Genomic DNA, 72,089 nt, shown 5'->3' on the forward strand with positions numbered 1-72,089 from the left:
AAAACATTCCACTATGCACTAAATAGCTTGAAGGCAAACAGGAACACATCTTTGTTCTAATAAATAAAGTATATTTTACACTTCAGAGACTACATTTATGAATTAGAGCAATAGTGAAACTTTCTCCATTTTTATCAAATGTAGAAAGAAGATCTGTTGGCAAAACAATAACTTATTTCTCATTACTTACTGACTTTATTGTCCCCATGGGGAAATTTTGTTGCAGTGTCATGTATACGTTTAAAGTGTACATGACACTGCAACAAAATTTCCCCATTGACAAACGGCACTAGTCTAGGCCAACTACAACATGACAAATGTTTTGCTCAATCATGACTCAAGAATTTTGGCCACAAACTTATTTTTAGATATTGTGATAAATATGCAAAGTTGGTTTTAATTTTCGAAACATATTAAAAAGTATTTATATTCTGGCTATAACATCATACATCAGTCACTTCCACTGAGGTATAAAATACTTTCCACGGTTTCTGTCCCCTACTACTTCTATTGGGCACACATCCCCTTGCACGGATTGGTTGATTCGCCTGTCTATCATTGACTCGTAAACCTGTTGAAGAGTGGGAAAGCGCAAGGGGTGGCATGTTTTTCCTTCCTAACTTTATTACCAAGAATGCTCGGAGAAATTATAGTGAAAGTTAAAAGAAAGCCTTAGGAAGTCTGAAAGGTAAGACAAACACATTTCAATGATACATTATTGCATGCACTACATATTCCTCGAACGATAGCCTATCAAATGGGCTCAACATTTGCGTAAAAGCAAAGGGAACAGGTAAAGTTGCCGCTCTATCAACTGTATGGACCATGCCTTGATTGATTTCTATCTCTTTTCCTTTTTACGTAGACCTACATAACATATTGTGTGCGCTTCTTATTTAGTGCATTGAAAATAGTGCTCAGATAGTTGTGAATGTTACCGACCCGTACGAAGCCCATCATATGCCTACGATACATTTGTTCCGTAACCAACTGTATTCTGAAAAGTCTGTAGCGAACCATCTGCCATAGTTTAAAACATAAACTGTACGGTTATATTTGTGTATAACCAATCAAGTAACGTGATATAAGAATAAATTGTTCATAACGTTGTGCATTTATTTAGTTTACTGTTCAGAGACAGCACATAAAAAGCCACAATTAATATCCCATGTGTGCATAAAGACAGTATCGTCAGGTCCACAAAGAGCCCCATTTGAACAAAACTGGGCTAGTCCAAGAACATCTGTTTGAATTTAATTCAAATTAATTAAACATTTTTAGAGTGATTTTAGTCTTGAGAAGAGAGAGAAATTGACACACCCCATGCAAGATAACTGTTAAAGTAGTACTTCATCGATGTATAGGCTACTGAACGCATAGAATGGCGTTATAAAGGTGTTACATGAGACTGGATGTCTGTTGATTAGTGACATTAGATTTAGACAAGTACATTTAAGATAATCCACCCACGAAGTCAAAAAAACTTTTTTTTTACCCCAATCAAAAAATATTTGGAGTTGTAGCTAAACAAAGTCGTCATCATCAAACAAACAGTAAGACATGACATGGTATGAAAATACTCCATTGTCAGTGAAATGCCCCCCCCCCCCCCCCCTCTCTCTGCACATCCCCCAAAAGGGCTAAAATCTGTGGTGCTGTCAATTGTATTCACTCTGTGGAGGACAAGAAAGTCATGTCTTGCTTCATAATAACACACATAATCATATTGTGATATGGGGATTACTAAATGAATCACAGCTTCGTGGAATTGGCTTGTTGTGATCACAATTGATTCTCCTATTGTGGGGTGAGTTGTGCCCCAGACATGGCTTGTCCAGACTGTAATTCATCCACTTGACTGCTAACCATCCCCATGTTGTCTGTCATGTGATTCTATGCTATAAACTGTCTTATTGCCAGCTCGAATTCATTAAATCATTGTTTTGTAACTTCCATATGCTTTCATCGTGAATTCACATGTTGTGAACCATCTGGCTTTCTTTGAAATGTAGATGTTAATTGTAAGATGACAAAATGTTGTGCATCTACAAGAAGATACTGGTTCATGATGTACATTCCTAAATCTGTTTGTTTATATTTTAATGGAACATAAACCATTGATGCAGGCTAGATAATTTCTAAAACAATATACAGATAAACATAATTAAACATTTCACTAGTTATGTGGGAAAGAAATTATCTAAGCTAAGGTTGGATGTAAAACAGAATGAATCATATTTGAGCAGCAAATATCTATCCAAACAAGAGGCCTCTATTGTACATAGGATAATTGCATTGACTTGTTGTGCCCTTAGACAGTAGCCTCCATAGTTAAAAAAATAAGTGGCCTTTTTTCTGTTGTCTCTTAGAAAAGGCAAACAGTTTTATGTTAAGTTTTAGAGTGTGATTATTTATGTTTAAGCATGAATTCACTGCCTCTGCATTTTTACACCATCAATGCAATGCTTTTCAAACTGTTATTGAAAACAATATTTCCTCCTGAGATCTATTTGAACAACCCCAAAGTTGTAGTAAAACGTGATATTGAACCTTTCTTGTTGTAAGTAAGTATGCATATGAAACGGCTTCATAACAATGTGAACATCCTCCTATCCAAGAAAATATTCATGGTAAAAAGTTGGCAGTTGGCACATTTGTATTAATTCAGTTAGATTTAAGGTTTAACCAAAACGCAATGTGGGGAAAAAACAAAAAAGTGGGTTTAAAGGCTTTAATAGGAGATGAAATTGCCCTTCTCAGATTGACAGTAGCTAAAGCACTTGCTCATGCCTGTTGTCAACCCCTTCGAGGAGCAGTGACTGATGTCTTGTTCTGCTATATATGTCTTGAGATTCATTGTAGCAAATCACAACAATTACGTGTGTTGGACGGTAACATGTTAAGCTTTCAACAACATTGATGAGCTCACAGGGGGGATATGGTCGTGTTCCTGCAACTGTACACTTGAGTATGACTTACAGTGTCTGTCTTCAAAAATAGAACCACCATAAATGTAGTGACGGGTGTTGTGGGGGTAGTGAAACCGTCTGATGCTGAGGACGTTCTCAGTGTCTAACAAAACAAGAAAATATATATTATATTCTGTAATATATAGGTCTATATTCCAAAACCTTGATGCCATCATAGTAAATTTACTATGTTTCGTTTTTCTCTGCCTGTTCCCTTTACCTTTCATTCACCTTGAATATCCAATCTGCAGAGAGTTTTGTTCATTGTTTGATTGAGTTAGATTATTGACTTATTCATTCAAGGCCACTTGAGGTTTGACCGTTCCCTGAACACTAGTTGTACAATCATCTCCTTTGATCAAGGCCTTCAGTGGATTTGATGTCTGCATCCCCATGGTTAAGTTGGCTCCATCTGCCATAGAGAGGTCTTTCTATTGCATCTCCATCAATGAATCAATCAAATGTATTTATAAAGTCCTTTTTACATCAGCTGATGTCACAAAGTGCTGTACAGAAACCCAGCCTAAAACCCCAAACAGCAAGCAATGCAGATGTAGAAGCACGGTGAAAGGCCAGAACCCTAGGAAGAAACCTAGAGAGGAACCAGGCTCTGAGGGGTGGCCAGTCCTCTTCTGGCTGTGCAGGGTGGAGATTATAACAGAACATGGCCAAGATGTTCAAATGTTCATAGATGACCTGCAGGGTCAGGTAATAATAATCACAGTGGTTGTAGAGGGTGCAACAAGTCAGCACCTCAGGAGTAAATGTCAGTTGGATTTTCAAAGCTGATCATTCAGCGTTAGAGACCGCATTTGTGGTAGAGAGAGGGTCCAAAACAGCAGGTCCGGGACAAGGTAGCGCGTCCAGTGACAGGTCAGGGTTCCATAGCCGCAGGTAGAACAGTTGAAACTGGAGCAGCAGCATGACCAGGTGGACTGGGGACAGCAAGGAGTCATCAGGCCATGTAGTCCTGAGGCATGGTCCTAGGGCTCAGGTCCTCTGAGAGAAAGAGAGAGAGGAAAAAAAGAGAGAATTAGAGGGAGCATACTTAAATTCACACAGGACACTGGATGAGACAGGAGAAATACTCCAGTTTTAACAGACTGACCCTAGCCCCCGACACAAACTATTGCAGCATAAATACTGGAGGCTGAGACAGGAGCGGTCGGGAGACACTGTGGCCCTGTCCGACGATGCCCCCGGACAGGGACAAACAGGCAGGATATAACCCCACCCACTTTGCCAAAGCACAGCTCCCACACCACTAGAGTGATATCATTCACTACAGCAGCCATATTGTTTATTGTTGATGATGCAAATGGCTCCAATATTCTGCGAAGAAGGCCTCTACTTGGCTGATTCTGACATTGGAGGAGTTATCATTAAAATAAAATAAAATGTTATTGGTCACAAACACATACAGTTGAAGGCGGAAATTTGCATACACGTTAGCCAAATACATTTAAACTCAGTATTTCACAATTCCTGACATTTAATTCTATTAAAAATTCCCTGTCTTAGGTCAATTGGGATCACCACTTTATTCTAAGGATGTGAAATGTCAGAATAATAGTAGAGAGAATGATTTACGTAAACTTCTGACCGACTGGAATTGTGATGAAGTGAATTATAAGTGAAATAATCTGTCTGTAAACAATTGTTGGAAAAATTACTTGTGTCATGCACAAAGTAGATTTCCTAACCGACCTGCTATAGTTTTTGAACAAGAAATTTGTGGAGTGGTTGAAAAATGAGTTTTAATGACTCCAACCTAAGTGTATGTAAACTTCCGACTTCAACTGTATTTAGCAGATGTTATTGCGGGTGTAGCGAAATGCTTCTTTTCCTAGCTTCAACAGTGTAGTAATATCTAACTATTCACAACAATACACACACATCTAAAAGGAAAATAATGGAATTAAGAAGGTGCAGGGTTGTGTATCCGATGGTAGGCGGCTAGTGATGGCTATTTAACAGTCTGATGGCCTTGAGATAGAAGCTGTTTATCAGTCCCAGCTTTGATGCACCTGTACTGACCTCGCCTTCTGGATGATAGTGGGGTGAACAGGCCGTGGCTCGGGTGGTTGATGTCCTTGATGATCTTTTTTTTCTTCCTGTGACATCAGGTGCTGTATGTGTCCTGGAAGGCAGGCAGTGTGCCCCCGGTGATGCATTGGGCAGACCGCACAACCCTCTGGAAAGCCCTGCTGTTGCGGGTGGTGGCGTTGTCTTCACCACACTGTTTGTGTGGGTGGACCATTTCAGATTGTTAGTGGTGTGTATGCCTTCTCCACTGCAGTCCCGTCAATGTGGATAGGGGCGTGCTCCCTCTGCTTTTTCCTGAAGTCCACGATCATCTCCTTTGTTTTGTTGATGTTGAGGGTGAGGTTATTTTCCTGGCACACTCTGCCAGTCCCCTCACCTCCTCCCTGTGGGCTGTCTCATCATTGTTAGTAATCAGGCCTACTATGGTTGTGTCATCTGCAAAGTTGATGATTGAGTTGGAGGTGTGTGTGGCCACGCAGTCATGGGTGAACAGGGAGTACAGGAGGGGGCTGAGCACACTTCCCTGTGGGGCCCCTGTGTTGAGGATCAGGGAAGTGGATGTGTTGTTTCCTACCTTCACAACCTGGGGGTGGCCCATCAGGAAGTCCAGGACCCAGTTGCACAGGGCAGGGTTCAGATCCAGGGCCCCGATCTTGATGATGAGCTTGCAGGGTACTATAGTTAATGAACAGTATTCTTACATAGGTATTCCTCTTGTCCAGATGGGATAGGGCAGTGTGCAGTGCAATGGCGATTGCACAGTCTGTGAATCTATTGGGGCGGTAAGCAAATTGAAGTGGGTCTAGGGTGTCAGGTAAGGCAGAGGTGATATGATCCTTAACTGGCTTCTCAAAGCACTTCATGATGACAGAAGTGAGTGCTACGGGGCTGCGTCGATGGCACTGTGTTATGCTCAAAGCTGGCGAAGAAGGTGTTTAGCTTGTCCGGGAGCAGGACGTCGTCGTCCGCGACGTGGCTGGTTTTCCCTTTGTTATCCGTGATTGTCTGTAGACCCTGCCACATACAGTTGAAGTCGGAAGTTTACATACACCTTAGCCAAATACATTTAAACTCAGTATTTCACAATTCCTGACATTTAATCCTATTAAAAATTCCCTGTTTTAGGTCAGTTCAGATCACCACTTTATTTTAAGGATGTGAAATGTCAGAATAATAGTATACAGAATTATTTATCACATTATCACATATTTATCACATCACATTCCCAGTGGGTCAGAAGTGTACATACAGTGGGGCAAAAAGGTATTTAGTCAGCCACCAATTGTGCAAGTTCTCCCACTTAAAAAAATGAGAGAGGCCTGTAATTTTCATCATAGGTACACTTCAACTATGACAGACAAAATGAGAAAAAAAATCCAGAAAATCACATTGTAGGATTTTTAATGAATTTATTTGCAAATTATGGTGGAAAATAAGTATTTGGTCACCTACAAACAAGCAAGATTTCTGGCTCTCACAGACCTGTAACTTATTCTTTAAGAGGCTCCTCTGTCCTCCACTCGTTATCTGTATTAATAGCACCTGTTTGAACTTGTTATCAGTATAAAAGACACCTGTCCACAACCTCAAACAGTCACACTCCAAACTCCACTATGGCCAAGACCAAAGAGCTGTCAAAGGACACCAGAAACAAAATTGTAGACCTGCACCAGGCTGGGAAGACTGAATCTGCAGGTTTGAAGAAATCAACTGTGGGAGCAATTATTAGGAAATGGAAGACATACAAGGACACTGATAATCTCCCTTGATCTGGGGCTCCACGCAGGATCTCACCCCGTGGGGTCAAAATGATCACAAGAACTGTGAGCAAAAATCCCAGAACCACACGGGGGGACCTAGTGAATGACCTGCAGAGAGCTGGGACCAAAGTAACAAAGCCTACCATCAGTTACACACTACGCCGCCAGGGACTCAAATCCTGCAGTGCCAGACGTGTCCCCCTGCTTAAGCCAGTACATGTCCAGGCCCGTCTGAAGTTTGCTAGAGAGCATTTGGATGATCCAGAAGAAGATTGGGAGAATGTCATATGGTCAGATGAAACCAAAATATAACTTTTTGGCAAAAATTCAGCTCGTTGTGTTTGTAGGACAAAGAATGCTGAGTTGCATCCAAAGAACACCATTCCTACTGTGAAACATCATGCTTTGGGGCTGTTTTTCTGCAAAGGGACCAGGACGACTGATCTGTATAAAGGAAAGAATGAATGGGGCCATGTATCGTGAGATTTTGAGTGAAAACCTCCTTCCATAAGCAAGGGCATTGAAGATGAAACGTGGCTGGGTCTTTCAGCATGACAATGATCCCAAACACACCACCCGGGCAACGAAGGAGTGGCTTCGTAAGAAGCATTTCAAGGTCCTGGAGTGGCCTAGCCAGTCTCCAGATCTCAACCCCATAGAAAATCTTTGGAGGGAGTTGAAAGTCCGTGATGCCCAGCAACAGCCCCAAAACATCACTGCTCTAGAGGAGATCTGCATGGAGGAATGGGCCAAAATACCAGCAACCGTGTGTGAAAACCTTGTGAAGACTTACAGAAAACGTTTGACCTCTGTCATTGCCAACAAAGGGTATATAACAAAGTATTAAGATAAACTTTTGTTATTGACCAAATACTTGTTTTCCACCATAATTTGCAAATAAATTCATTAAAAATCCTACAGTGTGATTTTCTGGATTTTTTTTCTCATTTTGTCTGTCATAGTTGAGGTGTACCTATGATGAAAATTACAGGCCTCTCTCATCTTTATAAGTGGGAGAACTTGCACAATTGGTGGCTGACTAAATACTTTTTTGCCCCACTGTACACTCAATTAGTATTTGGTAGCATTGCCTTTAAATTGTTTAACTTGGGTCAAAGTTTCGGTTAGCCTTCCACAAGCTTCCCACAATAAGGTGAATTTGGGCACATTCCTCCTGACAGAGTTGGTGTAACTGAGTCAGGTTTGTAGGCCTCTTTGCTGACACATGCTTTTTCAGTTCTGCCCACAAATTTTCTATAGGATTGACGTCAGGGCTTTGTGATGGCCATTCCAATACCTTGTCTTTGTTGTCCTTAAGCCATTTTGCACGACTTTGGAAGTATGCTTGGGGTCATTGTCCATTTGGAAGACCCATTTGCGACTAAGCTTTAACTTCCTGCCTGATGTCTTGAGATGTTGCTTTAATATATCCACATAATTAACCTAAGTGTATGTAAACTTCCGACAACTGGACATCTCGTGTCTGAGCCGTTGAATTGCAACTCCACTTTGTCTCTGTACGGACTGTACTGTTTGATTGCCTTACAGAAGGAATAACTACACTGTTTGTATTCAACCATATTCCCAGTCACCTTGCCATGGTTAAATGCGGTGATCGGCGCTTTCAGTTTAGCGCAAATGCTGCCATCTGTCCACGGTTTCTGATTTAGATATGTTTTAATAGTCACAGTGGGAACAAGATCAACATCCCCTTTACACTTCCTGATGAACTCAGTCACCGTGTCCGTGTATACATCAAATTTATTCTCCGAGGCTACCCGGTACATATCCCAGTCTGCGTGATCAAAACAATCTTGATAAATGGATTACGATTATTCAAACCAGCGTTGAATAGACCTTAGCACGGGTACTTCCTGTTTGAGTTTCTGCCTATAGGAAGGGAGGTGCAAAATGGAGTCGTGATCTGATTTGCCGAAGGGAGGGCGGGTAAGGGCCTTGTAGGCATCCTGGAAGAGAGAATAGCAGTGGCCGAGTGTTTTCCCAGTGCGAGTACTACAGTCAATGTGTTGATAGAACTTCGGTAGCATTTTCTTCAAATTTGCTTTGTTAAAATCCCCAGCTACAATAAATGCGGCCTTATTTGGCCAACTTGGAGATTGACACACCATCCTAAAAAAAGGACTGGTTGTCCTAGAGAGAAGATTTTATTGATATGAGTAGGAGCATACTAGAGGTCGACCGATTATGATTTTTCAACACCGATACCGATTATTGGAGGACCAAAAAGCTGATACCGATTAATCGGCTGATTTAAAAAATATATATTTGTAATAATGACAATTACAACAATACTGAATGAACACTTATTTTAACTTAATAAAATACATCAATAAAAATCTATTTAGCCTCAAATAAATAATGAAACATGTTCAATTTGGTTTAAATAATGCAAAAACAAAGTGTTGGAGAAGAAAGTAAACGTGCAATATGTGCCATGTAAAAAAGCTACCTTTTAAGTTCCTTGCTCAAAACATGAGAACATATGAAAGCTGGTGGTTCCTTTTAACATGAGACTTCAGTATTCCAAGGTAAGAGGTTTTAGGTTGTAGTTATAGTATTTCTAGGACTATTTCTCTCTATACCATTTGTATTTCATATACCCTTGACTATTGGATGTTCTTATAGGCACTTTGGTATTGCCAGTGTAACAGTATAGCTTCCGTCCCTCTCCTGGCCTCGAACCAGGAACACATCGACAACAGCCACCCTCGAAGCAGCGTTACCCTTGCAGAGCAAGGGGAACAACTACTCCAAGTTTCAGAGCGAGTGACGTTTGAAACGCTATTAGCGCGCACCCCGCTAACTAGCTAGCCATTTCACATCGGTTACACCAACACACCACACACTATAGTATTGCCAGCCTAATCTCGGGAGTTGACAGGCTTGAAGTCATAAACAGCGCAATGCTTGAAGCATTGTGAAGAGCTGCTGTCAAACACACAATAGTGCTGTTTGAATGAATGCTTACGAGCCTGCTGCTGCCTACCACCGCTCAGTCAGACTGCTCTATCAAATCATAGACTTAATTATAACATAACACAGAAATACGAGCCTTTGGTCATTAATATGGTAGAATCTGGAAACTATCATTTCGAAAACAAAATGTTTATTATTTCAGTGAAATACGGAACTGTTCGGTATTTTATCTAACGGGTGGCATCCCTAAGTCTAAATATTGCTGTTACATTGCACAACCTTCAATGTTATGTCATAATTACGTAAAATTCGGGCAAATTAGTTCGCAATGAGCCAGGCTGCCCAAACTGTTGCATATACCCTGACTCTGCCTGCAATGAACGCAAGAGAGGTGACACAATTTTACCTGGTTAATATTGCCTGCTAACCTGGATTTATTTTAGCTAAATATGCAGGTTTAAAAATATATACTTCTGTGTATTGATTTTAAGAAAGGCATGGGTGTTTATGGTTAGGTACAGTCGTGCAACAATTGTGCTTTTATCACAAATGCGCTTTTGTTAAATCATCCCCCTGCGTTACATCAATTATATGCAACACAGGACATGCTAGATAAACTAGTAATATCATCAACCATGTGTTTTTCTATTTTATTTTACCTTTATTTAACTAGGCAAGTCAGTTTTCAATGACGGCCTAGGAACAGTGGGTTAACTGCCTGTTAAGGGGCAGAACGACAGATTTGTACCTTGTCAGCTCGGGGGTTTGAACTTGCAACCTTCCGGTAACTAGTCCAACGCACTAACCACTAGGCTAGTTAACTAGTGATTATGATTGATTGATTGATTGTTTTTTATGATAAGTTTAATGCTAGCTAGCAACTTACCTTGGCTTCTTACTGCATTTGCTTAATAGGCAGGCTCCTCATGGAGTGCAATGAGAGGCAGGTGGTTAGAGTGTTGGACTAGTTAACTGTAAGGTTGCAAGATTGAATCCCGGAGCTGACAAGGTAAAAATCTGTCGTTCTGCCCCTGAACAGGCAGTTAACCCACTGTTCCTAGGCCATCATTGAACATAAGAATGTGTTCTTAACTGACTTGCCTAGTTAAATAAAGGTGTAAAAAAACATTGGCCAAATCGGTGTCCAAAAATACCGACCCTAATTAATTGGCCATTCCTATTAATCGGTCAACCTCTCGAGCATTCTGCTTAATGGGCTTTCATTGCACTGAAACATTATTAAATTGAATCTATCTTGGATATTAGATTGAGTCCCTACTACACGATATACAGTGTGTGAGAATAAATTAGCTAAAAATACCCATGTAAACTCTAACAAGGTCTGGGGGAGAGAGCCTATTTACTAATTGAATCTAGTGCCTTGAGATGCTGTTTATTCCCCCTTAAAGTGCAATCAGCTGCTTCTAACAATTTCCCCAAGGCCACTTTTTGAAACACTTAAAGGGATCATTTGGGATTGTGCCTGGATATATTTTAAGGCTCCTGAGTGGCGCAGGGGTCTAAGGCACTGCACCTCAGTTCTAGAGGTGTCACTACAGACCCTGGTTCGATCCTGGGCTGTATCACAACCTGTGATCGGGAGTCCCAATTGGCCCAGTGTCGTCTGGGTTAGGGGAGGGTTTGGCCGGGGTAGGCTGTCATTGTAAAATAACAATTTGTTTTTAATCGACTTGCCTAGTTAAATATACAGTAAATATACAGTATGATTCTCAGCTTTACTTTGAGGTGAGCAGAGCTTATGCATTGCCGTTTTTGTTAAGTCTTGGATCTGGAGAAGGTTTTCCCAGAAATCAGCTGTCCCTATCCTCCTCTATAAACTTGAAGTAAAGATGTTGGTGAATAAGTGTAATTTGCACCAGTAAAGGAAATAACTGACTAATAAACAGGTTTTGGAGTGTGGTTTTAGACAACTGCGGCTAGCTGACATCTGGTCTTTTTACTGGAGGTATGAAAATAAAACATCTGGAGGCTTCATTTGCTACTGTTGTGAAGAAGGCAAATGGTTCAGTCTCAAATGGTTTAGCCTCTATGCTGCATGCAGTTCCTAGGCTTGCCAAATGGGTCAATAAGATCATGTTTCCAGAGACCTAGACATTAGACATGTTTTTATTGCATCATTTATTGGACCATTCCAAGTCCAGTCAAGTAATTTTCTCAGTTTTCTTAGTTGACAATATAACAGTTTGAAAATAAACCATTTGAAAAAGTAAAGTAGTTAATTCAATCTCAGTACAGTAACTTGGGTTGAAGTTGAACAGTAAGATGTTGCAGAACCATGGCACTCATTTGAATTTGATCCACTTTCTCCCCAGTGACATTACAGACAGTACATGTCAGAATGTCTTACCATTTCTGTTTTCCACTAAGGCCTATATGAAGACCCTTGCTGAGGAGCTAGACTGTCAGACCATTTTAGAAAGAGCTTGGGCAGTACATTGAGACCATTGTAAAATCTGCATGCAAATAGCTCCACTTTGAGTGTGGTGCTTGGAGCCAACATGGTGTCTGGGTGGGAAGACAAGGTCCTGTTAGACTGGGTTTTGTACTTGGCCTTCCAAACACCATTCAAAGCCACGGACTTCCCCAATGCCTGATTGAATTCACTTTGTGACATTTTGAACCCTTTGGGGAGGGAGAGTGAGGGGGAACGGGAATGGGAGATTGAATAAGGAACAAGGAGACCTCAGAAAACTTTTGCAAACAGCCTCACCACCGAAGTGGCATAATGCCTCATTGTGGGGCTTGAATGTTGTGGGGGAGGGGGGATGCATGTGATGTTTGATACCCAAGTTGATAGTTAAAAGATTGGGTTTTAGTCTAGAAGCATATTTAAGGCTGTAAGGGCAAAACTTTGGACTGCAATGTGTTTGTGTATCTCGAAATCCCTCATTGACATCAACGCATGATTTACGAGACAGAATTACGGATACGGATGTGGCCCTAAATACCTGGGGAAACATCTGGTGGCAGGGGGTTATTTCTGTGAACTTCCAAGGCACTTCATGCTGTGTACACATTTGCATGTCTAATTTCTGCATTATGTGTCGCGATGGGATGCTTGGATGCCAGGAAAAGACCAGGAGCTGTAGTGGATTTGCGTTAATGTGTGTTTGCGTTAGAGGTCGACCGATTAATCGGAATGGCCGATTAATTAGGGCCGATTTCAAGTTGTCATAACAATCGGAAATCGGTACTTTTGTGCGCCAATTTTTTATACCTTTAATTACCTAGGCAAGTCGGTTAAGAACACATTTATCACACACTTATTTTCAATGACGGCCGAAGAACGGTGGGTTAACTGCCTTGTTCAGGGGCAGAACGACAGATTTTCACCTTGTCAGCTCGGGGGATCCAATTTTGCAACCTTACAGTTAACTAGTCCAACGCAATAACGACCTGCCTCTCTCTCGTTGCACTCCACAAGGAGTGCCTGTTATGTGAATGCAGTAAGCCAAGGTAAGCTGCTAGCTAGCATTAAACTTATCTTATAAAAAACAATCAATCATAACCACTAGTTAACTACACATGGTTGATGATATTACTAGATATTATCTAGCGTGTCCTGCGTTGCATATAATCTGACTGAGCATACAAGTATCTAAGTATCTGACTGAGCGGTGGTAAGCAGAAGCAGGCGCGTAAACATTCATTCAAACAGCACTATTGTGCGTTTTGCCAGTAGCTCTTCGTTGTGCGTCAAGCATTGCACTGTTTATGACTTCAAGCCTATCAACTCCCGAGATGAGGCTGGTGTAACCGAAGTGAAATGGCTAGCTAGTCAGCCGGCGCTAATAGCGTTTCAAACGTCACTCGCTCTGAGCCTTCTAGTAGTTGTTCCCCTTGCTCTGCATGGGTAACGCTGCTTCGATGGTGGCTGTTGTTGTTGTGTTGCTGGTTTGAGCCCAGGGAGGAGCAAGGAGAGGGACGGAAGCTATACTGTTACACTGGCAATACTAAAGTGCCTATAAGAACATCCAATAGTCAAAGGTTAATGAAATACAAATGGTATAGAGTGAAATAGTCCTATAATTCCTATAATAACTACATCCTAAAACTTCTTACCTGGGAATATTGAAGACATATGTTCGCATGTTCTGAGCAAGGAACTGAAACGTTAGCTTTCTTACATAGCACATATTGCACTTTTACTTTCTTCTCCAACACTTTGTTTTTGCATTATTTAAACCAAATTGAACATGTTTCATTATTTACTTTAGGCTAAATTGATTTTATTGATGTATTATATGAAGTAAAAATAAGTGTTCATTCAGTATTGTTGTAATTGTCATTATTACAAATCGGCCGATTGATCGGTGTCGGCTTTTTTGGTCCTCCAATAATCGGTATCGGTATTGAAAAATCATAATCGGTCGACCTCTAGTTTGCGTTCCTGTGTGCACGCCTGTGTGTTCTTCAGAAACTTAGGCTGCTTTTCGACAGTAAAAGCAGTGTTACTCTAGTGTACATCCCCTTTGTTTATACTAGGGAAATTGTGTTTCCAAAGCTAGGGCTGACAGTGAGAACTTGTGAAGAGCAGAATTAACAACCTCTTCATAACCAAAATAGTTGCTTTGTGAGAAGGTGTTAAAGTTCACAGTTAGACATTGTTATGTAAATTACAGCTGAAAAGTAACAGTAGCCTGGCTTTGGCTCAGTGAGACACGGGTACAGGCCCATGTAGATGGAAACAGAAAAGTTAGCCTTTTTGGTAAAACAGGGGTTAATCCTGTATGGCAATACACAAGTAGTGTGTTTGTTCAGCTCCTCGTTTTTGCTTGTCTTCTCCCTGGATTTTTCTTCTGGTGTCACAGGAATTGGCTTTTTGGCCTTAGCGATGGGTTTCCTGTCAGGATTGGAGCGGCCCTGAGTTCCTACTGCGAGACAATAGGAGGTTTCCCCTGTGGGCTGGGTGCTGTTCTCAGACCTGCTTCCCTTCAGGAAACTGCAGATTTATCCCAGCAGCTGAGCTGTACTGAGCTGAGCCACACTGACTCAAACAAGGATTAGAGTGAGGCACTACCCTATGAGTGTGTGTCTCTTCTGAATGGGGCTTTTGTTATGTTCAGTAGTCTGATGGTAAAGATGAGCCTGTAGTTGTGGTGGGGTGGGCTGGAAGGATGAAGGAATAGCCTTGCCCAATAAGACCCGAATCTGGGTTAATAAGTGTGGGCTGATCTGGAGTGACTATCGTCTATCTGTGGAGCTAGAAGCATTGCTTTCTCTATTGTCAGCCGGGTTTGCTGTTGACCCTCTCTTTTGAGGGAAAAGGGAGGTGGTGGCCGGGATGAGGTCACTTTTCCAAAACATGGCTCCTGCCATGTAGCCAGCAGCCCTAGGCCAGAACACTTCCTGTTGAAAAGCAGCGCTGAAAAAGTATTCTTCAGTGTTAGAATTATGGTGAATGCCGGGGAAACAGCCACCTCAGTGATGACGGTAATGGTAGAGAGTCGTTATGTTAAACAGGATAACAAATCTTTATAGAAACCCTCAACAGCTATTGGAAATATGTGCAATTGCTTAGTTTATAGTAGCTTGGCTTCAATTTGTAGAGTAGTCCAGTGTGTCCGAATCCAATGACGGTTTTACAAAGTTAAACCTTCTATTCGTTTTACATTGACTTACAGCCATAGGCATTTGTTTTTGTCAGTTATGGGATCATATGACATGATCTACAAGATTGCAACAACAACATAGAACATTGTGTAACAGGCAGTTGCGCTTGCATGTGTCTGTGTGTGCGGCACATCATGCGGGTGTATGTGTGTGTGACATGGCTGTGGCTGTGGCTCACTGCTGTTGATGAAACAAAGGGGGATACCTAGTCATTTGTACAACTGAATGCCTTCAACTGAAATGTGTCTTCCACATTTAACCCTACCCCTCTGAATCAGAGAGGTGCGGGGGCTGCATTAATCGACATCCACATCCTCGGTGCCCGGGGAACAGTGGGTTAACTGCCTTGCTCAGGGGCAGAACGACAGATTTTTACCTTTACAGCTCGGGGATTTGATCCAGCAACCTTTCAGTTACTGGCCCAACACTTTAACCACTAGGCAGAGGGATGTGGCTTCTCCCCCTGATTGTGTGTGTGTTGTAATTTGGTGCCTGTCATCAGGACCTGGAAAAACATCTTGAACGGGCCTGTTTGTGCTGAGTGGGAGCTGATGACACTAAGTAAGGAGGAGTGAGGGAAGGAGTGGGTGGCATAGAGGCTCGGCTACATGTCTATTTTACACTCCTCTAATCTGAGGACAGGGAGTGGGTGGGATGGAGGCTACGTGTCTATGTTACACTCTTCTGATCTGAGGAACAGGCATCTGGGGCAAATCTGAGACACTTGGAATTTGGCGGTTGCTAATACCTGACTAAGGGTTTCTTTGTGTTTATCTAAGTGTTGTCGATCCTGCCTCGTTACCCCTGGCTTTTTCACAAGGTTGGTTATGAGTTTGGGGCTGTGTAGATAACCTAATCCTTCCAACATGATGATGTGTGCAACAGTGGCAATTGTTACTGAGTGGACTATCCTGGCTAAATAAAATAAATTAGTTGTTTGGAAGTTGAGATGATTTAGAGATTGGTTAATCTGCGCAGCACCTTGACTAATTTGACTGGATGTTGTGAAGAAGGCCTTGGAGTTATACCAGACTGGGAATTGAAATCCTGGCCCTAGTAAAGTTATAGGCTATAACTAAGGCCCAGAGTTTTCCCTAGCCAGGAAAATGTTTTTGCTAGATGGCCTTAGAACCCTGTGTTTGAAGGAGAGGGTTTTCCCTCTGGCTGGAAGAACGAAGCAGTGACAGCAGGCATGTCTGAAGCTAACCAGAGTCCCCCAGACCAATCTCCACTTGAAGTCTCAGGCTAATGGCCAGTGTCAGTGGATGGCATTCTCTTGTGATAAGCTTGGCTTGGTGAGATGAAGGGAAGGGGCTGTAGAGACTAGCCTCTGCAATCAGTTTTTGTGTTTTATTTTAATCCAATGCCTTGCTTTGTGGAATATTAATGTAGGCTATGCTGGGCTTTGCTGTCACAGTGTCAACATTTTGTGCATAGCTTCTCCTTGAATTACAATGAGAGATTACAGAAAATCCATGTATTTGGAGATGTTTTTTAATTTATCCTTCTATGTTATCACAACTACCATGTAGGTCTACATGTCCCAGCCTGGTCCATGCTAGCAAGTTGTGAGAGGGAAGTGTGGTGGAATGTGCCAGAGGCTATAGGGAAACAGAATCTGTGTGTTTGTGTGTTAGGGTGCTCTGACCCTGTGTCGATCTCTCTTTCTTAGTCTAGTTGTCTAAGGAAATGTGACCCACAACTCTGAACTCTGTATATTTGTTGGTGTGGATGTTAGCTTTTCTACGAGAGTTGTCATTCTGGGTCGGTGAGAGAAATAACATACTACTTTAGCTATGAAGGCTTTAAAAACCCCACTCCAGACCAATGTAGGAAATTGCTTTTCAACAAGGGGTGAATTCAGAAATATTGCTAAATGGATTCTCTCTACTTTTAATTTTCCCAGCAGGCTGTCTTGTAAGCCATGTGAGAACATATGTGACCGATTGGCTCAATTCGGTCTTCTGTAGCAAAATTTGAAATTGTGTTTTTTACATTGGATAAAAGTAAAGACTCAGAGCTAGAAAGTATATATCGAACACAACAGTTGAGGAACAATGGGAAAGTAATTCTGCTTTGATAAACTTGATAAACTTGTAACCCCACTTTTGAGAAAATGTTCCTTGAATGTTTTGGTACACCTACTGGAAAGCTCTTCTTTGTCTACACTCACCACTCACTTTATGGATTCACTTGAGGCCATGTGCTAAACAACCAAAGATTTCAATACTGGTTTATACTACGTATTCTGCCCTTGAGTTGCGTTCCCATGCAAAACTAGACAGATAGCTAACAACTAAGTCTTCAATAAAACTCCCAAGGCGTGACTTTTCTTGAATGAATATATTGAAAACGTTTGTGTTGTGAAACTGCAAAATACAGAAAAGAATATACTTTAGTATTCAATTCACACTGACATACTGTAGCTGTACATTAAACATTTGAAGTTGCATAAATACAAAGCACGCGCTAAGGTACCATGCATCTGGCATGATGCCAAACCATATAGCTAATTGTTAACCATATGGTAATTGGCTCCTTTCATTACTCTAATAATGTATAACCATCTATGTAGAATAACAAAGCATATTACACTAGAAACAGTAACAAAACTACAGTATTGTATATTTTACAATTAGTTTGCATGACGCATGAGCAAAGTAATACAGCTAATGACATACATTAAAGGCATTGCAATTTGTGAGTAAATGCAACCAACATTTATATGTAAGCAACTCTATCAATAACAAGATTATCATCATTAGCTAAATGCTTGAATCGAACTTACAAACAAATATTTTTCCAAGGCTGAAGCGTGACAAGAAATAACTACATTGAAAGACCTGCACCGTAGCGTTGTTTGTAGCTGCTTCTATGCGTGCAAAACAAATTCTGTACTTCCTGTTTGCGTCGTCTTTCTAAGTACCAGAAAGCGCCACTAGGGGGCAAATAACACCATTGAACACAATGAAAATCCAATTTAACCATTGTAATAAAATAATCTGTTACCTTCTAACAGGATGGCAGCACATAATGAAATTGTGCCACTATGAAATAAAACATATCAAGAAACAAATAATGTCCTTTCTATTTTTATCTTTTGTCTCTAGGATGCTTCAGAAAGAAGAACAACAATCTCTGAGATTGGTCTCAGAAACACCTTAGCAGCTCCTTGCTTGACAATTTTTAGTTCTACTTTCCTAACCTTTTTGTCAGTACTGGAAAAGGTTTTTACCACAAGCCCGACTGGCCAGTCATTTCTGTGTGCCTGACTGTCTTTCAATAAGACAACATCTCCCACTTTTACATTTGGCTTTTCTGCTGTCCATTTTCTACGTCTCTGCAGCGTTGTCAGGTACTCTTGTCTCCACCTTTTCCAAAAGGTGCCAGCGAGACACTGAACTTGCTTCCACTTTTTCCATTTCTCTTCTTTTTCTGTGGGAAGAGGGGCATCCCACTCACTCTGATCAGAAGAGAGTTCTCTGATTAAGGCTTTACCTTGCATTGTTATTGGAGCCACGAACCCAAGGGGGTCATAAAGACTATTCACTGTGGACAGGATGCCTCTCCGCGTAAAAGGCTTCTCATTGTGGGACACCTGGAATGAGAATCTGTCTGTTTCCAGGTTCCAGGAAAGTCCCAGACTCCGTTGAAAGGGGAGAGGGTCCACTCCTAGGTCCAGATCTTTTAAGTCTTTCGCACGGTCCTCCATAGGGAAGGCTTCCATAACTGTTTTGCTATTGGATGCAATCTTGTGTAGTTTCATGTTGGACTCCGCCAACATTGCTTGTGTTTTTCTTAGAATGTTGACAGCTTCTTCTGTAGTAGCTACTGATGTCAGACCATCATCGACGTAGAAGTTCCTCACTGTCAATCCAAGATGGCGTAGCAGTAAGTCGTCCTGTCGTGTCGTGTCCCTGTATATTTCGTTTATTTTTCGTTTTTTACATATTTTTCGTTTTTTACATAGCTATCCCTTTTAAAAACATTTTGCTAAACCTAAGCTTCCAAATACGCTGGATCTTCACAACTAGCTATCTAGCTAAACCGCAACCCCGGATGATTACCCCTGGCTAGCGTTTCCACCCACTTAGCTTGAAGCTAGCCCGGCCTGCGCTACCACCGTAGCATACTCCTGAGCTACAATACCCGGGCCCACGACCGGTCTATCGATGTCACCGCATGAAGAGGAATAAACAGACTCACCCCATCGCGACGTCCCCCAAAGGCTAACTCTCTAGCCCTCGCTATCTCCCTGCTTGCTAATTCGGCCTGCTAACTGCTAGCTTGTCCAGCTCCGGTCCGCTAACTGCTACCTTGTCTAGCCCGGGCCTACAAACTGTTAGCTTGTTAGCACAGGCCTGCTAACCGCCTGAATCGCCGCGTCCCAAACGCCCACCGGACCCATATTTACTTTCTATCTCTTTTGACTTTTAATTTGTTTATACCTTCCGGAAACCTGCCTCACCCAATGTGATACGGAATCGCTATTATTTTTTATTTATTTTTAGAACACACTCAAGAACCTCCAGAAGCTAACCAGCTAACTAGCTACAAGCTATTTAGTCATTGTTAGTTTTTTAAAATCCTGGATAACACTCGCCAGTCCAGCTTCCCTGCCCCATCCACCGCTGCCCCCTGGACACTGATCTCTTGGCTACATAGCTGATGCACGCTGGACTGTCCATTAATCACGGTACTCCATTCTGCTTGTTTGTTTTATCTGTTGGCCCCGTTGCCTAGTCTACGCCATTTTACCTGCTGTTGTTGTGCTAGCTGATTAGCTGTTGTCTCACCTACTGTTTTAGCTAGCTTTCCCAATTCAACACCTGTGATTACTGTATGCCTCGCTGTATGTCTCTCTCAAATGTCAATATGCCTTGTATACTGTTGTTCAGGTTAGTTATCATTGTTTTAGTTCACAATGGAGCCCCTAGTTCCACTCTTCATACCCCTGATAACTCCTTTGTCCCACCTCCCACACATGCGGTGACCTCACCCATTACTACCAGCATGTCCAGAGATACAACCTCTCTCATCATCACCCAGTGCCTGGGCTTACCTCCGCTGTACCCGCACCCCACCATACCCCCGTCTGCGCATTATGCCCTGAATATATTCTACCATGCCCAGAAACCTGCTCCTCTTATTCTCTGTCCCCAACGCTCTAGGCGACCAGTTTTGATAGCCTTTAGCCGCACCCTCATACTACTCCTTCTCTGTTCCGCGGGTGATGTGGAGGTAAATCCAGGCCCTGCATGTCCCCAGGCACCCTCATTTGTTGACTTCTGTGATCGAAAAAGCCTTGGTTTCATGCATGTCAACATCAGAAGCCTCCTCCCTAAGTTTGACTTACTCACTGCTTTAGCACACTCTGCTAACCCTGATGTCCTTGCTGTGTCTGAATCCTGGCTCAGGAAGGCCACCAAAAATTCAGAGATTTCCATACCCAACTATAACATCTTCCGTCAAGATAGAACTGCCAAAGGGGGAGGAGTTGCAGTTTACTGCAGAGATAGCCTGCAAAGTAATGTCATACTTTCCAGGTCCATACCCAAACAGTTCGAACTACTAATTTTGAAAATTACTCTCTCCAGAAATAAGTCTCTCACGGTTGCCGCCTGCTACCGACCCCCCTCAGCTCCCAGCTGTGCCCTGGACACCATTTGTGAATTGATCGCCCCCCATCTAGCTTCAGAGTTTGTTCTGTTAGGTGACCTAAACTGGGATATGCTTAACACCCCGCCAGTCCTACAATCTAAGCTAGATGCCCTCAATCTCACACAAATCATCAAGGAACCCACCAGGTACAACCCTAACTCTGTAAACAAGGGCACCTTCATAGACGTCATCCTGACCAACTGGCCCTCCAAATACACCTCCGCTGTCTTCAACCAGGATCTCAGCGATCACTGCCTCATTGCCTGTATCCGCTACGGAGCCGCAGTCAAACGACCACCCCTCATCACTGTCAAACGCTCCCTAAAACACTTCTGTGAGCAGGCCTTTCTAATCGACCTGGCCCGGGTATCCTGGAAGGACATTGACCTCATCCCGTCAGTTGAGGATGCCTGGTCATTCTTTAAAAGTAACTTCCTCACCATTTTAGATAAGCATGCTCCGTTCAAAAAATGCAGAACTAAGAACAGATACAGCCCTTGGTTCACCCCAGACCTGACTGCCCTCGACCAGCACAAAAACATCCTGTGGCGGACTGCAATAGCATCGAATAGTCCCCGTGATATGCAACTGTTCAGGGAAGTCCGGAACCAATTCATGCAGTCAGTCAGGAAAGCTAAGGCCAGCTTCTTCAGGCAGAAGTTTGCATCCTGTAGCTCCAACTCCAAAAAGTTCTGGGACACTGTGAAGTCCATGGAGAACAAGAGCACCTCCTCCCAGCTGCCCACTGCACTGAGGCTAGGTAACACGGTCACCACTGATAAATCCATGATTATTGAAAACTTTAATAAGCATTTCTCAACGGCTGGCCATGCCTTCCGCCTGGCTACTTCAACCTCGGCCAACAGCTCCGCCCCCCCCGCAGCTCCTCGCCCAAGCCTCTCCAGGTTCTCCTTTACCCAAATCCAGATAGCAGATGTTCTGAAAGAGCTGCAAAACCTGGACCCGTACAAATCAGCTGGGCTTGACAATCTGGACCCTCTATTTCTGAAACTATCTGCCACCATTGTCGCAACCCCTATTACCAGCCTGTTCAACCTCTCTTTCATCTCGTCTGAGATCCCCAAGGATTGGAAAGCTGCCGCAGTCATCCCCCTCTTCAAAGGGGGAGACACCCTGGACCCAAACTGTTACAGACCTATATCCATCCTGCCCTGCCTATCTAAGGTCTTCGAAAGCCAAGTCAACAAACAGGTCACTGACCATCTCGAATCCCACCGTACCTTCTCCGCTATGCAATCTGGTTTCCGAGCCGGTCATGGGTGCACCTCAGCCACACTCAAGGTACTAAACGATATCATAACCGCCATCGATAAAAGACAGTACTGTGCAGCCGTCTTCATTGACCTTGCCAAGGCTTTCGACTCTGTCAATCACCATATTCTTATCGGCAGACTCAGTAGCCTCGGTTTTTCGGATGACTGCCTTGCCTGGTTCACCAATTACTTTGCAGACAGAGTTCAGTGTGTCAAATCGGAGGGCATGCTGTCCGGTCCTCTGGCAGTCTCTATGGGGGTGCCACAGGGTTCAATTCTCGGGCCGACTCTTTTCTCTGTGTATATCAATGATGTTGCTCTTGCTGCAGGCGATTCCCTGATCCACCTCTACGCAGACGACACCATTCTATATACTTTCGGCCCGTCTTTGGACACTGTGCTATCTAACCTCCAAACAAGCTTCAATGCCATACAACACTCCTTCCGTGGCCTCCAACTGCTCTTAAACGCTAGTAAAACCAAATGCATGCTTTTCAACCGGTCGCTGCCTGCACCTGCATGCCCGACTAGCATCACCACCCTGGATGGTTCCGACCTAGAATATGTGGACGTCTATAAGTACCTTTTATCTCCCTCACCAACTTCAAACATCAGCTATCTGAGCAGCTAACCGATCGCTGCAGCTGTACATAGTCTATTGGTAAATAGCCCACCCTTTTCACCTACCTCATCCCCATACTGTTTTTATTTATTTACCTTTCTGCTCTTCTGCACACCTATATCTCTACCTGTACATGACCATCTGATCATTTATCACTCCAGTGTTAATCTGCAAAATTGTAATTATTTGCCTACCTCCTCATGCCTTTTGCACACATTGTATATAGACCCCCCCTTTGTTTTCTACTGTGTTATTGACTTGTTAATTGTTTACTCCATGTGTAACTCTTTGTTGTATGCTCACACTGCTATGCTTTATCTTGGCCAGGTCGCAGTTGCAAATGAGAACTTGTTCTCAACTAGCCTACCTGGTTAAATAAAGGTGAAATAAAAATAAAATAAAACTACATATTGCTTGGGTTCTGACCCATGTTCCTTCTCACCCTGTAGCGCTGCTCGTCTCATGCAGTAGATGGCTACGGCTGGTGAAGGGCTGTTCCCAAATGCATGCACTTTCATCCTGTACTCAGTTATGTTTCTATCTGGGTTGTTGTCTTCATACCAGAGAAACCTTAAGTAATCTCTGTGATCCTCACGTACACCAAAACAGTAAAACATTTGTTGCACATCTGCTGTTAGTGCAATGCAATCCTTGCGGAAACGCATTAGGACACCCAAGAGTGTGTTGTTTAAGTCTGGACCACTGAGCAGAACATCGTTAAGTGACACACCTTGACATTTAGCACTGGAGTCAAATACTACTCGTATTTGTTCAGGCTTTTGTGGATGGTAAACACCAAATATGGGCAGATACCAACGTTCTTCGTCTCCCTCTAGTGGCTGTGAAGGTTCGGCTTGGTCGTTATCCAGCATCTTTTGCATGAAGTCAATAAAATGACGCTTCATGTCAGGCTTTTTGTCTAAAGTCCTGCGAAGTGATGTGAGACGGTTCATGGCCTGCTCCCTGTTATTAGGAAGGCGACGTCTAGTGGGGCGAAAGGGTAGTGGAGCCACCCAGTTGTTTCCATCATCCTGGAAAACCTGTTTGTCCATAATGTCCAAAAAGGCTTTGTCCTCCACTGATGGTGCTGGTTTATCATCGTCTTGTGTTTTGTCGAACACGGAACATCCCAGGCTGTCTGTGTTCACAGTTGTGGTTGGATCTCTCGAGTGCACTGTAGAGGGAGAGATGTGTTTCTGAGCTACGCTGTTGTAGTTCTCTTTTACCTGGATGATGTCAGGGCAAGGGCTCAGATAGGATGTGCGACCATTTTGAAGTATGTTTGTCCTGAACACGTTAACATTGGCTGGTCGGTGAGCCGTTCCCAGACAGACCTCACCTACGATGACCCACCCGAGGTCGAGTCGCTATGCATAAGGAGTGTCGTGGGGCCCATTGATTTGCTCTCGTACCTTGTGTACCCTTAAGATGTCTCGTCCTAAGAGCAGGAGGATGGGAGCGTCTGGGTCCACAGCTGGAATTCTGTCCATAACTGGTTGCAGATGGGAATGATGATACGCAATGTCGGGGGAGGGAATCTCCATCCTATCGTCTGGCATCATATCACACTCTATCAGAGTAGGGAGAGTGAGCTGCATGTGTCCATCTATAGACTCCACCATGAAGTTGACGGCTCTCCTGCCTGAAGTCTCTGTTACCCCAGAACACGTCTTCATGGTGTATGGAGCAGAGTTGTCATTGATGTTGAAGAGACTGAAAAACTCTGTCTTGGCCAGAGATTTGTTACTCTGTTCATCAAGCACTACATACATTTTGACAGCTTTCTCTCTTTTCCCAGCCGGATAAGCTTTGACTAGGCATATTTTTGAACATGATCTTGGATTGACTGCCTCACCACAGACCTCTGTACACTTTGAGGTGACAGATAGAAGAGCATCGTCACCTTGCTCCCCGCCATGCTCTGTCTCTGCTGTAGCGGTGTCTGTATTTGCAGGGGCTGGGCCTGGATGCAGAGCAGCAAGAAGCCTGTCGCTGTCGCACTCAGAGCACTTGATTGAAACCTTACAGTCTTTAGCTATGTGCTGAGTTGACCCACAACATCGGAAACAAATGCCATTGTCTTTGAGATATGATTTGCGCTCATCTAGAGTTTTGTATCTAAACCCACAACACTTTTTAAGAGGATGAGGCTTGTTATGTATTGGGCAGTGACGGTCAGGGTTTTCAACCTTTGTCTTACTGGGTTTGGTTTGGTGGTCTGAGGCCTCAGATGACACATCTGTCTTGTATACAGTCACAGGTGTCTTGCTGCTGTACCTGGCAGGTTTCTCACTTTTCATGGACACCTGGTTAGTTGAGGTGTAGAGGGTGAAGCTGGGGTCATTTCTAATTTTCGCCTGGTTCCTGATGAATCTCGAGAAGAACGAGAATGGTGGGAATGCTACCCGATAGTCCTCCTTATATTTGGATCCCTGTGCTATCCATTTTTCTTGTAAACTGAATGGAAGTTTCTCTACAATAGGGTTTACCCCCCGAGATGTGTCCAGATAAGCGAGGCCTGGAAGGTACCCTTCTACTTTAGCACACTCCAGTTCGAGAAGAATGTCACCTAGTTCTCTTAGTTTGTGATTGTCTTTGTTAGCCAGTTTTGGAAAATCATCAATTTTCTTCAACAGTAAATTCTCGATCACTTCGGGTGTACCATAGCACTCTTCTAGTCGTTGCCAGACCATGTTAAGCCCTGCTGTTGCGTTGAAAATATGGTCAGATCTAATTCTGTTTGCTTGCTCAGACGACTCTGCCCTGGCCACTTGGTAATTAGATCTAACTCTTCCCTGGCTGATAAATTCAAGTCTCTGATCGCATTGAGAAAGGATGCTTTCCATGCCCAATAATTTTCAGGGCGATCATCAAACTTCAGGAGTCCGGAACTCACCATCTCACGTCGTAGGAGGTACTTGGTGAGGTCTGGTGCCACTTGTGACTCAGGGAAGTTGTGTGTGTGTGACTGGAAGTGGGCTTGCTTTCCATTTCCACCATGCTGCTGTTCATTTATTTTGAACGGAGAGTCTCTGCTCATGTTCTGTTGTTTGCTACTTTCTGGATTATGGCATGTAGCTGGGTCAACACTAAGCTCTTGTTTCTCCACTTCAAATGGAAGTTCAGCAAAGTAGGGCCTAGCATGTTGTTGCACATACTCACATGTACGTTGGACTGGACTTAAGGGCTGTGTCCCGGTGTCTAGTTCTTTGCGAAGCTCTCTGCGTTCTGATCCTACAACTTCTTCAAAGGCTGCAGCTTCAGCCAACGCAGCAGCAGCTGCTCTCTCAACTTGGAGAACATATAAACTTGCCTCGAGGTCAGCTTTTTGCTTCAACAAGCTGGCCTCTATTTCTGCCTTTTGTTTCATCACAGAAGCTTCCTTCTCAGCATAAGAGACTTGTGCGCGTGCTGCGTCCGCCTTGGCGCGTGCTTTGATGGCTGCAGAACTCACCGTTGAGGATCTGCTTGACTGTTTTGATGACCTTGATCTTGTAGATTGAGACTTGGTCCCAATGTGCTGAAGAGGCTCTTCCATCTCTCTCTGTTGAACACCTGGCTCTGGTTGTTGCATCATAGACTGCTGGTCTTCCCTAGGAAGAGAGGCTTTGTTTGCTGATGAATGTAGAAACAAAACCACCGTGTGTGGTTATTCTTGAGCTTGAGCCCGATGTGCTGATGTTTTTTCACTATTCTGCCCTTGAGTTGCGTTCCCATGCAAAACTAGATAGATAGCTAACAACTAAGTCTTCAATAAAACTCCCAAGGCGGGACTTTTCTTGAATTAATATATTGAAAACGTTTATGTTGTGAAACTGCAAAATACAGAAAAGAATATACTTTAGTATTCAATTCACACGACATACTGTAGCTGTACATTAAACATTTGAAGTTGCATAAATACAAAGCACGCGCTAAGGTACCATGCATCTGGCATGATGTCAAACCATATAGCTAATTGTTAACCATTCATTACTCTAATAATGTATAACCATCTATGTAGAATAACAAAGCATATTACACTAGAAACAGTAACAAAACTACAGTATTGTATATTTTACAATTAGTTTGCATGACGCATGAGCAAAGTAATACAGCTAACGACATACATTAAAGGCATTGCAATTTGTGAGTAAATGCAACCAACATTGATATGTAAGCAACTCTATCAATAACAAGATTATCATCATTAGCTAAATGCTTGAATCGAACTTACAAACAAATATTTTTCCAAGGCTGAAGCGTGACAAGAAATAACTACATTGAAAGACCTGCACCGTAGCATTGTTTGTAGCTGCTTCTATGCGTGCAAAACAAATTCTGTACTTCGTGTTTGCGTCGTCTTTCTAAGTACCAGAAAGCGCCACTAGGGGGCAAATAACACCATTGAACACAATGAAAATCCAATTTAACCATTGTAATAAAATAATCTGTTACCTTCTAACAGGATGGCAGCACACTACGCCTATTGACATGTCTGTAGACAGTTGTCGCAGTGACATCATGAACATTCTATTGTTGTTCGACATCAAACTTGTCGTTGTTCTTATGAAAAAGTGTAAACACAAAAATGACAGGCTGCATGACATCAGCAGCCTGGTGGTCCAAAATATCATAACTGGTATATTATAACACCAATAAACCCATCCGTTTAAAAATGAATTTAGTATATGCCAATCTAGCAAACCAGGCAACTAAAAGCAACTTTCTAAACAATGTTTTGGTTCGTTTCTAGCTTGTTAGCTGGCTAGCTAAATTTAAGTTAAGTTAGGTTAAGTTAGCTGGCTAGCCAGTTCAAATAATTACCATATCATATAGCTGACAATGTCTTAACTTTAGCTAATTTGTATTCATTATTACAGGAAAATAAACTCACAACAAGATCATTATTTGCAAGTTAATGGCGAGCTAATTTCAGAAAATAGCTTATGGTTGTGAGTGTGACTAAATAAATGTCGGGCATTCTACCGGAGAATTTTAGAACTTGGTCTCATTGGCCTAATGTTTATAACCTAATTTGACTTTGGTGCAGGTCATGTTGTTCTTCACATTACTGTCTCTGGTAAATACACACTATATCAAATAAAAGACAGGTTTATTTGTCACATGCACAGGATATAGAAGGTGTTAGCAACCAGGCTATAACTATCCTTTTTTTTTACATTTTAATTTAAGCAGGTAGGCCAGTTGAGAACAAGTTCTCATTTACAACTGTGAACTGGCCAAGATAAAGCAAAGCAGTGGGCCAAAAACAACAACACAGAGTTACACATGGGATAAACAAATGTACAGTCAATAATACAATAGAAAAATCTGTATATAGTGTGTGCAAATGAAGTAAGGAGGTAAGGCAATAAATAGGCCATAGTGGTGAAGTAATTACAATTGAGTAATTAACACTGTGGTGAGAGATGTGCAGATGAAGATGTGCAAGTAGAAGTACTGGTGTGCAAAAGAGCAGAAAAAACAAAGACAAATATGGGATGAGGTAGGTAGTTGGTTGGATGGGCTATTTACAGATGGGCTGTGTACAGATGCAGCGATCGGCAAGCTGCTCTGACAGCTGATGCTTAAAGATAGTGAGGGAGATATCAGTCTCCAACTTCAGTGATTTAAATTTTTTTTGTTCCAGTCATTGGCAGCAGAACTGGAAGGAAAGGCTGCCAAAGTAGGTGTTGGCTTTGGGGATGACCAGTAAAATATACCTGCTGGAGCGTGTGCTACGGGTGGGTGTTGCTATGGTGACCAGTGAGTTGAGATAAGATGGAGCTTTACCTAGCAAAGACATATAGATGACCTGGAGGCAGTGGGTTTGGCGACAAATATGTACAGTCGTGGCCAAAAGTTTTGAGAATGACACAAATATTAATTTCCACAAAGTTTGCTGCTTCAGTGTCTTTAGATATTTTTGTCAGATGTTACTATGGAATACTGAAGTATAATTACAAATTACAAAGGCTTTTATTGACAATTACATGAAGTTGATTCAAAGAGTCAATATTTGCAGTGTTGACCCTTCATTTTCAAGACCTCTGCAATCTGCCCTGGCATGCTGCCAATTAACTTCTGGGCCACATCCTGACTGATGGCAGCCCATTCTTGCATAAGCAATGCTTGGAGTGGTGCTCCATCATACTGGAAAAGGCATTGTTCCTGGATGGTTGGGAGAAGTTGCTCTCGGAGGATGTGTTGGTACCATTTTTTATTCATGGCTGTGTTCTTAGGCAAAATTGTGAGTGAGCCCACTCCCTTGGCTGAGAAGCAACCCCACATATGAATGGTCTCAGGATGCTTTACTGTTGGCATGACCTTGTCTTCTCTGGACAAGCTTTTTTCCGGATGCCCCAAACAATCGGAAAGGGGATTCATCAGAGAAAATGACTTTACCCCAGTCCTCAGCAGTCCAATCCCTGTACCGTTTGCAGAATATCAGTCTGTCCCTGATGTTTTTCCTGGAGAGAAGTGGCTTCTTTGCTGCCCTTCTTGACACCAGGCCATATTCCAAAAGTCTTCACCTCACTGTGCGTGCAGATGCACTCACACCTGCCTGCTGCCATTCTTGAGCAAGCTCTGTACTGGTGGTGCCCCGATCCCACAGCTGAATCAACTTCAGGAGACGGTCCTGGCGCTTACTGGACTTTCTTGGGCTCCCTGAAGCCTTCTTCACAACAATTGAACCGCTCTCCTTGAAGTTCTTGATAATCCAATAAATGGTTGATTTAGGTGCAATCTTACTGGCAGCAATATTCTTGCCTATGAAGCCCTTTGTTTGCAAAGCAATGGTGACGGCACATGTTTCCTTACAGGTAACTATGGTTGACAGAGGAAGAACAATGATTCCAAGCACCATCCTCCTTTTGAAGCTTCCAGTCTGTTATTCAAACTCAATCAGCATGACAGAATGATCTCCAGCCTTGTCCTCGTCAACACTCACACCTGTGTTAACGAGAGAATCACTGATATGATGTCAGCTGGTCCTTTTGTGGCAGGGCTGAAATGCAGTGGAAATGTTTTGGGGGATTCAGTTCATTTACATGGCAAAGCGGGACTTTGCAATTAATTGCAATTCATCTGATCACTCTTCATAACATTCTGGAGTATATGCAAATTGCCATCATACGAACTGAGGCAGCAGACTTTGTGAAAATTCATATTTGTGTCATTTTCAAGATTTTTGGCTATGACTGTAGCGAGGACCAGCCAACGAGAGCATACAGGTCACAGTGGTGGGTAGTATATGGGGCTTTGGTGACAAAACGGATGGCACGGTGATAGACTGCATCCAGTTTTCTGAGTAGAGTGTTGGAGGCTATTTTGTAAATCACATCACTGAAGTCAATGATTGGTAGGATATGCAAATGGCTCAAAAAAATAATAATATTGCTACACAGATCATACACGTAACATTAGCTAGCTAGCTAACAGTACGCTTTAACTTGCAATGTAAACAGCTTTCTGACAACATTAGAAACGTATAATATCTGAAAATGTAGCTAGCTAGACTCTCTTACCGTATACGTGGATGAATGCTTCTCCCTCTCTGTCATGGATGCCGTGGTTGCCCTTATTTTGACAATGTAATCCGGAGACAGGTGTTTTATACAACAGTGTGTTCTTTTCTAGACTCCCTCCATGTTATTTGCAATCAAATGCCAGAATTTTCTCCAACTCCTTAGCTATCATACTCAGCTTCCACCGGGCATTCCACTGAATTCAAAACTCGGTCCTCCATAAAGTGGAGAGTGGAGAGCATTAGCAACATTATCACAGTTCTTTGTGATATCTTTCAAAAAATCCTCTTTAGAAAGGATTACCTACACATACTGAGCAGCTATTGTTATAGACAGAAGCAATCATATCTAGTGGGAAGGTTCCTGTCTTTTTTTCATAGCCAAACCAACTAGGTTTATGAAAATGTTTGTTCATATTTACAGATAGCGTACACGTTTGTTTTTAAGTCACATGAAAGTTCACATGTTACAGAAGGCATTTCTGCCAAAAATGCATTTTTATAACAAAATAAATGTTTGCTTTCAAATGCCTCTCCTGTGAAGTAGTGACGTGCGACATACGCCTAGTTTCCTGAAACGAGTCACATATGAAGGTCTTCAGGTCTCCTTACAGTAAGAGCTTCATAGGCAGTTTATGGCAAGGTTTCATCTTGAATGAGAAGGAATTGCTGCAGTTAATTTCACCATCATTCGAAAGCATCAAGCTGCAACGGTCTGAATAATATAATTTTAAGCTTCTTTACCTCTGGGAAACACATGAAAAATACATAGAGATGTTGGTCTTAATTTGATCACCCTGTTGCAGGAGTGTATTTGAGGTTTAAAAATGCTTCTGAAATGTATAATTTCCACTTTGAAATTTCAGACTTGATATACCCTTACCAAAAATGTATCAACCCCTAAAAAAAAATCAAAATGAATTATAATCCACATAATAAATTTACATTTCCTGTTGCTTCAGGATTATTTTCCTGCTATAGAAAACTTGATCAAATTAAGATCCTACATATGTACATTGCATTCGGAAAGTATTCAGACCCCTTGACTTTTTCCACATTTTGTTACATTACAGCCCTATTCTTACATTGATTAAATAAAACATTTTCATCATCAATCTACATACAAAACCCCATAATGACAAAGCAAAAACTGTTTTTTATAAATGGTTGCAAATAATTAAAAAACCAAACAGAAATACCTTATTTAGATAAGTATTGAGACACTTTGCTATGAGACTTGAAATTGAGCTCAGGTGCATCATTTTTCCATTGATTATCCTAAAGACTCTCAGACCATGAGAAACAAGATTCTCTGTTATGGTGAAATTAATTCAGCTTTGGCCTGAATGCCAAGCGTCACGTCTGGAGGAAACCTGGCACCATCCCTAAGGTGAAGCATGGTGGTGGCAGCGTCATGCTGTGGGGATGTTTTTCAGCGGCATTGACTGGGAGACCAGTCAGGATTGAGGCAAAGATAAACGGAGCAAAGTATAGAGAGATCCTTGATGAAAACCTCCTTGATGAAAACCTGTCTAAGCACACAGCCAAGACAATGCACGAGTGGCTTCGGGACAAGTCTCTGAATGTCCTTGAGTGGCCCAGCCAGAGCCTGGACTTGAACCCGATCAAACATCCCTGGAGAGACCTGAAAATAGCTGTGCAGCGACGCTCCCTATCCAACCTGTACAGAACTTGAGAGGATCTGCAGAGAAGAATGGGAGAAACTCTCCAAAAGAGCCTGAATGCCAAGCGTCACATCTGGAGCAAACCTGGCACCATCCCTAAGGTGAAGCATGGTGGTGGCAGCGTCATGCTGTGGGGATGTTTTTCAGCGGCATTGACTGGGAGACCAGTCAGGATTGAGGCAAAGATAAACGGAGCAAAGTATAGAGAGATCCTTGATGAAAACCTCCTTGATGAAAACCTGTCTAAGCACACAGCCAAGACAATGCACGAGTGGCTTCGGGACAAGTCTCTGAATGTCCTTGAGTGGCCCAGCCAGAGCCTGGACTTGAACCCGATCAAACATCCCTGGAGAGACCTGAAAATAGCTGTGCAGCGACACTCCCTATCCAACCTGTACAGAACTTGAGAGGATCTGCAGAGAAGAATGGGAGAAACTCTCCAAAAGAGCCTGAATGCCAAGCGTCACATCTGGAGCAAACCTGGCACCATCCATAAGGTGAAGCATGGTGGTGGCAGCATCATGCTGTGAGGATGTTTTTCAGCGGCAGTGACAGGGAGACTAGTCAGGATTGAGGGAAAGACGAATGGAGCAAAGTACAGAGAGATCCTTGATGAAAACCTGCTCCGACCCTAAGCACACAGACAAAACAACGCACGAGTGGCCTCGGGACAAGTCTCTGAATGTCCTTGAGTTGCCCAGCCAGAGCCTGGACTTGAACCCGATCGAACAACTCTGGAGAGACCTGAAAATTGCTGTGCAGCGATGCTCCCCATCCAACCTGTACAGAACTTGAGAGGATCTGCAGTGAAGAATGGGAGAAACTCCCCAAATACAGGTGTGCCACACTGAATACTTATGTAAATGTGATATTTCCTTTTTAGAATAAGGCTGTAACATAACAAAATGTGTAAAAAGTCAAGGGGTCTGAAAACTATCCTCAGAAACACACATACAGTACACAGGTATCTGAGTCTCTGTGTCCATTCTCTGCCCAGGTTGTGAGTAGATTCTCTGGGGGCTTCTGCTGAAAGGTGTCAGTCCACAACCATGACTCAGTCTGTGCAGGTCAACCCAAAGCTGCCTGGTAAGCTCATTTCACCTCTATTCTTTTCATTAGACGTTCAGTTCCAGCTGGTATTTACCAAGTCATTATGTGGTAACGAATTATGGATATAGTCTAATTGCTACCTGTTATTATAATGTTTTATTGCGGCTTGCAGATCTGGGCGCACCGTTTCTATACTCCAGTCAGGAAGAGGCGGATCAACAGGGCTCTTATTCGGTCCAGACACCGTATGGCTTCCAGCTGGACCTGGACTTCCTCAAGTATGTGGAGGAAATAGAAAGCGGCCACCACGTCCGACGGGCACCCGTAAACTCCCGCAGGTCATCCCGGGGGGTCAAAGTCTCCCAGCGGAGCCCGAGTGTGGGGGGACGCGCCAGCGGCTGGACCTCCACAGAGTCCCTCTCCTCGCCCGCCAGCGAAGATGGTCGAGTGCCCCCTCCCCCGCCCCCACGGAATCGCATTGGCTCTGCTCCCAGTGAGGGGCAACCCCTGTCCTCGCTATCTGTCCTCAGCCCTCCTCTCTCTGCTGGCGCCAAAGTGCCACCACCACCTCCATTACGTAACTCCAGAGTAGAGAGGACCCTCCTGGAGACCAGCCTGAGACTGCAGCAGGAGCAGAGCCATCAGCACCAAAATGGCACCCGTTTCCAGCTCTCAGACCCACCAAAGCAAAACCCCAGGACTGCCCCTACCCATGTCACCCCAGCTAGTGCAGCAGCCAGCGTGGATGGACAGCTCTTGCACCTGTCCTCTGCCTCTCCCAGCCCATCTCAGAGTAGCCTGCACAGACCCAGTCCCCACACCTCCGGTAAGAGCACCCCGGCCTCTAGCACCGGAATGGCTACTCTGCCCCCCAGCCAACTGCAGACGGTGAGAGAACAGATGGCCACTGCCCTGAAGCAACTGAAGGAGATGGAGGAGCGAGTAAAGGGTGTCCCAGTGCTGGAAAGAGAGGTGGCCAAGCTACAGGCTGAGAAAGACATGCTCCTACTGGCACTGCAGGAGAAGAAGACCTTGGTGGCCCAACAACAGGCTACAACAGTAGTCAGCAGTACTAATACCACCACGTTGGACGCAGGCACACAGAGTCAGGAACGTCCTATTTTATCCCCTAAGAGTCCCAGATGTACAAAGAGTCCCAGTAAATTAGGGGACCTCAGAAAGCTGACAGAGAAGTTCGAAGGCAAGACAGAAAAAGATGGAGCACGTTCTGAGAAAGTTCCGGAAAAGGTTGTGGAGAAGAAGTCTGTGGCCATCGGGGACGACATGTTGCTGGATGCTGGGGTCTTCTACTACAGCCTGGGCACCAAGGACGCCTCAGAGGGCACGCTGCAGATGGACGTCTGCGAGAAAGGAATGGCCACGGAGGCGCCGGCCATCCGCGAGGAGGGGGTGCAGGCTGTAGTGGAGACAGAGGAAGCCTCAGTTTGGGTGATGGAATCCCAGCTGGGCCTAAGCAGCGATGCCCAGAGGGAGATCGACACCCTACAGGACAACATCAAGTTCCAGCAGGAGTCCATCTCGGTTCTGGAGGGGCGACTTGGCCAGGCTGACGAGGTCCTGGCGGTGCTCAAAGCCCAGGAGAATGAAAGGAAGTCCAAGGCAACGTCCGAAAAGGGGGTCCTTGTCAAACCAGACTCTGCCCATGCCCAAGTGGGGACTGAAGCCTCTACAATGTCCGCACCAGCTTCACAGAATGTCGCAGTCTCCTGTTGTCCTGAGGTGATTGACGCATGTGTAGGTGAGGATTTGAGAGCCAGATATTATGACCAGAGCACTCAGACTGACTCTGTGGAGATCCCTGCAGAAGCGGAATCAACCCCATTAGTACTGGTCAGCACTGGAAGTCAATGGGAGAATCTGTACATGGAGGAGGACATAGAGCAGAAAGCTCCAGTCACTGCGCTGAAGAGGAGACAGACGACCATCGCGGAGTACAAGGTCAACCCTGGCAAGGAGACGGTCAGTTTACCCAAAGGAAAGGGAGTGAAAGAGGAGGAAATGGCGCCCAGCACTCCAACAACTGCAACAACGGTTGGAAGTGAGTGCCAAGTGTATTTATTTAACTGTTATACAATAGTACTTCATATAGAAGATAAATGATTCCCCCACACTAATAAAGCAGGTATAAAAGTAATATAGAATTCAATGTACTAGCATACTGGTTGGGTCACTCGCCACATCCGTTGTGGCCACAGGTATGTTGAAATCAATCATGAAGAAGAAGGATGGGAGTAGTTCCAGTGAATCACGCAGCAGCGGCAAGAAAAGCTTGCAGTTTGTTGGCATTCTCAACGGGGGGTAAGTGGTGCTTTGCCATCAATGAATGTGTCAAATAGCACATATTACCATTACACTGACAATACACGGTCCATATTCGAAGGAAATTATGACCAATCTTAAAGATTAATGTGCTTCTGTCCAGGTATGAGTCGACATCTAGTGAAGAGGAGGAGGATGATGATGAGGAAGAGGGGAGTTCCTCAGGTGGCAGTGAAGTAGGTGATTGCTCAGACGGTAGTGATGATGAAGATGCAGCGGCCGCTCTGGAGGAGACCTCCGATGAGGAGAGGAGCATGAATATGGATGACACCGATAGTGATGATGTGGCCTTAGCAGCAGGGACTGGAGCCACTGAGGAGATTCCAGATAAAGTGAAAGAGAAGTATGCTTGATTATGGCTACAGCTCATAGAAGTCAGTGGTGGCAGATACAGTGCCTTCAGAAAGTATTTACATCCCTTGATCCCTTGACAAAGTGGGATTCAAAGGGATTGCATTTAATTAATTTTTTTCAATGATCTACACAAAATACTCTGTCAAGTCAAAGTGGAAGAAAAATTCTAACATTTGTAAAAAAAGAAAATTGAAATAAAACACTAATATCTTGATTAGATAAGGATTCAACTCCCTGAGTCAATACAGTAGAATCACATTTGGCAGCGATTACAGCTGTGAGTCTATCTGGATAAATCTCTTAGAGCTTTCCACACCTGGATTGTGCAATATTTCCCCATTATTCTTTAGCAAATTCTTAAAGCTCTGACAAATTGGTTGTTGATCATTGCTAGACAACCATTTTCAGGTCTTGCCATAGATTGTCAAGCAGATTTAAGTCAAAACTGTAACTTGCCCACTCAGGAACATTCACTGTCTTCTTGGTAAGCAACTCCAGTGTAGTTTAGGCCTTGTGTTTTAGATTATTGTCCTGCTGAAAGGTGAATTAATCTCCAGTGGCATGTATTCATGAATGCTAAGAGAAACCAGGCTACCCCAAAAAATGTACCAAGAAAAAAGAAAAACAATTGTCTCTCTGTGTTTCATAAATTTCCTTCAATTCGCAGAGGCTGAATGTATCTCACTGGAGAAAGCATCCGAGCGAACAAAACAGCGCCCCTCTGTCTCAGTATGTCACGTGTCTATCTGATGCTGTCTGGTCAGAAACATTATGACATTGTTGCCGCCCATAGCATTAAATGCAAGGTAAGCCAGCGAGTGTTTGGTCTCCCTTGATATAAAAATGAATAAATAAATAGACAATCGGCGTTGAGATAAAATCAGTGAGCTCAGCTGTGAATGGTCCTGGCATACCAAAAAAGGTGTCAAGGGAAGCCAGTTTAGATTTGGCTAGAGGCCAATCCCGTCACAAGCCAAACTTCATTATTGACAGACAAAAACTTGAATTGTTGCGTCTCGTTGTGTTGTTGTCCTCTGGTGGCTAGCTAGCTAACTAAAATCATCCCTTTCCTAAATTAGCCATCAGTAGGGATTTGGACTTGTGGTTTTAATTAATTTTCCGTACTGGCCAATAATTATAACGATGATTATGATCCAACCATAAATTCATACATTGTGCCCCTGGCCTGAGAAGATGGAAATTCTAGATGTAGTATGCTAATGTTAACTAGTTGGCCTGGTTGCCCATGAAAGGAAGCTAGCGAGCAAGTATTCTAGCCAGGTGGCCTAGGACAACCAAAACTAAAAGTGGGTACTGTATGACAGAGTCATACACCGTTTAGGCAACATGAATGAGGAGGGTGACATTTCTCTACAAGTGGGGTGAGTCAACATGTTTTTTTAGCACAACTCTATACCATGGATATCCACATCATATTTAGCTTATGTTGTTTTGACTAAATCTTTTTTGGTATATTTTAGTTGTCACTGTATTAGACTAAGCATAGGTGAGTAGATGTTGTTGAAGTTGAAATGGTGCTGGAATAGTGGCGGCAGCTCCTGTTTTCTTTGCGACTTGCGGTAAATCTCCATGGTTCTAAATCAATAGTTGTTTAATAGTCCGAAATGTCGGAAACATTATCTTGCTTGTGTGGTTGAATTAATGTGTGGTTGAATTTATTCTGCCACTGTTTCTTCTTAGGCCTATATATCACGATGTCAAGGCATATGAACTAACAGGTTATAGAGCAAACAATGCAATTATCACAACACATAGGTTGTAAATATGGCTTTTTTTGTTCTGGATTGGCTTCCCCAGTGATTTTACCCATGCACTGTTCATCTCCCGGTGTCTGATGGAAAGCAGACTGAACCAGGTTTTCCTCAACGATTACAAACATACCCATATCATGATGCAACTACCACTATGCTTGAAAAAACACTGCTCAAAAAAATAAAGGGAACACTTCAACAACAAAATGTAACTCCAATTCAATCACACTTCTGTGAAATCAAACTGTCCACTTAGGAAGCAACACTGATAGACAATACATTTCACATGCTGTTTTGCAAATGGAATAGACAACAGGTGGAAATTATAGGCAATTAGCAAGACACCCCCAATAAAGGAGTGGTTCTGCAGGTGGTGACTACAGACCACTTCTCAGTTCCTATGCTTCCTGGCTGATGTTTTGGTCACTTTTGAATGCTGGCGGTGCTTTCACTCTAGTGGTAGCATGAGACGGAGTCTACAACGCACACAAGTGGCTCAGGTGGTGCAGCTCATCCAGGATGGCACATCAATGCGAGCTGTGGCAAGAAGGTTTGCTGTGTCTGTCAGCGTAGTGTCCAGAGCATGGATGCGCTACCAGGAGACAGGCCAGTACATCAGGAGACGTGGAGGAGGCCGTAGGAGGGCAACAACCCAGCAGCAGGACCGCTACCTCCACCTTTGTGCAAGGAGGAGCAGGAGGAACACTGCCAGAGCCCTGCAAAATGACCTCCAGCAGGCCACAAATGTGCATGTGTCTGCTCAAACGGTCAGAAACAGACTCCATGAGGGTGGTATGAGGGCCCGACTTCCACAGGTGGGGGTTGTGCTTACAGCCCAACACCGTGCAGGATGTTTGGCATTTGCCAGAGAACACCAAGATTGGCAAATTCGCCACTGGCGCCCTGTGCTCTTCACAGATGAAAGCAGGTTCACACTGAGCACATGTGATAGACGTGACAGAGTCTGGAGATGCCGTGGAGAACGTTCTGCTGCCTGCAACATCCTCCAGCATGACCGGTTTGGCGGTGGGTCAGTCATGGTGTGGGGTGGCATTTCTTTGGAGGGGCCGCACAGCCCTCCATGTGCTCGCCAGAGGTAGCCTGACTAACATTAGGTATCGAGATGAGATCCTCAAACCCCTTGTGAGACCATATGCTGGTGCGGTTGGCCCTGGGTTCCTCCTAATGCAAGACAATGCTAGACCTCATGTGGCTGGAGTGTGTCAGCAGTTCCTGCAAGAGGAAGGCATTGATGCTATGGACGGGCCTGCCTGTTCCCCAGACCTGAATCCAATTGAGCACATCTGGGCCATCATGTCTCGCTCCATCCACAGTACAGGTGCATCAAAGCAGGGACAGAGAGACTGAAAAACAGCTTCTATCTCAAGGCCATCAGACTGTTAAACAGCCACCACTAACATTGAGTGGCTGCTGCCAACATACTGACTCAACTCCAGCTCACTTTAATAATGGAAATTGATGTAAAAAATGTATCACTAGCCACTTTAAACAATGCCACTTAATATAATGTTTACATAACCTACATTACTCATCTCATATTCTTTATCCCTTTACACTTGTGTGTATAAGGTAGTAGTTGTGGAATTTTTAGGTTAGATTACTCGTTGGTTATTACTGCATTGTCGGAACTAGAAGCACAAGCATTTCGCTACACTCGCATTAACATCTGCTAACCATGTGTATGTGACAAATAAAATTAGATTTGTATTGGATATGCCCCAAACATAACACTTATTCAGGCCAAATTTTTGCAGTATTACTTTAGTGCCTTTTTGTAAACAGGATGCATGTTTTGGAATTATAACGACACAGGGTGAGACCCAGATGCAGACACAGGAGGCAGATTGTTAGAGTCTCTGATATTTATTAAAGTACAAGGGGCAGGCAATAGGCAGGTTGAGGACAGGCAGAAGTTCATTAACCAGGTCAGAGTCCGAAGGGTACAAGCAGGCTCGAGGTCAGGGCAGGCTGAATGGTCAGGCAGGCGGGCTCAGTGTCAGGGCAGGCAGAATAGGTCGGAACTGGGAGGGCTAGAAAATGGAGACTAGGAAAACAGGAGCACGGAAAAACACGCTGGTAGGCTTGACGAGATAAGACAAACTGGCAACAGACAAACAGAGAACAGGTATAAATTCACTGGGGATAATGGGGAGGATGAACGACACCTGAAGGGGGGTGGAGACAAGCACAAAGACAGGTAAAACAGATCAGGGTGTGCCAGTACCCCCCTTCTAGGGGCGCCACCTGGTGTGCTACCTGGGCGCATACCTGGTTGACCGGGGTGCATGTGGGGATAGTCGGCGATGAGGGCCGGGTCCAGGACCTCTCCTCCGGGCCATAACCCTCACAGTCAACCAGGTATTGGAAAACCCTGCCCCTATGTCGAACACTCAGTAGGCGTATTGCCGTGTACAGCGGATGGTTGTCGATGAGACGGGGAGGAGGGGTGGGCCTGGAAACAAAAGACATAGAGCTGTGAGACAAGTGCTTAATCCTGGACACATGAAAGTGGGATGTATATGGAGGGTACGGGGCAACAGAAGATGAACAGCAGTGGGACTAAGGACTTTAGAGATGGGGAAAGGACCAATAAAACGGGGAAAGTTTACTGGACTCCACCCAGAGGGGCAGGTCCCGCGTAGACAGCCATACCCTCTGCCCGAGACGATAGCGGGGAGCTGGAGTTCGGTGGTGGTCGTCTTGTCAACAATACCTGGAGGCTCTCTTCTTTGTATGCCGACAGTGGCGGACGAACATCTGGGCCGAGGGTATGTTGATCTCTTCTTTTTGCTCTGGGAAGAGCGGGGGCTGATACCCTATGGACTCGATGGGCCAGAGCCCAGTGGCCGAGCAGTGAAGCGTTTTCGGCTGGAGTTGCCGGCTCCAGGTGGTGGGGTTGGTCGAGACGAGGCACCTAAGTGTCGGCTTCTGGTCTTGATTGGCATGTTCTATCTGGCCATTGGACTGGGGATGAAACCCGGAGGACAGGCTGGCCGACGACCCAATGAGGGTGCAGAGCTCCTTCCAGAATCGGGACGAGAATTGAGGACCACAATCAGAAACAATGTCGACAGTGACTCCATGGAAGACGTTCCAGAGGAACAGGGAGTGACTGAAGGAGGCCAGCCGGAGCTTGCAGCGGAGTCTTATTCTGAGCACACACCGTGCATGCGGCGACGAAGGCTGAGACGTCAGGAACCTTAGTGGGCCACCAAAAGCATTGTCGGAGGAAGGCCAGGGTTCGACGGGAGTCGGGATGGCAGGTGAGCTTGCAGGGATGAGCCCATTCCAGGACCTGAGATCGGGCCAAATCAGGGACAAACATCCGGTTAGCCTGGCTCTCGATACCCCAGACAACTGTAGTTGCAAGACATGAGGTAGGGAGGATGGTCTCAGAGTCAGAAGGTGTGGCAGCGGGACTATACAGGCGAGAGAGAGCATCCGGCTTCACATCCGTGGACCCTGGGCAGTAGGAGATGGTGAAGTTGAACCTGGTGAATAGCAGAGCCCAACGGGCCTGCCTAGAGTTACTGCCTAGAGTTAAGGCGCTTGGCGATGCGAAGATATTCTAAATTCTTATGGTCGGTCCACACCAAAAATGGATGTTCCGCCCCTTCCAGCCAGTGCCTCCACTCCTCCAACACCATCTTGACAGTCAGATGTTCCCGATTTCCTACGTCGTAGTTTCTCTCAGCGGGGTTGAGACGATGGGACATGAAGGCACAGAGATACAGCTTTTGGTCCTGGGCAGACCTCTGGGACAGGACGGACCCCACTCCAACGTCAGAAGCGTCGACCTCAACCACGAACTGACGGGACGGGTCTCGATGGATGAGAATGGGGGCTGTAGTAAACCGATGCTTAAGGTTCAAAAACGCCATGTCTACAGCTGGGTACCATGTGAACGGCCCCTTGGGAGAAGTGAGTGCAGAGAGGGGAGCAGCCAGGGTGCTGTAGCCCTGAATGAAGCAGCGGTAGAAATCCCAAATCCACCACCTCTCTCACCTTTTCATGATATATCTGAACATTCCCTTCAGCGATGACGTATCCCAGAAAGGAGACAGTGGAGCGGTGAATTCACACTTCTCTGCTTTCATGAACAACTGGTTCTCTAGGAGGCGCTGAAGAACTTGTCGGACATGGAGAACGTGTTCTTGAGCAGAACAGCAGAAAACAAGGATGACGTCGAGGTAGACAAACACAAATCAATTCAACATGTCACGAAGCACATCGTTGACCAGGGCCTGGAACACTGCGGGACGTCCAAACGGCATGACCAGGTACTCATAGTGTCCACTAGCTGTGTTGAAGGCCGTCTTCCACTCCGTGGTTTCCCCCTGGAGAGGTTTGAAAGTCAAGGAGAGGAGTGGTGTCTTTGAGGCCCTGGTAGTTGATACATGGACGTAGGGTCTTGTCCTTTTTTTCCACAAAGAAGAACCTTTCGCTGGCAGAGAAGGCAGAAGGACGAATGCTACCAGCAGCCAGAGAGTCCTCAGTGGTCTCAGGGCCAGACAGGGAATATTGTTATTCTGTACAGGCATCCTTATTTTTCACCCGTCTACTAATAGGTGCCCTTCTCTGTGAGGCATTGGAAAACCTCCCTCGTCTTTGTGGTTGAATCTGTTTGAAATTCATTGCTCTGCATTTCAGATAATCGTATGTGTAGTACAGAGATTAAAAAATCATAAACACTATTATTGCACACAGAGTGAGTCCATGCAACTTATGTGACTTGTTAAGCACATTTTTACTCCTGAACTTATTTAGGCTTGCCATAACAAATACATATTGCCTCAAGACATTTAAGCTTTTAAATAAAAAATAAAAAAATTATTTGGTTAAAATTTTGAAAAAGATAATTCCACTTTGACATCAATGGGGTATTGTGTGTAGGACAATGACAAAAAAATCAGGCTGTACAACAACAAAATCGTGTGAATACTTCCTGAAAAAATGTAAATGGGTATACAACATCATTTTATAGGGATAATTAACAGGATTTTCATATTTTGTTGATAGTTTGCTTTCCTTGAAAGAAGTCTGTTGGTAGTAAAACTTGAATCCTTTATTTTGGTTTGTAGCCTATAGGTAGCCTGAATTTTTAAAAGTTAGCATAAATGCCAAAGAAGTAATGGGAGCAAATCAGTCCTGAATTAACATATGAAACCCTAATATCTCAAAGTTATTTCGCAACATTATCATCTGTGAAGCTATGCATCTGTATAATATTGCTGAGGAATTATAGCCAAGATGTTTACAAAAATGAGTTGAATACTTTTTATAGGAGCCTCATCCATTGGCTAACTGCACAAGTGTTAGATCCCCGTTTGTCACGACCCATAGATAACTTCCACATCTAATTGCAGTAATCCTTTGTCCTAGGTTTGAGCTGAGTGCAAAAATGCGCGAAGCTTGTCTCATTTTGAAGAACCATCTGAATGATGATGTCAAAACACTGAAGAGTAAAGAAGTGGTGAGTTTCAGCATGCCTCTAATTTCTCTGTTTGATAATATCCTGGAAATCCTAAATTTCCCATACAATTTCCGGTTAGTTTTTTTCCAAAATGCACATAATCTCTCAAGTGTTCCCTCTCAGTATTAAGAGTGATATTTTAAAGTTCCATGACTTGAAGTGTTTATAATCATATTAGTATGATAACCTTTATGTAGTAGTGTTCCATCCTTGATCATATCCCACATCCTCTCTTCTTCTCCCTTGTCTTGTCCTATAGATCTCCAGCACTCACACTGTGCAGCTGGAATGGTTTCGCATCTCCAGTGCCAAACTGGCCCAGCAGCCCCGTGTCTCAGACTACCTGATGGCCTTCACAGAAGTCTCCTCTGCCTTGCTGGCCCACGTCGTCAACATTACCGATGGCAATGGCAACACAGCCTTGCACTACAGCGTCTCTCACTCCAACTTCACCGTGGTGGGGCTACTGCTGGACACAGGTTAGTTGGAGTGAGGAGTCTTCACTTATCTTTGGGAAGTTGTGTTAGGGTCAAGGTTTATGACCTTAGTGAAGAGGGCCTATTAAAATGAATATTCAGAAGTTTGGTTATTTATAGTTTAACTACAGGCATAAACTCACATTAGTTATGCCATGCCCCGGGGTTTCAACAAGGTGTGTGTGTGTGCTCTGTGCAGGCATGTGTTGTGTAGATAAGCAGAACAAGGCAGGCTACACTGCGATCATGCTGGCGGCCCTCTCAGCTGTGAAAGAGGAGGATGACATGGTGGTGGTCAGGAAGCTCTTCAGTCAGGGCAACGTCAACGCCAAGGCCAGCCAGGCAAGTCCTTCTCAATCACTTCACATCCACTCTATCCCCTCTGTCAATACTGCTTATGTGTGTTTCTCTAACACTATGCTAACTGGGCTAAGTTGTGTTTAGGCTGGCCAGACGGGGCTGATGCTAGCTGTTAGCCATGGACGGCAGGAGATGGTGCGGGCATTGCTGGACTGCGGGGCTGACGTGAACGTGCAGGATGACGAGGGCTCCACGGCGCTCATGTGCGCCAGCGAGCACGGCCGCGCCGAGATTGTCTCGCTGCTCCTGGACCAGCCGGGCTGTGACATCTCCATTGTGGACAATGTGAGTTCCTTTGCTGTCTGTCTGTCTGTTTACCCTGTACACTCACAGAGTGTGTCTTGATATGCTTACCTGGCTTCCTCTTCCTGTCCACTTTCCTCATCCTCTACTTCTTTTCTGTTTCACGCTGAACTGAAAAAACTAAGCAGATCAAAGCAAGTGCTCTGATAGGCTTTAGCCATATTTCCCATCTTAACATCAGAGCTGCAGATGAAGGACAGGAGAGCAGAGGAGGAAACCACAACAGATTATTGAGATGCACCCAAGAAGTGAATACAAAAACACATATTCAATTTATTTATTTGATAAATTCTTGTTTGTATGAACACTTTTATTTTCACAATCAGAGAGAATCATTCTAGAATCTATACACCAAGTGTTTTTCTACAGTATGACTTTACAATACATTTTTCTCAGACTACTTTGAACCTCCAGCCCAGACTCATATCTGGGGGAAAATGTGTTAGCTGTGCAGCACATGGATTGGGTTTCAATAGGACACAGTTGGACTGAGAGGGGCTGGGAAAGTATTTGGGAACATGCTTTTTTTCCCAACCCTGTGACAATTGGATACAGCTAATTGTTGAGGACTGGGAGACAGACAGAGATGTGGGTTAACCCTTTGCTAGTGTGTAACCTAGAGCGAGGGGGGGGGGGGGGGGGGGCGACATTAAGAGCCAGTGTGGGTGCAGGGTTTCGTTCCAGCCTGATTCCAGCTTCACTTAGTTGGTGTGTTGCTTAGCTGCCTAGAAGAAAACCCTGTACCCACACCGGCCCAGCAGTTTAAAACCTCTACAGGATCGGTGGGTCCCCCGTGGGACGGTTGAGCTAACGTAGGTTAATGCGATTAGCATGAGGTTGTATGTAACAATTTATTTTACCAGGACATAGACATATCTGATATTGGCAGAAAGTTTAAATTCGTGTTAATCTAACTGCACTGTCCAATTTACAGTAGCTATTACAGTGAAAGAATACCATACTATTGTTTGAGGAGAGTGCAGTTATGAACTTGAAAATGTATTAATTAGCCAATTAGGCACATTTGGGCAGTCTTGATACAAAATCTTGAACAGAAATGCAATGGTTCATTTAATCAGTCTAAAGCTTTACACACACTGCTGCCATCTAGTGGCCAAAATCTAAATTGCGCCTGGGCTGGAATAATACATTGTGGCCTTTCTCTTGCATTTGAAAGATGATGGAACAAAAAACATATTTAAAAAACGTGCTTTTTTTCTTTGTATTATCTTTTACCAGATGTGATGTGTTATATTCTCCACAAACTTCAACGTGTTTCCTTTCAAATGGTATCAAGAATATACATATCCTTACCTCCTGAGCTACAGGCAGTTAGATTTGGGTATGTCATTTTACTGGCCAAATTTGGCTCGCAGGTGATTTTATTTGGTGCCCCAAGTTTTCTGAGGATAATATATATATATATATATATATATATATATATATATATATATATATACTGTGCCTTCAGAAAGTATTCACACCCCTTGACTTTACCCCCAAAAAATGGTGTTACAGCCTGAATTTAGAACGGATTACATTGAGATTTTGTGTCATTGGATTACAGATCCCATAATGTCAAAGTGGAATCATGTTTTTAGAAATGTTGTCAAATTAATAACAAATGAAAAGCAGAAGGCCTCCCGAGTGGCGCAGCGGTCTAAGGCACTGCATCGTAGTGCTTGAAGCGTCACAGCAGACCCGGGTTCGATCCAAATATGTGTCACAGCCAGCCATGACCGGGAGACCCATGAGGTGGCGCACAATTGGCCCAGCGTCGTCCAGGTTAGGTGAGGGTTTGGCTGGCCGAGATTTCCTTGTCACATCGTGCTCTAGTGACTCCTTGTGGCGGGCTAGGTACCTGCAAGCTGACCTCGGTTGCCTGTTGGACGGTGTTTCCTCAGACACATTTGTGCGGATGGCTTCCATGTTAAGCGAGCAGTGTGTTAAGAAGCAGTGCGGCTTGGCAGGGTCGTGTTTCGGAGGACGCATGGCTCTTGACCTTTTCCTCTCCCAAGCCGCACTGGGACTTGCAGTGATGGGACAAGACTTGTATTGGGAAGAGAAAGTGGTAAAAGTACTAAAATGAAATGTTAAGTATTTACCCCTTATTTAGCCTAAATAACTTAACATAATAAGTTTCATGGACTCACTCTGTGTGCAATTAATAGTGTTTAACCAGATTTTTGAATGACTACCTCATCTCTGTACCCCACCCATACAATTATCTGTAAAAACCTTAATTTGAGCAGTGAATGTCAAACACAGATTCAACCCTCAAGACCAGGGAGTTTTTCCAATGCCTCGGAAAGAAGAGCACCTATTGGTAGATGGGTAAAAAAAATCAGACATTGAATATCCCTTTAAGCAGGGTGAAGTTATTAATTACACTTTGGATGGTGTATCAATACACCCAGTCACTACAAAGATACAGGCATGAGGCCAATGGGGATTTTAAAACAGTTACAGAGTGGATGTGATAGGAGAAAACTGACGATGAACAACATTGTAGTTACTCCACAATACCAATTTAAATGAGAGTGAAAAGAAGGAAGCCTGTACAGAATAAAAAATATTCCAAAACATGCGTCCTGTTAACAATTAGGCACTAAAGTAAAACTGCAAAAAATGTGGCAAAGAAATTAACGTTATGTCCTGAATACAAAGTGTTATGTTTGGACAAATCCAACACATCACTGAGCACTATTCTTCATATTTTCAAGTATGGTGGTGGCTGCATCATGTTATGAATATGCTTGTCATTGGCAAGGACTAGGAAGTTTTTAGGATAAAAAGAAATGGAGTAGAGCTAAGCACAGGCAAAATCCTAGAGGAAAATCTGGTTCAGTCTGCTTTCCAACAGACACTGGAGACAAATTCACCTTTCAGCAGGACAATAACCTAAAACACAAGGCCAAATAAACACTGGAGTTGCTTACCAAGTCAACACTGAATGTTTCTGAGTGGCCTAGTTACAGTTTTGACTTAAATCAGCTTGAAAATCTATGGCAAGACTTGAAAATGGCTGTCCTAGCAATGATCAACAACCAAGTTGACAGAGCTTGAACATGTCAAAATAGAATAATGTGCAAATATTGTACAATCAAGGTGTGCCACGCTCTTAGAGAAGGACTCACCGCTGTAATCGCTGCCAAAGGTGATTCTAACATCTATTGACTCAGGGGGTTGAATACTCTAATCAGAACGTATTCATACCCCTTGACTTATTCCTCATTTTGTTGCTTTACAGCCTGAATTCAAAATGGATTACATAAAAATAAATCTCACCCATCTACATACAATACCCCATAATTACAAAGTGAAAACATATTTTTAGAAATTTTGGGAAATGAAATTCAGAAATGTCAAAGTATTCACACACCTCAATACTTTGTTGAAGTATCTTTGGCAGCGATTACAGCTTTGAGTCTTTCTGGTCTCTTGAGAGCTTTCCATGCCTGGATTGTGCAACATTTGCCCATTATTCTTTTCAAAATTCTTCAAGCTCTGTCAAATTGGTTGTTGATTATTGCTAGACAACCGTTCTCAGGTCTTGCCATAGATTTTCAAGTCAATTTGCGTCTACAAATGATTTGTAATTACGTTCTGGCATATAGCATTAATCTTCCTAAACTGTGTGTTGTGGCTATGAATGTGCAGGAGTGCTATGTGTATCCTATAGCTAAGCCTGCTCTCCCTTTCGTGTTCCTCCCTCTCTAGGACGGCAGTAATGCTCTGTCCATCGCCCTGGAGGCCTCTCACAATGACACAGCTGTGCTGCTTTACGCCCACATGAACTACGCCAAAGCCCAGACAGCTGTGAGTTCCCCAGACTGGTCTGGAGGCCTGCCTTTTTTTATATGACAAACAGCCAGTTAGACCATGAATCCAGTATAGGTTGCACTCACAACATATCTGTGTCATGTGCAATGTTGCTACTATTTGAAGTGTGTAATTTTAGCGCTTCGGCTACACTCCAATGTTTAGTTTGGGTGTGGTATGTTGGCTGCTAGTTGAAAGATCCTGTCTTGACATGTGTAGCAGTAGTGACCCATAGAGCACATTCTATAAAGCACCATGTATTTTCCCCCTCCAGTTTATTACTGTTCATTGTGATTTTTGCCCTGTTTTATTACTATCAGGCTGAAAACGTTGGTATATTTCTTTCAGGGGACAACCAAGACTCGAAGCCCCACTAGTCCTCAAAAGACATGGCCTGCTGCGGAGTAATGGGCCACCAATATGGAAAAACAAACATAACTGGACTTGAGCATTGAAAATGCGCCACTGCAATACTACCGCTGTCTACGTAAATATATGTATTTATATAATGGCACACGTCATTCATTTATTTGTATTGTTAATATAATATTATTTTTTCAATAAATGCCTTAAACCGTTATTATATAAGCCAATTATCTGCCAATTATCTGCATTTGCAACATTTCTGACATTTCTGACTAGGTCAAGGTCTGCAGCATATTTTTCTATGATACAGTAAAGCAGACCTCACATATATTTGCACTCATTGATTGTGTTTAGTTTGAGTTCCCGTCCCCCTTTAAAAGGCGCACTCCAGCTATTAAAAAAAAAAAACTTTTCCTGTTGAAAAACAATATCCCACATATAAATACAGTAATGTACACACACTTAAGGGTACAAAAAATATGTTTTGAGCAAATTAGTGTTTTTTAGACACAAGTGCAAACTTCATGGAGTAGGCCATTCGACGGGTTGGTCTGATGGTGCCCTCTGATGTCATCGGCCTCCCCCCTTGCTTGTAGTAACAATAGAGAACACCTGGACCACCTATTTATATGTTTCTTTTGTTAAGTAAATCAGGTGATAAATTAACTGAAAATGAGACTGGAGTAGTAGTCTTCTCAATCTTCATGCCAAAATAGTTCCAAGTTTGCACTAACTGTCTATGCCTTGTATATTCATGTATCTATTTTAATGTAAAAAAAATAAACATATATTTACATAACATGTGACTCTGTTAAATTTTGTACTAAGCAGATATACCAGAAGGTTGCTGTTAATGTTCATTAAATAAGATGAGGCAGGTATTCCCAAACTGGGGTACGAGTAATGCCGTCCGGGGTATGCCAAATATAAATATGATTCACATAAAAAAAATATATATATATATTTTTTTTTTATTCACATTTTCTAACAGTACATTTATATTTTCCAACGGGGCTATACATTTGGGTGAGTTTCTCTCTCTCGCCTGAGTAGCCAAATTTCACTGCCAAAAATAAAATGAAACCCTCTAGTGTTCAGCGAAATAACAATACAATGTCAAATACAGATAATTTATTAATCAAATAATTAACATTCAATCACATTAACCGTTACTCTCTCGAGGGAAACTTTCACTCATGCTCAGATGTATACATGACAATTTAAAAAAATAAGCCACAGGAGTTTTTGGAGCGGGATTAAAGACGTATAAAAGCAACAGATACCATTAATAAGAAGGGGCTAGAAGCGTCTTATATGGTGAGCTACCGAGTGGCTAGGACAGGCAAGCCCCATACTATTGTGGAGGACTTAATTATTCCTGCTGCCACGGATATGGCTGGGACAATGCTGGAGGAAAAGGTCAAACAAAACCATCAGGAGATGTTTTGAAACAATTCCTGCTTTACATACAAGCCAGTGAATTATATGCGTTACAGCTGGATGAGTCAATAGACGTGGCAGGCCTGGCACAGCTCCTGGTATATGTCCGTTACGTTTATGGGGGGTCAATTAAGGAAGACATCCTCTTCTGCAAACCACTGGAAACCAGGACAACATGAGAAGATATTTTTAAAGTACTGTACAGCTGTGTGACATCAAATGGACTTTGGTGGTCAAGATGTGTTGGTATATGTACTGATGGCACTAAAGCCATGACAGGGAGAGATAGTGGAGTGGTAACGTGAATGCAAGCATTTGCTCCCTGCGCCACTTAGGTACACTGCAGCATCCACCAAGAGGCTTTTGCTGCCAAGGGAATGCCTGACAGCTTGAAAGACGTTTTGTACACTACAGTGAAAAAGGTTCACTTTGATAAAGCAAGGCCCCTGAACTCTCGTGTATTTTCTGCATTATGCAATGATATGTGCAGTGACCATGTAACGCTTTTACAACATACATGCGCTGGTTATCAGGGGGCAAAGTATTGGCAGGTTTTTTTTAATTGAGAGATGAGCTTAAAGTTTTCTTTACTGACCATAATTTTCACTTGTCTGACCGCTTGAGTGATGACGAGTTTCTCACACGACTGGCCTATCTGCGTGATGTTTTTTCTCGCCTGAATGATCTGAATCTAGGATTACAGGGACTCTCTGCAACTATATCTAATGTGCGGGACAAAATTGAGGCTATGATTAAGAAGTTGGAGCTCTTTTCTGTCTGCATTAACAAGGACAACACACAGGTCTTTCCATCATTGTATGCATTTTTGTGTGCAAATGAACTCAAGCTTATAGACAATACCAAATTGGGGAGGCGGGTAGCCTAGTGGTTAGAGCGTTGGACTAATAAGCAAAAGGTTGCAAGATCAAATCCCTGTAGCCGATAGAGTGAAAATCTGTTGATCTGCCCCTGAACAAGGCAGTTTACCCACTCTTCCTAGGCTGTCATTGGAAATAAGAATTTGTTCTGACTTGCCTAGTTAAATAAAGGTTAAAAAAAAGTGATATACCGAAGCCCTGTGAGCTGGGTGTGCAATTCCGCAGGTAGTTTCCCGAAACAGATGACACAAACAACTAGATTTGTTATCCTTTTCATGCCCTGCCTCCAGTCCACTTACCGATATCTGAACAAGAGAGTGTCATCGAAATTGAAACAAGCGGTTCTGTGAAAATTGAATTTAATCAGAAGCCACTGCCAGATTTCTGGATAACAATACCAAATTGGGGAGGCGGGTAGCCTAGTGGTTAGAGCGTTGGACTAATAAGCAAAAGGTTGCAAGATCAAATCCCTGTAGCCGATAGAGTGAAAATCTGTTGATCTGCCCCTGAACAAGGCAGTTTACCCACTCTTCCTAGGCTGTCATTGGAAATAAGAATTTGTTCTGACTTGCCTAGTTAAATAAAGGTTAAAAAAAAGTGATATACCGAAGCCCTGTGAGCTGGGTGTGCAATTCCGCAGGTAGTTTCCCGAAACAGATGACACAAACAACTAGATTTGTTATCCTTTTCATGCCCTGCCTCCAGTCCACTTACCGATATCTGAACAAGAGAGTGTCATCGAAATTGAAACAAGCGGTTCTGTGAAAATTGAATTTAATCAGAAGCCACTGCCAGATTTCTGGATAAGGCTGCGCTCAGAGGTTCTTGGCTTGGCAAATCGCTCTGTTAAGACACTGATGCCCTTTGCAACCACTTACCTATGTGAGAGTGGATTCTTGGCCCTCACTAGCATGAAAACTAAATACACGCACAGACTGTGTATGGAAAATGATTTAAGACTGAGACTCTCTCCAATACAACCCAACATTGCAGTTATGTGCATCCTTTCAAGCACACCCTTCTCATTAACTCTTTAGGGATAGGGGGCAGCATTTTCACTTTTGGGTGAAATGCGTGCCCAGAGTGAACTGCCTCCTACTCTGTCCCAGATGCTAGTATATGCATAGTATTATTAGTATTGGATAGAAAACACTCTGAAGTGTCTAAAACTGTTTGAATGATGTCTGTGAGTATAACAGAACTCATATGGCAGGTGAAACCCTGAGAAAATCCAACCAGGAAGTGGGACATCTGAGGTTTGTAGTTTTTCCAAGCTTGGCCTACCGAATACAGTGTCTATGGAGTCAAGTTGCACTTCCTACGGCTTCCACTAGATGTCAACCATCTTTAGAAACTTGAATGAGGATTCTACTATAAAGGAGGGGCTCATGAGACCTCTTTGAGTCAGTGGTCTGGCATAGTGCCTTGGTCTCATGATGAGCGCTCCCGACAGAGTTACCTCTCGTTCCAGTGCTTTTCTTCAGACATAGGAACTTTCCGATTGGAACATTATTGATGTTTTATGTTAAAAACATCCTAATGATTGATTCAAGATATCGTTTGACATGTTTCTAAAGGACTGTAATGGAACATTTCGAGTTTTTATCTGGACGAAGTGCCAGTGCCTCATGAAAATTACTGGGGTGAACACGCTAACAACAAGTGGCTATTTGGACATAAATGATGGACTTTATGGAACCGTTCAGTCATTTATTGTCGAACTGGGATTCCTGGGAGTGCCTTCTGATGAAGATCATCAAAAGTAAGTGAATATTTATGGTGTTATTTCTAACTTCTGTTGACTCAAAAATGTTGGATGCTTCTCTGACTGTTTTGGGCTCTGAGCGCCGTTCTCAGATTATGCTTTTTCGTAAAGTTGTTTTGAAATCTGACACAGCGGTTGCATTAAGGAGAAGTCTATCTTTAATTCTGTGAATAACAGTTGTATCTTTTATCAATGTTTATTATGAGTATTTCTGTAAAATCACTGGATGTTTTGAAATCACAACATTAATGCACGTAACGCGCCAATGTAAACTGAGATTTTTGGATATAAATATGCATATTATCGAACAAAACATACATGTATTGTGAAGATCATCAAAGGTTAAACCTGTTAGGGCTAGGGCAGATACTGCCCCCTTTGGAGGAATTGCGTGCCCATAGTAAACAGAAAAAAAATCTGTCCAAAATTGCTAATATATGCATATAATAATAATAATTGAATAGAAAACACTCTAAAGCTTCTAAAACCGTTCAAATTATGTCTGTATGTAAAGCAGAACTCACAGGGCAGCCATTCCCCCTAACTCTCTCTGTCATCAGGAAAGTTGGGCCAACTTTGACGTCATCGCCCCCACCCTTCCCAACCAGCTACGGATCTGGGAACAGTTTCTATCTCTTCAGCGAGATGTCTTCTTTCAATAGGCGTTTCATTGTGAAAATCGCGCGGTCTTTGACCCGTTGGCGGGCAAAAACATTGGTGTCACGTGAAAACACATGCACTTTCATGCGCGTTTTGCGCCTGGAGTTCCCTTTGTTCCAGGAATCACTATACGATACCGGTTTGTCTGTTCGAGTTGAGAATTGTTTTGCACGTTTAGAACATCCTAAAGCTTGATTCTGCACTTAGTTTGACCAGTTTAGTCAACATATAATATGTAATTTTGAAGTTTTGATGCGCAACCCCTTGAATTTTGGCTGCATTTCAGCCGGAATTTGTCGCGTTTGAGAACACAAAGACACAGACTTGAAAACCAAACGCAGTTTTTGGTAAGTATGACTCCTTACACGACTTATGATCGAAGACCATCAAAGGTAAGGGAATATTTATGCGGTAATTTTGTGTTTCTGTTGACTCCAACATAGCGGAGAAATATTGCTAATGTCTGAGCGCCGTCTCAGATTATTGAAAAATGAACGATTTCTGTAACGTTAAAAATAAATGTGACAAAGCGATTGCATTAAGAAGGAGTGTATCTTTCTAACTATATGTAGAACATGTATATTTAGTCAAAGTTTATGATGTGTATTGCTGTTATCTGGCGTTATCTGGGGGGAGTTATCAAAATTTCTCTGGACATTTTAGTAGCATTTTTTGAACATGGCCGTCAATGTAAACAGTGATTTATGGATATAAATGGCATATTATTGAAAAAAACATAAATGTACTGTGTAACATGTCCTATTACTGTCATCTGATGAAGATTTTCAAAAGGTTAGTGAATAATTTTTCTTTTAATCCTGCTTTTGTGATTGCATCTTTTTGTTCGACAAAATGGCTATTTAAATTAGCTGTGTCTTTGGTGGTGGTTTGACATAAATATGTGCTATGTTTTCGCCGTAAAACATTTTAGAAATCTGACTTGCTGGGTAGATGAACAAGGTGTTTATCTTTCATTTGAGCATTCTGTGCGCCACTGTTTCAGTTGAGCGGGGGGGGGGGGGGGGGGTACCCCTGTGGGAACGTGGTAGCGTGAACAAGTTAATGATTAATTTGATCTATATTTCTGCTTTTTGTGACTCCTATCTTTGGCTGGAAAAATGGCTGTGTGTTTTTTTGACTGGGCTGTGACCTAACATAATCATATGTTGTGCTTTCGCTGTAAAGCATTTTTTAAATCGGACATGATGGGTAGATTAACAAGATGTTTATCTTTCATTTCCTGTATTGGGCTTGTTAATGTGTGAAAGTTACATATTTAAAAAAAAAAAAATGAATTTCGCGCGCTGCCTTTTCAGCGGAATGTTGTGGAGGGGTTCCGCTAGTGGAACGCCTGCCCTAGAAAGTTTAACCTATGGTGACAGTTTTTCATGAACCAATAAGGTTTTATATGTAAAGAGCAAAATTACGCCCATCTTCCCCATTATTTATACCTGTGTTTTCTGTCTGTGCCAGTTCAACCAAGTCAACCAGTGTTTTTCTCTTAGCTCCTATTTCTTTTCTCATCTTCCTTTGCCTTGCCTGTCCTGACTCTGAGCCCGCCTGCCGCCCTGTACCATTTTGGACTCTGCCCTGGCTATGAGCTCTTGCCCCTCCCCGACCTGCCTTTTGCCTACCCCTTGGGTTATAATAAATATCAGAGTTCAGACCATCTGCCTCCTGTGTCTGCATCTGGATCTCGCCTTGTGTTGTTATACCCTGGTCCTATAAGAGCTCCTTGTTTCCTTCCCACAAGCCAGGTTGTGACAAAAACACACTAATTCTTATGTTTAATAAATGTATTGTATAGTTTGTGTGTGGCAGGCTTACAATGATGGCAAAAAACAACATTTGAGAGTGCGCTGACCCTCGTGCTAGAGGGGGTACGCAGCTGGACGTTGAATGTTTGAAGGGGTACGGGACTAAAAAGTTTGTCTAAAAAGTCTAAAAACTTCTGTCAAACATGATCAAGCCATAAAGGTGAAATTGAGTTTAAATAGTATTTCAAGCAATAACCAACCTGTCAGACATCAAGCCATCTTTTAATGCAAATTCATGTAATAACATGACATATTATATTGTTTATACAATTTATCACCTGACACAGAACCGTGTCTCTAATCTGTGTCAGAGAATCTTGCCTCATAAAATAGGTCTGACTGTCTGTATAGTCTACGGGCCAGACCAGAGCCTTCTGTTGCAATAAAGGGCTCTCATGGCCATAACTACATATGAGGACAACGAGGTCCGGATTTCGTAATGTTTTTCTAATTTGAAAAATGAATGAATAGTGCAAAATATACATTTTGTAAACAAAATCAATTACGTGTCAACATCTAAATATTGCTCCCAGCATTGATCAAAGCTCAGAACACTTATATTCTTGATCTGACAGTTCTAATCACACTTGCCTTCTTTGCGAACGAGTGGAATCATGAACAGTGTTTGTTCTTTATGTTCGCCCGGATTGGCTTTTTTTAGCAGCACATTCACCCAGTGGCACATATTCATGGATGACAAGGTTTCCTCAAGAAATGTACCAAGAGAAAAAGGAACTCTTTCGTCTCTGTGTTTTTATAATTTTACTTCTGTACCGCCTGGTACGGCAGCTGCACCGCCCGCAACCGCAGGGCACTCCAGAGGGTGGTGCGATCTGCCCAACGCATCACCGGGGGCAAACTACCTGCCCTCCAGGACACCTACACCTACACCCGATGTCACAGGAAGGCCAAAAAGATCATCAAGGACAACAACCACCCGAGCCACTACCTGTTCCCCCCACTTTCATCCAGAAGGCGAGGTCAGTACAGGTGCATCAAAGTTGGGACCGAGAGACTGAAAAACATCTATCTCAAGGCCATCAGACTGTTAAATAGCCATTACTGGCACATTAGAGGATGCTGCCCTATATACATAGATTTTAAATCACTGGCCTCTCTAATAATGGAACACTAGTCACTTTAATAATGTTTACATATTTTGCATTACTCATCTTATTTGTGTATACTGTATTCTATCCTATTCTACTTTATCTTAGTCAATGCCGCTCTGACACTGCTTGCCCAAATAATTCTATATTCTTAATTCCATTCCTTTACTTTAGATTTGTGTGTATTGTGTGTATTGTTGTGAAATTGTTAGATATTATTTGTTAGATATTACTGTACTGTTGAAGCTAGAAACACAAGCATTTTTCTACACCCGCAATAACATCTGCTAAACATGGGTATGTGACAAATAAAAATTGTCTCACCAGAGAAAGCATCCAACCGAGTGAAACATCGCCCCTCTGTCTCTGTATGTGTACAGTGATTTAGGAAAGTATTCAGACCCGTTGACATTTTCCACATTTTGCTACAGCAATTACAGCCTTGAGTCTTCTTGGGTATGACACTACAAGCTTGGCACACCTGTATTTGGGTAGTTTCTCCCGTTCTTCTCTGCAGATCCTCACAAGCTCTGTCAGGTTGGATGGGGAGCGTCGCTGCATAGCTATTTCAAATCAAATCAAAGTTTATTTGTCACGTGCACCGAATACAACAGGTGTAGAACTTACAGTGAAATGCTTACTTACAGGCTCTAACCGATAGTGCAAAAAAAGGTATTAGGTGAACAATAGTTAGGTAAAGAAATAAAACAACAGTAAAAAGACAGGCTATATACAGTAGCGAGGCTATAAAAGTAGCGAGGCTACATACAGACACCGGTTAGTCAGGTTTATTGAGGTAGTATGTACATGTAGATATGGTTAAAGTGATTATGCATATATGATGAACAGAGAGTAGCAGTAGCATAAAAGAGGGGGTTGGCGGGTGGTGGGTGGGAAACAATGCAGGTCTCTCCAGAGATGTTCGATCGGGTTTAAGTCTGGGCTCTGGCTTGGACATTCAGAGACTTGTCCCGAAGCCACTCCTGCATTGTCTTGGCTGTGTGCTAAGGGTCGTTGTCCTGTTGGAAGGTGAACATTTGCCCCAGTCTGAGGTCCTGAGCGCTCTGGAGCAGGTTTTCATCAAGGATCTCCCTGTACTTTCCTCCAGATGTGACGCTTGGCATTCAGGGCAAAGAGTTCAATCTTGGTTTCATCAGACCAGAGAATCTTCATCAGATCAGTCCCTGTCAGTCCTTTTTAGTTTTGAGTCAGTCTCTACCGGACAAAGTCATGTTAGGATACATCAGTTATCCTGTTAGAGCTTTTGTGTCGAATCCACTCCGCTGCTTCAGGTGGAACATTTATGGTCATGTTGCAGCAGTGTGTCGGAGGGAGATTCCAAGATGTGGGACTTGTGAGGAAGGGCATGGGACAGAGGATTGTGTAGTTTCGGTGGATAAAGTTGTGTGTGTCAACTGTAGGGGTGCCCATGTTGCTGGGGTTCAGAAGTGTTAGAGGCAGGTTGAAGTGGCCAGAGTCAGAGTATAGTGCAGAAGGTGTCATATGCTGGTTTAAGGGTGGGAGATCCTGAGAGGATCCCACTGAGTAGTGGATTTAAGCCAGCAGAGTGATAGAACAACGAGTGATATATGCTTCATTATAAACTGGGTGGTTGAAGCCCTGAACGCTGATTGGCTTAAAGCCATGGTATATCAGACAGTATACCATGGGTATGACAAAACATTTATTTATATTCTTCTAATTACGTTGATAACCAGTTTATAATAGCAATAAGGGACCTCTGGGGTTTGTGGTATATCGCCAATATACCACGGCTAAGGACTATATACAGGCACGCCGCAACATAAGAACAGCCCTTAGCCGTGGCATATTGGCCATATACCACACCCCATCGATCCTTATTGCTTACATATGGTTGGCTTCTTAGCGTTCATAGCAATGGTTATCAACTGTACTGCAGAAATGGAACGTAAATCACAGAACATGTATGTTGTGGTGGCAGCTGCAGAGAAGTATTTGGGTATATGAGATTTGACAGAAGAGTTACAGGGTGTGTTGTGGGGTGATGTCCCATCCTCCCAGGCCATTGGCATGGTGAAGGAGCAGATAGGGTCAAAGTAGTGGAATGGGGTAGTGGGTTTTTAATGAGTGTAGGTGGCAGCTGCAGAGAAGTACCTCGGTGTTTGTGATTTTACTGCAGATGAGTTCTAAGATGTTTTGAGATGTTTCTTTTTTTAAATAGTGTTATATAGGTGTAGGGTTGGATGGGTGTGCAATTTTTTTAAACAATTGTTCCCCTTTTTATATCACTAATGTAAGAGGATTGAACAAACACTACCACACAGTAAGTGGGGACACGCACAAACAAAATGTGCAAACGCCATGATACCAAAGAAGAAGGCAGTAATGTTGAAGGGTTATGCCCTGCTTACATCGTGACGTATTTCATTACGTCGTACGTCTTCTTCATGCAATCTCGTTCCACTACTGGACGGAGAGCATAGGATAGGGTACACAACATACTACAAGATGGAGGAGAGCCTAGTCTCTCATCAGAGATTGCATTTATAAATGTCAGAATTCAACTTTTGTCCAAACCACACCATAATCCTGCGTTCTTAGACAGTTAGACAACAGGCTACCATTAGACCACACACTTCACGTGAGAATTCCTACCACAAAATCTACCACTGTTCACACAGCAGGAATATGGTGCGTACAAAAGTTGGATTTTGACGTTTATTTTAAATGTTTTTTTTAATTGAGCCTTTATTTAACTAGGCAAGTCACTTAAGAACAAATACTTTTTTACAATGATGGCCTACCGGGGAACAGTGGGTTAACTGCCTTATTCAGAATGACAGATTTTTACCTTGTCAGCTCAGGGATTCGATCCAGCAACCTTCCGGTTACATGCCGCCTCAATAAATTGATAGCGAATGATACATTTCATTTTAGGTCTGGTAAATAGAGTTCCAAGAGATTATACATATGCTTTTGTTCACAGGAAAAAAATGTTGGTGAAGCCAGACGGTTATATTGTGGTATGGTTATTTTCAGTCACAAACCACCACCATGCACAACTCAGGGATTCCAACCAATACACAGACTCCTGATGTTGTGCCCCAAGGCTATCAAAATGCAAACAAAACAGTTCTAAAAATGTAATGTTTTCATTCGTTGTTGATGCTACGTGTTAATGTGAATAATTTATCATATTTCCCCCTGTATAACGTTACAATTGTACAGCTAATAGGCAGTAGCAACAACACAACTTCAGATCAATATAACACATTCACCTATCCAGTGGTGTAGTGGTGCCTGGAGAAGTGGGTATACTCTAATTATGCCCAAATATTTACAAACGTCTCACCAGGTGAAGGAAAGGCCCCCTGTGTCAAAAAATTATATGAGAAACAGGGACAATGACCTACAATTATAAATCCCATATTGGTCTATCACAGTCAGGCCAAACCAAGCTGTACTGTGCAAATAGTCTAATAGTAGGCCTTCTATTGAGACAGATACAATCAGAGTTTTCCATTTTTTTTCAGGTTTTTAATCTCCAAGTCCCTTTTTTGGTAGTAAAACAACAATATTGGATGTTGTAAGTCTATAACAATGCTTAACCACATCAGGAGACCACACAAAAAAAGTGAGTGTAGTTACCCTTTAATTAAAGTGTGCAGCCACTTAGCACTGTTGTTTGGTTAGCGGTGCTTCTGTAGCACATGAAATAGAGTTAGCAAAACAAATGGTCACTGGATTGATTGAAATAATCACGATATCATTCTGCCATTTAGCAGTGGTGTAAAATATTTTGGTTAAAATACTTGAAAGTACTACTGGGGGCAGCATTTTCACTTTTGGATGAAAGGCGTGCCCAGAGTAAACTGCCTCCTACTCTTTCCCAGATGGGAATATATGCATATTATTATTACTGGTGGATAGAAAACACTCTGAAGTTTCTAAAACTGTTTGAATTATGTCTGTGAGTATAATAGAACTCACATGGCAGACAAAAACCTGAGAAGAAATCCAAACAGGAAGTGAGAACTCGATTTTGAAAACAGTGCCATTTGAAGTCCATTTTAGATATGGATGTTTATGCACTTCCTAGGGCTTCCACAAGATGTCACCATCTTTAGATTCTGGTTGTAGGATTCTACTATAAAGGAGGGGCTCATAATAGCTCTGAGTGAGTGGTCTGGCAGAAAGCCTCGGTCTCATTGCACGAGGTCACGAGAGAGTGTTCTTCCGTTCCAATGCGTTTCTTCAGACAATTAAATTCTCCAGTTGGAACCTTATTGCTGATTAATGTTTAAAACATCCTAAATATAGATTGCATACATCATTTGACTTGTTTCTACGACCTGTAACAGAACTTTTTGAGTTTTTATCTGGAGGAATTGCTCGTGCTTTTTGAGGCTTGAATGCTGGGCTGAACAAGCTATCAACAAGTGGCTAAATGATGGGCTTTATTTGAACCTTTATTTAACCAGGCAAGTCAGTTAAGAACACATTCTTATTTTCAATGACGGCCTGGGAACAGTGGATTAACTGCCTGTTCAGAACGACAGATTTGTACCTTGTCAGCTCGGGGGTTTGAACTCACAACCTTCCTAGTCCAACACTCTAACCACTAGGCTACCCTGCCGCCCCAATTTATGGAACAAATCAGTCATTTATTGTTGAACGGGGATTCCTGGAACTGCCTTCTGATGAAGATATTCAAAGGTAAGTGAATATTTATAGTGGTTTTTTTGTAGCTTCTGTTGACGCCAAAATGGCGGCTATTTCTTTGTGTTCTGAGCTCCGTTCTCAGATTATTATTTTTCCGTAAAGTTTTTTTGAAATCTGACACAGCGGTTGCATAGAGGATACGTTTATCTTTAATTCTGTGAATAACACTTGCATCTTTTATCAATGTTTATTGTGAGTATTTCTGCAAAATCACCGGATGTTTTGCAATCAAAACGTTACTGCACATAACGCGCCAATGTAAACTGAGATTTTTTTATATATATATATATATGCACATTATCGAACAAAACACACAATACATGTATAACATGATATCCTATGAGTGTCATCTGATTGAGATAATCAAAGGTTAGTGATTCATTTTTATCTATATTTTTGCTTTTGTGACTCTATCCTTGGCTGTGAAAAATGTCTGTGTGTGTTTTTGAATTTGGTGGTGATCTAACATAAATATATGTTGTGTTTTCGCTGTAAAACATTTTTTTAAATCGGACACGATGGGTAGATTAACAAGATGCTTATCTTTCATTTGCTGTGCTAACTTGTTAATGTGTGAAAGTTAAATATTTCTAAAGAATATTTTTTGAATTTCCCGTGCCACCTTTAAAGCTGAATGGGAGGGGGTGTTCCCTTTAGGGGACTCCTTGCCATAATTAAGTCGTTTTTTGTGGTATCTGTACTTCTATTTATATTTTTGCCAACTTTTACTTCACTACATTCCTAAAGATAATTATGAACTTTTAACTCCATACATAGTTCCTGACACCTAAAACTACTCATTACATTTTGAATAGTTAGCAGGACAGAAATATTTTCTAATTCACACACTCAAGAGAACATCTCTGGTCATGCCTACTGCCTCTGATCTGGCAGACTCATTAAACACATGCTTTGTTGGAGCATGCCCCTTGCTATCCGTAAATGTAAAAAACAAGAAAAGGGTCTGGTTTGTTTAATATAAGGAATCTGAATTTGAAAAGATGTATACTTTTAATACGTAAGTATTTAGCAAAAACATTTACTTTTGATACTTAAGTATATTTAAAACCAAATACTTTTAGACTTTTACTCAAGTAGTATTTTACTGGGTGACTTTCACTTTTACTTGTGTCATTTTCTATTAAGGTATCTTTACTTTTACTCAAGTATGACAATTGGGTACTTTTTCCACTACTGCCATTTAGGCATATGCTAAGAGCCGGCTCTTGTAGGTGAACGTTGGGAGCCGGCTCGCATATCAGAAGAGCCAAATCTATTTATAAAAAAATTAAGATATGAATAATCAAAAGATTTAAATGAATAAAATGAACTATTTCAAAGAACAAAAAATAAATAAATAAATAATATAGGCCTAAATGCACAAGTGCACACACATTCATCCTGACTGTTGTGCTCAGACTAACAGACTCACCTGTTGTTCCTGTCAGACACGCAGTGTCAACCAATGAACTAAAGATGCATGTGGGAGGGCAAAGCCAACTCACTCACATTCACACACTTAGCAGCCGAGAAGAGAGAGTAACGACAGCTGTGAAAACAACAGCTGGAGAATTAGTCGGAAGCACAGTAGCATTTGGATGCATTTTAATAATGTAGACAATGTTAGAGCACAATGTAGAATTTGCCAAAACAAAATCTCATATAAAGCCGGTTCTACCCACAACCTACACCGGCATATGCGAACTGTGCACCCAACTGTGAACTATAGTGGAGCTTTGAGAAACTAGCGGGCCTGCTAGTGATAGTGGTGGAGCCAGCACCTCCACACGTGGAGATGTATCCACTCACTCTAGTAGGCCTACTCCGTAACCCACAGCAACACAGTCTTCTATGGACCAGTTTATACCAAAGTCTGTCTGTAGCAAAACAAGGCCACATTGATATCGCATTGGCTAAAATGACTGCCACCGATTTCCAGCCATTTTCGATCGTGGAGGACAGAGGTTTTAGAAATGATAGCAATAGTCTAAAGGAAAACCCTTTCAAAATCACTTATTCCACAACTATACGAGAGCATACAAGCTTCAGTGCGGGAAAGAGTCCAAAAGCTACTGCAGTTTGCCTTACCACTGACTGCTGGACATCAAGGGTAACCACTTCTTGTATGTCGGTTACATGTCACTTCATTGAAGATTTTTCGATGTCTAGCTGTCTTCTGGACTGCTGTCTTCTGGACTGCTGTCTTCTGGACTGCTGTCTTCTGGACTGCTGTCTTCCAAACTGCTTTGAGTTCAGCGACAGACTCTGTGAACTTGGCAGAGGAACTGTTGAGAGTGGCCAGAGAATGTCAAGTAGATGGAAAAGTGGTCTGTTGTGTTAGCGACAATGCAGCTAACATAACCAAAGACATGAACATTTTAAAATGGATCCATCATCCATGTCTTACCCAAACAATCAACCTGATTGTAAGAGATCCTCTGAGCTGGTGGAAGAGCAAGGCCTCTGTCTACCCGTGGTTTACTAAAGTCATGACAGGGAGACTCTGCATAGTGGCCACATCCGTTCCCTCTGAGAGGGTCTTCTCGAAAACTGGACAAATAATTACTGAGCGAAGAAACCGCATCAGCCCCTCAAGTGAGGCAGCTTGCATTTCTGAATGCAAATCTCTCATAAAAGCAAAATATGGTCAGCATTGCTGTGTGCTGCTGGTTATAACATGGCAATCAAGAAGAGAGAGAAAAGTGGGACCAGTTTTGCACATTGTTATTTATTTTTCTTTAATATGGTGCAATATTCTATTATTATGTTGTTCAGATTGTATTCGTTTTGAATTGTTACATTTATATGCACTTTGTTTATATATACATTACAAAAGTTATACTTTAAATGCACATGTGTAATAGCATCCTTCTTTTTTACATTTATTTCAATTTGTGAGATGCTGCAGTTTTGCAAATTGTTATTTATATTTCTTTGATATGGTGCAATATTCTATTATGCTGTTCAGATTGTATTCGTTTTGAATGGTTACATTTATATGCACATTGTTTATATACATTAAAAAGTTATACTGTAGCAACCCGCACAGACAGCTGTGTGTTATGTGTTAGGCTAGTAGGTGGTTGTGTTGTACTCACCAGTACCCGTGTTCGCGGGGTCCGACATTCCAATCAACCTGCTATCTGCCAATCACGGGAATGCCTGGAATGTTCTGATGCCGGGCATCCTGGCGGTTGGCGGAGTGGCGTGGAGGGGGGTTGGGCAGGGGGATGGAGCATTGGAAGTTAAGACCAGGTTTAGCCTTTGTTCTCTCTCTTACGTCTGGGCTTCACAAGAGAAGGTCACGATTGGATTGTGGGTTATCTTTCATTTATTTGGCGTGGGCTACGGCCAAACAGTAGCCTGTGTAAAGTTGGTTTAATAAACCGTCAATTCGTAAACTCAATCCTCTGTCTGGACAATTGTTCCTTTATGATCTAGTCAGGTCATTACATTGGTGTCAGAAGTAAAAACGTTGATAAAAGTTAGCCAGCTAGGTAGCTGACTTCTGTGGCTAGCTACCGTAGGTGAGAACGGGGGTTGAAAATGCTTAGAGGGAATCCGAAAGTGAAGGTGCAGGTAGGGGACGATTATGGCCAAGGAGGTGCGTGTGCATGGACGTCGGAGGATCTGGCTGAGGAGACCGCCAGGGCGTCGGAGCCCAGAGGCCGCTTGAGGGAGGACGCTAGAGTGATGGCGGCTGAAGTGGGCATGAGTCCTTTATCGACTGTGTTTCCCGCGGATTAAGTTGGGCGGACCTAGGGGTGACGTCGACGCGGCGGGACGAGGAATCTGGGGCTCGGGATGTAAACAAACATGGTGGCTCCCAGTTCCCGGCTGCGTCCGTATCTATTAAGACACCGAAGTCCTCCGGTAAGGCGGATTGGGAAGCTTTTCATGCTCAGTTTGAACTGTTAGCTCATTTTAGGGGGTGGTCGGATGATGCTCTGGCCTGTTTGATATTGATTAGCCCCGAGGACAGACATGATTATGGTACTTTAGTGGGAGCACTGGGGAGGCGCTATGGACAGTGTGTACAGCCCGGGCTGCTGCGCTCCGAACTGAGTAATAGATGCAGGCAGCCTGGAGAGCCTCTACGGGTGCTAGCTAATGACATTGAGAGCCTCTCTCGGCGGGCATATGCTCACATGCCCCCCTCAGTGCAGAGCGAGCTAGTACGGGACCAGTTCATACAGGCGCTCTCTCCTACGGAGCTGCGCATACAGACCCAGCTGCCTCATCCTGAGTCATTGCAGATAGCCTTGGAGATGGCTTTGGAGAGGGAGCTGGTGTGGGCTTCATCTGGGGCTTTGGTGGGGGTGCAGGGAGACAGACCCTCTGTGCGAGCTGGGGGGCAGAGCAGCCCGGAGACGGAAAAGCCTGTATGGGTGGCTGAAATGACAGAACTCATTCGTGCTGTGTCGCTACAGGCAGCACAAAACACACACCCTGGTCCCAGGTTCTGCTGGGGGTGTGGCCAGCCAGGCCATCTGTGCCGAGATTTCCCCATGCCCCCCAGAGCTCAGGGAAACGGCTCGGGGTCCGCATAGACCGGGTAGTGCGGACCCCTTGCTTTCTATCCCAAACACCATCTTGTTCAGGAGGAGCCCACCTTCACAGATGGCGAAGCAAGGCTCCACTTCCCCCAGAAGCAGACGAGGGCAAGCGGATGGAGCCTGTTGTTGTGGTGGGCCGGACCTGTGTTGGGGACTTTTGTCATGTCACTGTGGAGTGGGTGCCCTGCTCTGCCCTGGTGGACACTGGGTCCACAGTAACCCTGGTGAGGCCAGATATTGTGCCAGGTTGAACTCAGTGTGAGCCCACAACTGTGCAGTTCTGCACAGTCACAGGTGAGCTGGCACCCATGACAGTAGGGGGCAGGTCTGTGCGTTATCCTGTGTGGGTGGTGGCTGTGCAGGACCCTTGTATACTGGGGTTGGACTTTCTTAGGAGCACAGGCTGCCAGTTAGACCTAAATGGGGGCACACTGAGCTTCCAGGCCGGCCCTCACCATGGCCCCCCCTAATGTCACATTCATGCAACCCAACAAACCCTTTACTCCAACAGTTAAAGCAGCAGAGACTCACTCATCAGCTGTGTGTTACATTCCCCCAGTTACCTCCACAACACATCTCTCCGTGAGTCCAGGCTGCGCCCCCCCAGTCCAGCTACCCCAGATGGGAGAGGAGAGGACACTGTCTGCAGTGAGGGAGATATGGGGGAGGAACTGTGTTGGTCTTGACACCGAGCAGCAGGAACGGTTGTGGCAGTTGCTGTTTGAATTCAGAGACAGCTTTGCGCTGAGTGAGGAAGAGGTGGATCAGACTCATCTGGTGCAGCATGAGATTGACACAGGTGATGCTCGACCCGTCAAGATGCATCCCGCCGTATCCCGCTGGCACGCCAGGAGGCGGCAGACAAGGCTGTGTTGGAGATGCAGCGGGCACACTTCATCAAGCCCTCTGACAGCTCCTGGGCGGCGCCAGTCGTCATGGTTCCTAAGAAGGGGGGCAAGCTGAGGTTCTGTGTGGACTACAGGCGGCTGAATGAGGTAACCAGGAAGGACTCATACCCCATACCACGTATCGATGAGTCGCTGGACCTAGTTAGGGGGTCCTCCTGGTTTTCCCCACTACACCTCCACAGTGGCTATTGGCAGGTACCCCTCTCCCCAGAGGCCAGAGCCAAAACTGCATTCTCCACTAACAGAGGACACTGGCAGTTCAAGATCCTGTGCTATCACAGACAAACTGAATTGGTCCACCCACACAGACAGCATCGTGAAGAAGGCGCAGCAGCGCCTCTTCAACCTCAGGAGGCTGAAGAAATTTGGCTTGTCACCAAAAGCACTCACAAACTTCTACAGATGCACAATCGAGAGCATCCTGTCGGGCTGTATCACCGCCTGGTACGGCAACTGCTCCGCCCACAACCGTAAGGCTCTCCAGAGGGTAGTGAGGTCTGCACAACGCATCACCGGGGGCAAACTACCTGCCCTCCAGGACACCTACACCACCCGATGTCACAGGAAGGCCATAAAGATAATCAAGGACAACAACCACCCGAGCCACTGCCTGTTTACCCCGCTATCATCCAGAAGGCGAGGTCAGTACAGGTGCATCAAAGCTGGGACCGAGAGACTGGAAAACAGCTTCTATCTCAAGGCCATCAGACTGTTAAACAGCCACCACTAACATTGAGTGGCTGCTGCCAACACACTGACTCAACTCCAGCCACTTTAATAATGGGAATTGATGGGAAATGATGTAAAATATATCACTAGCCACTTTAAACAATGCTACCTAATATAATGTTTACATACCCTACATTATTCATCTCATATGTATACGTATATACTGTACTCTATATCATCTACTGCATCTTTATGTAATACATGTATCACTAGCCACTTTAACTATGCCACTTTGTTTACATACTCATCTCATATGTACAGTGCCTTGCGAAAGTATTGAACTTTGCGACCTTTTGCCACATTTCAGGCTTCAAACATAAAGATATAAAACTGTATTTTTTTGTGAAGAATCAACAACAAGTGGGACACAATCATGAAGTGGAACGACATTTATTGGATATTTCAAACTTTTTTAACAAATCAAAAACTGAAAAATTGGGCGTGCAAAATTATTCAGCCCCCTTAAGTTAATACTTTGTAGCGCCACCTTTTGCTGCGATTACAGCTGTAAGTCGCTTGGGGTATGTCTCTATCAGTTTTGCACATCGAGAGACTGACATTTTTTCCCATTCCTCCTTGCAAAACAGCTCGAGCTCAGTGAGGTTGGATGGAGAGCATTTGTGAACAGCAGTTTTCAGTTCTTTCCACAGATTCTCGATTGGATTCAGGTCTGGACTTTGACTTGGCCATTCTAACACCTGGATATGTTTATTTTTGAACCATTCCATTGTAGATTTTGCTTTATGTTTTGGATCATCACGGCCTCGGGGACGAAGGACTTTGTGGTGGGGGGGTTGTGTAGTGACCCGCACAGACAGCTGTGTGTTATGTGTTAGGCTAGTAGGTGGTTGTGTTGTACTTACCAGTACCCAGTGTTCGTGGAGTCCGACATGCCAATCAACCTGGTATCTGCCAATCACTTGAATGCCTGGAATGTTCTGATGCCGGGCATCCTGGCGGTTGGCGGAGTGGCGTGGAGGGGGGTTGGGCAGGGGGATGGAGCATTGGAAGTTAAGACCAGATTTAGCCTTTGTTCTCTCTCTTACGTCTGGGCTTCACAAGAGAAGGTCACGATTGGCTTGTGGGTTATCTTTCATTTATTTGGCGTGGGCTACGACCAAACAGTAGCCTGTGTAAAGTTGGTTTAATAAACCGTCAATTCGTAAACTCAATCCTCTGTCTGGACAATTGTTCCTTTATGATCTAGTCAGGTCATTACAATACTTTAAATGTAAATATTTATTTATCATAACAAACCGATGCATTTTTAAATACATTGTGGTTAAGGTAGAGTATGATTTAATTTAATAATTTAATAATAATTGTTTTAACACCAATCATAGTCAAACTATCACAAACTGTTTGACTTGAAAAAATACAAAACAATTTTCTTGTAATTTTTTTTTTTTTTTTTTAAGAGCCGTTTGGGAGCCAAAAGAGCCGGTTCTTTTTGTTGAGCTGAGCCGAACGAGTCGGCTCACTGAAAAGAGACGGAATGTCCGTCACTAATTTGACATGTGACTACAGCTTGTATTGAATTGTGGGTAGTATCAACCCTGCAAATGACCATGTTGTTCACTTGTTCCCTCGAGCTAAATCTAGGGCCGAGGGGCAACGTTAGAGCAGGTAGCCTAGTGGTAAGAGCGTTGGACTAGTAACCGGAAGGTTGGAAGATCGAAAGCCCCAGCTTCTGTCGTTCTGCCCCTGAAAAAGGCAGTTAAACCCACTGTCATTGAAAATAAGTATTTGTTCTTAACGGATTTGCCTAGGTAAATAATAATAATGCACAATGGCAGCACATTCTGATTTCACCCCAGAACGGTAGGTGTCAGTAATGCCCATTGCCTGTCTTGAAAATAAAGTATTCTACCTTTGACAACAATGCTACAAAAATGATCCAGAGGCTCAGAAATCTTTTAATCGGAGGTAAGCCACAGCTAGATCTCATCACATTGTGTATTTAGTGCAAGTGTCACTTATTTCAAGTTGCCAACACATTTGAAGAGTTTGCAGCCTGTCGAACTGCCTAAGGACACAGCTAACGTTAGCTAGCCAGGTGGCTTGTTACTATAGTTTGCTGACATTGTATGTTGGAAATGGAAGACTCTTTAAAAGCAAGTTATTACTCTTAATTCACCTTATCAAATGTCCACAGCATGATCTGCAAGCAAAGCTACAGTTGTGTTACGGTGAGATTGCAAAGAGGTTAGTGGCAGCTCATTCATGTCTTTAATGTTTGATGATAGCTAAGAATCAATTTAGGCAGAACGTTTTCAGCAGGTTTTGCATGACACTCAGATGGGATGGGAGGGGAGGAAAGGATGGTGTTTGTACACTTTGTAAATGCCACAATCTTTGTTACAATCTTTTCTGCAGGACCCTACCACCACCCAAACTTCCTGTTGGGCCCAACCACAAGTTTGCCTTCAATTACTATAATGGCAGAGATGGGTGTAGAGAGTCTGCACCAGCAATGGTTGTGATGTCGTGTCAAAAGGCCTTGACTGCTTGGTAAGTGGTACATAATAAAGGCTATGACAGTGGAACAAGTGTTGGGATTCCTTCTCTGGCAAACTGGGTGGAAGTTGAGTGCATATGACTACTTTACTGCAGTCCCACTTAGATTAGACTGCATTAGTCTCTTGTGAAAAATGTCTCACACAGACACACTACTCACTCACACAGACACACTACTCACTCACACAGACAGACTACTCACACAGACTACTCTCCCTCACACACACAGACTACTCTCCCTCACACACACAGACTACTCTCCCTCACAGACTACTCTCCCTCACAGACTACTCTCCCTCACAGACTACTCTCCCTCACAGACTACTCTCCCTCACAGACTACTCTCCCTCACAGACTACTCTCCCTCACAGACTACTCTCCCTCACAGACTACTCACACACACAGACTACTCACTCACACACACTCCTCACTCACACACACACAGACTACTCACACACACACACACACACATACACTCACACACACAGACTACTAACACGCACTCCTCACTCTCACACACACACAGACTACTCACACATACACTCACACAGACTACTCACACACAGACTATTCACACAGACTCCTCACTCACACACACTCCTCACTCTCTCACACATACAGACTACTCACTCACACACACAGACTACTCACATACACACACACGCAGACTACTCACACACACACACACACACACGCAGACTACTCACACACACACGCACGCGCAGACTACTCACTCACACACAGATGACTCACTCACTCACACATACACACCTCTCACACACACACTACTCCCTTCATTGGCTTACACACTCTCGCATACAATCATCATATACGCTGCTGCTACTCTTATCATATATCCTGATGCGTAGTCATCTTACCCCTATACATATATAACCCTCCCCCTCCAGTATCCCTCCACATTGTAAATATGGTATTGGCACTGACCCTGTATATAGCTTACTTACTTTCTTGTGTTCATATTTCTTGTGTTTTTGTTCTATTTTACTTTATAGTATTACGGATATTGATTACTGGATTGTTGTAAGAAAGTCCTTTCACTGTACTTGTGCACTTGACAATACAACTTAACTTGCCTACACAGACACCTAATTCTGTAAATGGCCAATCAAGCAATATTTTTGGATCATAGTAAATATTTTGGACAGTATTATACAATATCGGTGTGCATTTGATTTAGCTAGAGAATTAACTTCCTACTGTATCTTCTGAGTGATGTACCAACATTAACTTATGCTTTCATTCCCTTACAGCCAAGTTCTGGAGGTGCCAGCAAAGCGTCCAGTCACACCTGGAAATGTTCTCAGTGAGCTAACGCTGTCTACAGATCAGCCATACCTCTGAACATTATTTTTTTTTTTCCTGACTTATTGTAGGTCTGACAGCAGAGCACGATGTTGCTATCACTATTGTTCAAATCTTGTAAAATATTAAATTGTTAATAAATTATGTAATGTTTGAAGAAATGTTTTGTAATGACCATGTTACTAGGATATTTACTTTGGGGGTCAATCACAGTTTTGGGTATCTGGTTAAAGGTAGACTCAGCGATATGGCGTAGATGCAGAAAGTAAACAGCATAGTGGGTCAACTTCCGCAACAACTAAGAGCGTTGAAGCGCGAAGCTCAACTTCTCTGCTGTTTGGTGCCCTAGCTACCACACTGTGAACTGTGTTATGCGAACCCATGCACATGCGCAGATGTGTGATAGCGAAGTGTTGCGGTGCTGCTCGTGGCAACTTCATTTCAGTGAGTCTACCTTTAATATCCCCAAAGTAGCTCATCATTATCAGGAGTCGACTCAACCATTCATGCATGTAGTCTGCTGCATATTTTTCACTCCCCCAACCTATAGTACCAGCATGTTCTCTCATTGTGACAGCATCATGTTTTTTCCCCCTGTACTCTTGCTGGATTTGTTTACATGATCAAGTGTAGCAACTTTGAACCTCCCAACTTTTGCCCCAAACAGCCTTATGAATTGTACTTTGTTTTGCATTTGTTCTGGCTTTGAAGTCAACATGATCTTAACTGTAACTATATTTTTCCTCAATGCCAAGTTAGCTCCTGCAAGCATCTGGGTTCTCTTAAATTGTTCAGTGGAAGGTGCAGAATAGGTTCGTTAGGACCAAACTCTGCAATATTACATGCGAATAGACCTTAAGGAAATTAATTGAGGATTGATTGAAGTGGCCACAAATAGATCATTGTTCTAACCTGACCCAGACTACATAGTCTGACATAAAAGGCTTAAAGGGGTAATCCGCAGTTGAAACGATAACAAAGCGTTTTCCTTGCTGTTACGTACGCCTCTAGGAAAAGGGAACGCAACACCCTGCTCCAACTCATCTCCCCGTGGAGTGAAAGAGGTATGGGATTGTTGGTGCGAGTAAGGATGACAAAGGCAGAGAATTTACCGTTTACTGGGAATTTATTCCTTCACACGGTAAATTTGGGGAAAAGGGGCTGAACGGAACCAAAGCAAAGAAAGTAAATGTCAAAGCCCCCTCCTACCTTAACTGCCTACCCACTACTCACCTAACCTACCCTCTC

The 72,089-nt window shown here is 43.2% G+C and overlaps 1 protein-coding gene and 1 long non-coding RNA gene across 2 annotated transcripts; both read left to right on the top strand.

Annotated features, from left to right (window-relative positions):
* Positions 1 to 543: 543 nt before the first annotated feature.
* On the top strand, positions 544 to 49,234 carry LOC109889147 (KN motif and ankyrin repeat domain-containing protein 3-like). The gene is made up of 11 exons (XM_020480362.2): positions 544 to 688; positions 33,096 to 33,184; positions 33,321 to 35,207; positions 35,365 to 35,467; positions 35,592 to 35,831; positions 43,018 to 43,108; positions 43,368 to 43,587; positions 43,784 to 43,926; positions 44,029 to 44,229; positions 47,968 to 48,066; positions 48,418 to 49,234. The coding sequence occupies exons 2-11, from the start codon at positions 33,148 to 33,150 to the stop codon at positions 48,475 to 48,477; spliced, it is 3,081 nt and encodes a 1,026-aa protein (XP_020335951.1). The 5' UTR covers positions 544 to 688; positions 33,096 to 33,147; the 3' UTR covers positions 48,478 to 49,234.
* A 19,212-nt stretch (positions 49,235 to 68,446) lies between these two features.
* LOC109888608 (uncharacterized) lies at positions 68,447 to 71,002 on the top strand. Its single transcript, XR_002255157.2, has 4 exons — positions 68,447 to 68,927; positions 69,157 to 69,206; positions 69,378 to 69,512; positions 70,790 to 71,002. It is a non-coding gene; the product is annotated as an uncharacterized LOC109888608 (long non-coding RNA).
* Positions 71,003 to 72,089: the final 1,087 nt, after the last annotated feature.

Source organism: Oncorhynchus kisutch, linkage group LG4 (genome assembly GCF_002021735.2).
Source record: "Oncorhynchus kisutch isolate 150728-3 linkage group LG4, Okis_V2, whole genome shotgun sequence".
NCBI classification, from domain to species: domain Eukaryota; kingdom Metazoa; phylum Chordata; class Actinopteri; order Salmoniformes; family Salmonidae; genus Oncorhynchus; species Oncorhynchus kisutch.

Excerpts from the sequence above, each read along its gene's own strand:
- LOC109889147 (XM_020480362.2), top strand. The coding sequence starts at position 33,148 with ATGACTCAGTCTGTGCAGGTCAACCCAAAGCTGCCTG. Across the intron at positions 33,185-33,320 it reads GGTCAACCCAAAGCTGCCTG|ATCTGGGCGCACCGTTTCTA; the intron begins GTAAGCTCATTT and ends TGCGGCTTGCAG. Across the intron at positions 35,832-43,017 it reads CCAGATAAAGTGAAAGAGAA|GTTTGAGCTGAGTGCAAAAA; the intron begins GTATGCTTGATT and ends CCTTTGTCCTAG.